General features: G+C 35.6%; 8 protein-coding genes and 2 non-coding genes across 18 annotated transcripts in view; 4 read left to right on the top strand and 6 right to left on the bottom strand.

Annotated features, from left to right (window-relative positions):
* Window positions 1–21939: 21939 nt before the first annotated feature.
* On the top strand, window positions 21940–22884 carry LOC110818805 (vacuolar iron transporter homolog 4-like). Its single transcript, XM_022047797.2, has one exon. It carries the CDS (start codon window positions 22013–22015, stop codon window positions 22694–22696), a length of 684 nt encoding a protein of 227 aa, XP_021903489.1. The 5' UTR covers window positions 21940–22012; the 3' UTR covers window positions 22697–22884.
* Window positions 22885–24354: 1470 nt separating this feature from the next.
* LOC148270445 (protein neprosin-like) lies at window positions 24355–26175 on the top strand. The gene is made up of 5 exons (XM_088221484.1): window positions 24355–24648; window positions 24720–24890; window positions 25024–25077; window positions 25179–25328; window positions 25418–26175. Exons 1-5 carry the CDS (start codon window positions 24454–24456, stop codon window positions 25793–25795), a joined length of 948 nt encoding a protein of 315 aa, XP_088077610.1. The 5' UTR covers window positions 24355–24453; the 3' UTR covers window positions 25796–26175.
* Window positions 25979–34745, bottom strand: LOC110818690 (uncharacterized). Of its 2 annotated transcripts, none has more exons than XM_088221482.1 (13): window positions 34536–34745; window positions 32057–34271; window positions 31399–31967; window positions 31194–31301; window positions 31013–31113; window positions 30828–30918; window positions 30622–30732; window positions 30472–30537; window positions 28401–28460; window positions 27706–28263; window positions 27180–27299; window positions 26582–26701; window positions 25979–26496 (listed from the first exon to the last, which is right to left on the bottom strand). In XM_088221482.1, the coding sequence occupies exons 2-13, from the start codon at window positions 34206–34208 to the stop codon at window positions 26431–26433; spliced, it is 4122 nt and encodes a 1373-aa protein (XP_088077608.1). In that variant the 5' UTR covers window positions 34209–34271; window positions 34536–34745; the 3' UTR covers window positions 25979–26430. The 2 variants fall into 2 exon arrangements, with proteins under 2 accessions (XP_088077608.1, XP_021903333.2); XM_022047641.2 differs by having other exon boundaries at window positions 31399–31955.
* Window positions 34746–35316: 571 nt separating this feature from the next.
* Window positions 35317–40584, bottom strand: LOC110818853 (cytochrome b-c1 complex subunit 6-1, mitochondrial-like). Of its 3 annotated transcripts, none has more exons than XM_022047867.2 (5): window positions 40445–40584; window positions 37807–37848; window positions 37641–37725; window positions 35780–35866; window positions 35317–35696 (listed from the first exon to the last, which is right to left on the bottom strand). In XM_022047867.2, coding segments are annotated over exons 2-5 (207 nt in total). In that variant the 5' UTR covers window positions 37809–37848; window positions 40445–40584; the 3' UTR covers window positions 35317–35663. The 3 variants fall into 3 exon arrangements, with proteins under 3 accessions (XP_021903559.1, XP_021903557.1, XP_021903558.1); XM_022047865.2 differs by having other exon boundaries at window positions 37825–37848; XM_022047866.2 differs by lacking the exon at window positions 40445–40584 and adding an exon at window positions 38424–38542 and having other exon boundaries at window positions 35447–35696.
* Window positions 36234–36320, bottom strand: LOC148270444 (small nucleolar RNA snoR27). Its single transcript, XR_015816030.1, has one exon. It is a non-coding gene; the product is annotated as a small nucleolar RNA snoR27 (small nucleolar RNA).
* LOC148270443 (small nucleolar RNA snoR26) lies at window positions 36433–36519 on the bottom strand. Its single transcript, XR_015816033.1, has one exon. It is a non-coding gene; the product is annotated as a small nucleolar RNA snoR26 (small nucleolar RNA).
* Window positions 40445–42201, bottom strand: LOC110818851 (Ubiquitin carboxyl-terminal hydrolase family protein). The gene is made up of 2 exons (XM_088221483.1): window positions 41755–42201; window positions 40445–41657 (listed from the first exon to the last, which is right to left on the bottom strand). Exons 1-2 carry the CDS (start codon window positions 41787–41789, stop codon window positions 40457–40459), a joined length of 1236 nt encoding a protein of 411 aa, XP_088077609.1. The 5' UTR covers window positions 41790–42201; the 3' UTR covers window positions 40445–40456.
* A 590-nt stretch (window positions 42202–42791) lies between these two features.
* Window positions 42792–52384, bottom strand: LOC110818737 (ubiquitin interaction motif-containing protein). 2 transcript variants are annotated; one of them, XM_088221481.1, is made up of 8 exons: window positions 52245–52384; window positions 51599–52104; window positions 50170–50248; window positions 46850–47001; window positions 45659–45782; window positions 45331–45516; window positions 44252–44323; window positions 42792–44133 (listed from the first exon to the last, which is right to left on the bottom strand). In XM_088221481.1, the coding sequence occupies exons 2-8, from the start codon at window positions 52015–52017 to the stop codon at window positions 43309–43311; spliced, it is 1857 nt and encodes a 618-aa protein (XP_088077607.1). In that variant the 5' UTR covers window positions 52018–52104; window positions 52245–52384; the 3' UTR covers window positions 42792–43308. The 2 variants fall into 2 exon arrangements, with proteins under 2 accessions (XP_088077607.1, XP_021903398.2); XM_022047706.2 differs by having other exon boundaries at window positions 51599–52353.
* A 1900-nt stretch (window positions 52385–54284) lies between these two features.
* FBP (Inositol monophosphatase family protein) lies at window positions 54285–58572 on the top strand. 5 transcript variants are annotated; one of them, XM_088221479.1, is made up of 13 exons: window positions 54289–54815; window positions 55034–55081; window positions 55189–55263; window positions 55347–55408; window positions 55519–55585; window positions 55721–55831; window positions 55955–56041; window positions 56409–56479; window positions 56561–56626; window positions 57502–57588; window positions 57685–57760; window positions 57846–57882; window positions 58284–58572. In XM_088221479.1, exons 1-12 carry the CDS (start codon window positions 54657–54659, stop codon window positions 57864–57866), a joined length of 930 nt encoding a protein of 309 aa, XP_088077605.1. In that variant the 5' UTR covers window positions 54289–54656; the 3' UTR covers window positions 57867–57882; window positions 58284–58572. The 5 variants fall into 5 exon arrangements, with proteins under 5 accessions (XP_088077606.1, XP_088077604.1, XP_088077605.1 ...); XM_022047875.2 differs by lacking the exon at window positions 57846–57882 and having other exon boundaries at window positions 54290–54558; window positions 54647–54815; XM_022047874.2 differs by lacking the exon at window positions 57846–57882 and having other exon boundaries at window positions 54290–54558; window positions 54638–54815.
* A 1437-nt stretch (window positions 58573–60009) lies between these two features.
* Window positions 60010–69717, top strand: part of SEC5A (exocyst complex component sec5) — a 13972-nt gene continuing 4264 nt past the window's right edge. Inside the window, exons 1-15 of the mRNA XM_022047924.2 lie at window positions 60010–60708; window positions 61123–61277; window positions 61403–61497; window positions 61668–61862; window positions 61960–62087; window positions 62181–62339; window positions 63554–63658; window positions 64150–64224; window positions 65044–65181; window positions 65287–65472; window positions 66322–66450; window positions 67369–67495; window positions 67572–67782; window positions 68969–69084; window positions 69172–69406. Of these exons, the coding sequence (XP_021903616.1) occupies window positions 60301–60708; window positions 61123–61277; window positions 61403–61497; window positions 61668–61862; window positions 61960–62087; window positions 62181–62339; window positions 63554–63658; window positions 64150–64224; window positions 65044–65181; window positions 65287–65472; window positions 66322–66450; window positions 67369–67495; window positions 67572–67782; window positions 68969–69084; window positions 69172–69406 (2462 nt within the window). The 5' untranslated portion in view covers window positions 60010–60300. The remainder of the gene's footprint in view (window positions 60709–61122; window positions 61278–61402; window positions 61498–61667; window positions 61863–61959; window positions 62088–62180; window positions 62340–63553; window positions 63659–64149; window positions 64225–65043; window positions 65182–65286; window positions 65473–66321; window positions 66451–67368; window positions 67496–67571; window positions 67783–68968; window positions 69085–69171; window positions 69407–69717) is intronic.

Below are 69717 nucleotides of genomic sequence, written 5' to 3'. Positions count from 1 at the left end.
AGTCGGAACCGATCAGTTCATATTTACCCTGATTCACTATTTATTTTTTTGTACCGCTTGAATTGCTTACTATTATATTATGCATGTTTAATTGATGATTTTGATTGTTTTCTCGGTTGTTTGGTTTACTTCACTGCACATTCTCGTCTTGGTTTATTCTAAAATAAAATATATCAATTATGTTATTAATGTACATATCGCCTGTTTGCATAACCTACTATTGATTTGTGAATACGAAATGTTAGTATGAAATTGACAATTGATTGATGATATAGATATATGTATGAAAGGCTTACTGGGTATTCTGAAAAAAGGTGGACGGATTTGGTACATAGGGAACCCTATTGTGAACATTATATCAGCTAGAGGAGGCTGAGAAGTCCTATATCATAAGAGTTTGGGAGACATATTTTGTAACGGCCCCGGAAATTTTAAATGAAATAAGTGTATTAAAATATCAATGCGGAAGCGAAGTTAAAATTCGATTAACATCCCTTACACTAAAACCAAAACGTACTCAAAATATAAAAGGTCAAATTAACTAAAAGAGAAATTCGAAAATAAGAGCTATGAATAAAACTATGGAGTCCTTAGGCGTCTCCTTCGTCGTCTTCTTGCGGAACAGGCTCGGAAACAACGTCTTCCTGATCTGAAATGATTAAATAAGGAATGAGCTACACTAACCCAGTAAGGGCATCACGATATCTCACCGTCACGGGGTAAAGGTAGGTAGAAAACACAAAAAGACCAATGGAGCATAATTTACAAAAACTCATTTATCAGTAATAAAACCTTTACTATTTACTTACCTCAGTGAAATTTATAAAACAATATACGAAAGCAATAGTATTATCATCATTATGAAATCATGTAAACTCGCAACATAATACTCATCACGTTTTTTGCAATTCAATCATTACACAATCACTTTTTCTCATTCACCAGCCTACTAGTATCCATGGGGATCCATAGGGTCCCACTACCCGTTACCCTTAATACTTGTAATCAGATTCCAAGGCCGTCCCCATACCCCGTCCGGTATGGGCGCTAAAACTATAAACCTCAATACCCCGTCCGGTATGAGGGTGAAACGGGCCGTCCCCATACCCCGTCCGGTATGGGCGCCAAAACACATAAAATCTCTATACCCCGTCCGATATGAGAGACCACAATCCCAGTAGGGTCCTCTACGGACCCGGTCCGTCTACCATCTCTCAGGATATCTAGTCAGGCTGAGCACATTACACAATTATCAATCAACACAATCTTTCATTTTTCTTTCCCTCAATCAGCATCGTCAATTCACATTTAAATAAGCAAACAGCAATTTATGCCAAACAGACAACATACAGTATCGGTATATCAGTCATTCAACCCATAATCAAATAAACAGTAAAATATACACATGAAATTATAAAGTGGAAACATCAAATCTCATACTGCATTTAAAACTGTAAAACATGCCAAATCACAGTTAACCAACAAACACACTAGACTCGGGCTCCATTAGCGATCTTAAGCAATTTTACACATTCGATGGTTCAAGAAATACCATTTTATCATTTTTGAACTTTAACACCATAATAGGAAATAGGGTGAGGGGTCCTTACTCGTTTAGGGGTCCGAACATGGCTTCACAGTGCACCTACAAGCTGTCCACAATTTCTCCTGAATTTCTCCCGGAAAGTTGAAACGCACTAACGGTACCTACACGTGTTCCAAAAAATTCCAAATTAGGCCCAGGGCCCCTTTCGGCCAATATTGCAACTCCGGCACGGCGGCTCCGCCGTGCTCCAGCGACAGCACCGCCGCTTGCGGCGGCAATTCGCCCTGGGTTGGCCGTTTTCGGCCGTTTCAGGCCGAATTCGGCCACACTCGCATTGGTTTCTGTGAATAAACACCCTACGGCCCTCGGGGGGCCAAAAAATTACGGAAAACCGAAGCTTACCGGCGACGGTGCTCTCGGGTGTGGCGGCTCTCCGGCGTGGTTCGTCTTTTGGTAATTCGGCTCCGGTCAACCTGTAGAGAAAAGAATGGTGATCATGGTGATATAAAAATTGCATCAAAAGGAGGTCGGGAAGGGCCTCATCGGAGGCAAAACCCAAGGAGGGGCGCGGCGGCGCCGCTGGCTTTCGGCCGTGTTTTCCGGCCGTTTGGCCGGGATTTTGGCTCCGATTTGGCCACAGGGGGAATCAGCGTGGAAAAACGAGTCGGGAGTGTGAAATTTACCTCGATCGGCGGTCGAAAATTTCTCCGGTGCGGCGGCGGGCGGCGGCGGCCGGCTCTGGTTCGTCTTCTTCAGCGAGGGCAGGCAGCTAGGGTTTTTGTGGTCTGGTGTGGGGGTTCTATTTATACCCTTTTACCTTTTGATCTTAGCCGTCCATTTTGATTTAATCTGGGCCGTTCGTTTTTGATTAAATCTGGGCCGTCCGTGCGATTAAATCTGGGCCGTCCGTGCGATTAAATATGGATCGTCCGTGCGCGCGATTGATCTGGACCGTCCGATCGTGCGCATGCGGATCGCCAACGTGGCCCGTCTTCGGTCGACGTGGTCTTGCCACGTGGCAGGTCCTGGTTGGTCAGGACTGCTGACTGGGTCTGCTGACGTGGCTGCTGACGTGACACTCCTTTTTTTTTTTTTTCCTCTTTCCGGGCATTACATATTTCACCCTCATATCGGATGGGGTATCGAGACGATTGTGTGTATAGTGTCTATTGCTAGATAAGGTATGAGGACAGTTGGGTTAACTGACAAATCTAGATATTGAGTTTACGAGTTTGCGAATATCCTTATGGACCCCCCGGGGTTCCAATAAACAAGTTAAAAGGAGAATTTCTAATCTTGTTCACTTGTACATGAAATTATAATGTTATCTAAATATTTGTCTTTATAGGTTGATTTTAAAAAACTCACAACAGTAAGTATGGACTAAACGATTTTCTTTATGTTAAATGAATTTACTTAAATAAATAGTTCCATTGGTTGTTTTATAATTTTTACCAACCTTCAGTTTTCCGTATCAATGATTAGCGTGATATTCTTATTGAGGTAGTGTAGCTCTCCCTTCTATTAACCATTTCATATCAAAAACACTAATATCCATATCCTGGTCAGTATGAAGATTGTGAGTAGATTACCTCCCGAACCCCATCAAGTGCTAGTGGAGGTTAACTCCTATGACATTTATTTACTTGTTTTAATCATTTATTCGTTTCTTTTTACAAATTATTATAGAAGAGACATTCTCGTATCCCTATTAGGCATTTTAATTTATAGTGTAAGGAATGTAAACCCTAACATTATTATTTGCTTCCGTATTTAAATACAAATTCATTTTTTTTAAAGTCTCTAGGCTATTATAGTTGGTATTAGAGTCGCGTTTCTCGGAACTGTTCTTTATACAAAGATTTTAAAACACCAAAATACAAACTCTCGCCCAACTTTTTTTGGTGAAATATAGGTGCAAGGATATAACGAGATGAAGACCCCCACTAAATTGAGTAGTCCGAGATGGGCCGCTTTGAGAGGATGTCGATCAACTATTTGATATGCTGGAGAGACTCATCTCTGCTCAATAGGCCCGGAAAAAGAGGAAAGAGTTGTCTGACCCTCCATCACTACTACAGTTTGAGCCACCTTTGCAGCGAAAAGATCAAGTGCCACCCCGGTACAACCTTACTCCTCCACTATATCATTTGGCACCACCGCAGTATAATCTAGTGCCCCCACCATACAATCAGGTGCCGCCACAGGGCCACCCGGCCCCTCCCCAACATAATACAGTCCATTATCAACAGGACATAGTTCCACCTATGATGAACCCATGTCATATTGAGAGGTATAAGAGACTAAACTCATATACCTTTACAGGGGTATCCTCTTTCGAAAATATCAAGTATTGGTTAACTGAGACAAAGAAATCCTTTGTGACTCTTGGGGTAGTTCCTGAATAGAAGGTGGTACTTGTCACTTACATGCTTGTGGGAGAGGCAGGTCGTTAGTGGCAGTTAAAGCAAACCACATTGCCTGTTCCAGTCACTTGGGAATAGCTCCTGATGGCCTTCAATGCAGAATATCTCCTAGAGCACCTTCGGTATTTAAAAAAAATGGAGTTTGCACACTTGGTACAAGGTGATATAACAGTGTTAGAGTATGTCCGAAGATTCTTAGAATTGGGTCGGTATTCCCCTGATAGTATGATGGATGAAGGCAGAAATGCAAGGAAGTTCGAGTGGGGCCTCCATCCTAATATCAGACAATAGTTGTATGTATTTGAGCTCAGTACCTACTCAGTCGTTCTTGTCATGGTACAGCTAGTAGAGAGGAACATTCATATATTTTCTCCAGTTGTGAGAAATTTCAGACCCCCGGCTTCACATCGCATACCAGCACTCACTGCACCAATTCAGCAGAATAAGAGGTCTAAGCCAATGACTCAAGCTCCTCCCCAGGCTCTAGCAGCAGAATACGGTAGGATTTATCAGCACTGTGATAAGGATCATGATAACCGATTCTGCTATCGCCTCAACATTACCTGTCGCATATGTGGGAGTTCCAACACTTAGCGAGAGAGTGCTTGTAAAATCAAAATCAAGCAGCATAGGTTACAACCTCACCCAACAGGATGTTGAAGCCAACCCGAATGTGATACAAGGTACGTACACTATCTGTAATTACATTGGACATGTTTTAATTGATACTGATGCTTCACATTCATTTGTCTTACATACTTTTGCAAAAAATTTGAATGTATTGCTTGAGAATCTTGATTCTGTGCTATTTGTGTCTACTCTTATGAGTAGGACACTGTTAGGAGAGATTATATATAAAACTTATATCGTAGATATAACAGATAAAAAATTGAGTGTAGACCTAATAGAGATAGATACAGAAGATTTTGATATAATTTTGAGAATGAACTGGTTAGTGATGTATCACGCCACTGTAGATTGTTTCCATAAGAAGTTTGTATTCAATCCTTCTAATGAAGAGTCATTTATAAGTTAATAAATATTTTAAATATTATTCTTTCATCGCAATTTCTTGGTTACATAATGTTTTAACTAGGTTGTCTTCTTTATATTAAGCAAACTTAAGAAAGAAGTTTGCATTCAAAGATCCCTATAGTATGAGAATTCTTGAAAGTATTTCCTGATGAACTACCCGGATTGCCAATAGATAGAAAAATTAAATTCACTATAGATCTCCAACCTGACACTTAGCCAATCTCAGTTGCCCCTTACCGCATGAGTCGTGTTGAAATGAAAAAACTGAGAAAATAAATCAATAAATTGCAAGATAGTGGGTTCATCCGACATAGTATATCTTTTTGGGTTACTGAAATCATGTTTGCAAGGAAAGTAGATGGGACGTTGAGATTATAAATTGATTACAAGGGATTGAAAATAATTACAATCAAGAACAAATATTATCTCCCCAGAATTGATGACTTTTTTGACCAGTTACAGGATGCACAAGTTTTCTCCAAAATACATTTGCGTTCGGGTTACCATCAGGTAAAAATCATGGCAAATGACATTCTCAAGATAGCTTTCAGAATAAAGTACGGACACTATGAATTTCTAGTCATGCCTTTTGAACTAACTAATGTGTCAGCCATTTTTATGGACTTGATAAACAGGCCTTTTAGGAAATTCCTAGATTAGTTCGTTATTATATTTATTGATGATATCCTAGTCTATTCAAAGAGCAGAGAGAAATACGTACATCACCTGATTCAGGTTTTACAGGTTCTTACAAAAAAGAAGTTGTATGCAAAATAGAGCAAGTTGGGTTCTAGCTTAAGCAGACTACATTTCTGGGGCACATAATATCAAATGATATGGTCTCAGTGAATCCTGAGAAGGTTGAGGTAGTACTCAGTTGGGAAAAATTGACTTTGCTTAAAGAGATTCATATCTTTTTGGGAATGACAGGATATTACCGCAGGTTTGTGGAATGATTTTTTATCCTAGTTGCTTCATTCTGACTTACAAAGAAGAATGTCAAGTTTGAGTGGAACGAAAATTGTGAAATGATCTTTACAGAACTCAATAAGCGGTTGATTACTGCACTTGTGTTAGCTCTACCGAATGGGCCAGGTGGATACACAATGTATAGTGATGTCTCATACCTAAGGTTGGATTGTATTCTAATGCAGCATAGGAAGATCATAACCTATGGATCCATCCCACGGCTTGGAACTTGTCGGTATTATCTACGCTTTAAAGACCTGGCGCTACTACTTGTATGGGGAGACTTTTGATATTTATACAGACCATAAGAGCTTGAAGTATATATTCATTTAGAAGGATCTCAACATGCATAAGAGTCGTTAGATAAAGCTCCTTAAGGACTACAATTGTAAGATTTTGTATCACACGGACAAGGGTAATGTGATAGCCGACGCGCTCAGTAGAAAAAGTACAATTATGTTGGCTCACTTAATGGTTTCTAAATGTATGGTAATATGGGCTGCACAATAGATAAGACTTCAAGTCTTGAAGAGGGCTACATGCTTAGCCCACATAACTGCTCAACTTGAATTGATTTAGAGAATAAAAGAAGTTCAATTAGCCAATTCCACCCTAGTAGCTCTTAGGAAGGATGCACAACATGAAGTAAATTCAGAATTCTGAGTCTCTGCCAATAGGTTGCTCAGATTCTAGGACATAATATGTGTCCCATATGACAATGAACTGAAAACAAACATTACAATTAAAGAGTATAATTGTATAGTTATAGCAATTAAATTAACTTAAATGTCATACTGTTATGTTTACAGTAAAAAAAAAAAATGTATTAGTTAAATTATCTTAATTAAAATAGTGATAACAATTAATAAATTAATTATAAATATTTTGGAAGACGAAGGGTCCAATCCAAAGCTGAAAATTAATTTTGTAGTACGAAAATTAAAATATTATTTAAAAGAAAAAGAATGCTGAAGAAATAGAACCAAGGTGTCCAGTTCTTTACCTTTTTAGGTAAAAAAATGTTGTCCCACTACTGACTGCTTGCTCAAATCAAATAGCTTTAAAATCAATTTTAGGTATGCATAAAACCGAACCCCTACCTTTTTTTTTTTTTTTTTGGGGACATCTCTTATTACTTTCATGGTAAATTATTAAATTAAAATAATTAAATCATTATTTTAATAGTTAAAAAAATGACTTAACTAATTAATAAAATAGATATATAAATAAATAATTATTAATTTATTAATTAAATAAAGTTATTTTTTTAAAAAAATATTTAAATATTATATAACTATCTGTAAAAAATTTGAAAGAATTAGGCATTCGAAATAAAAACAAAAAAAGTACTATGAGCTTATCAAATTCTAAAAAATTAATTGCTTAAACCCATACCAAGTTGAATTGATAAAAATAAATCATTAACGAATTATGAGACAAATATAATTATAAAATTATAAATTTAAAATAAATATCAATCGAGAATATGTTTATTTTTACTAGCAATCAACAATTAACATAACATACCTATATTATGCGTCTATCTATTATTTTAAAACAAACAAATTATGTTTAAATTTTTATTTAGACAGTCTTTGTCAAAATAATTAAATTAAAGGTAACATGAATCAATTTCGTAATAAATTTTAAAATAAAATAAAACTAACTCTAGTTTTTTAAAATATCAAAAGTTAATTTATTTTAAAATAAAATCTTCATCAGTTTTAATTAAATCAAGTTTAAGCTTTTTAAATAAAATTCAATATTAAATTTATTTTAAACAGAACCTGATATTTTTCATGTTGAACTGATTATTTATATAAGAATACTGGAACCCAAATATATAGTTTTAATGGGCCCAATTACCAAGTTAAGCAAAGCTAATGGACCAAACCAAAATCTCGAAAAGCCTTGGTCAATTGGACCCAATAGTTTCAGCCCAATTGCAAGTCCAACCTCCGGGCCTGATATGTTACGCTAAGCTCAATGGAAATAAGTCTCGTATGTTGCGTTTGGTTTAAATTTTTTTAATTAAAATTTAGATATTTAATAAATAATTAAATTAAATATATTCTAGATACATTTCATAAGAAAAAAAAAAAAAAGAAGAAGATGTATTTATACTGTTTAGGTAAAAAAGAGATAAGTGGTGGTTTTCATACAAGTACCGCATTCAATTGCACAATGATTCATATGCAGATGGTCAAACATGCATACATATATGTATATATATATACACTCCACCATTATATAGTTTTTAATGTGTAAAAAATTTAAAAGTAATAACACATAAAATTTATTGGCGCATATATCAATTTTTATTTAACGAAAAATTAATAGAATAATATTTTATTGAAGTCGTATAAGATTATTAATATTAATATTTATTAAATTCTAATTAATTTATCCCGATATACACGTACACGTACATTATAGATACATATGTGATATATATATAAACTCATTCACTCAGGGTGGATGTGTTGGTGGACATGACAAAATTATTGGCATTAGTGGTGCAATTGGCGATCATTGTTCATTCCGTTGACCGACAGGCGACAATATTAGGGCGATGTTGGAGAATATGTCCTCCATTTTTATCTTTTTCTTTATTTCTTTTTTAGTTAAGTGTTTTTCTATATGTTAATGCAGCACATCTCAATTTTTTAAAAATTTATTATTTTGTAACTTATGTTGATTCGTAAGTTATATTTACTTTTTTAATAATATTTTTCATGAAAAAATTTAAAATATAAATCTAATTGATATCAAATGGTGTTCTAATATTACCCTTTTGTATGAAATTATGAACAAATATGATCTACTTATTAAATTTTTAGTTTTAATCATTATAATCAACAATTTTAAAAATCAGAATTAGCAAAATATATAAGATTTTGGTATGATTGATTTCTATTTTGATATATAAGCTCCTTTTTCAAAAGTTGGAAGGTAGGAAAGTAGAAGATATAAAGTTACTAATACATACATATATATGTACACATTTATCTATAGAGAAAGAGAGCAATTAAAGAAGAGAATAAAGGATTATTATTGTCCCTTTCCCTAATTTGAAAAATGCAAAGGGATAATTTACAAAAGAAGGTTTGCTTCTTTAGCTATCTTCAATAACTTTTTTGCCCAATAAGAAGTTGAAAAGGAAATAAAAGTTTGGGTTGAATATCTAAACTAATTTGACCAAAAATCATCTGTAGAGATCTGGAACTAGAAGGAAAATAAATTCATAAATTTAATACAGATGCGTGTCATAACATTAAAGTTTATATTTCTTACACATAAATTTAAATACCAAATAAGGGTACAAAAATATCCATTTTATAGCGGTTCAAAAAAATAAAATAAAATAGTAAATAAATGTTGTAGGGAGGTTAATCTCCACTATCTCTTGATAAGATCCGGGAGACATCTACTTACAGCTCTCCTGTTAATTAGGATCTAAATCTGGATCTGGATCTGGATCTTAGTCTTTTTTATATGAAATAGTTAATATGGTCGAGTTACACTGGCCCAATAAGAATATCACACTACTCACTGATACGAAAACTGAAGGTTGGTAAAAAAATATAAAATGACTAATAGAGCTCTTAATTTAATTAAGTTCATCTATCATAAAAAAAATCATTTATTACATACTTATCGTTACGAGATTTCAAAAATCTTTCCATAAAGATAATAACTCAAATAATATTATAATTTCTTATACAAGTGAGTAAGAATAATAACTTTCTTTTTATCTGCTCACTAGTACCTTTGGGGGTCCATAGGGGCTCATCGGAAGAGATTGCGAATTTTAGGCCGCAGCAACATCGCCGGGCTTTGTCCACAATTTTTGTCTTATCCACCATTTGTTTTGCTCCAATATGGCCACATGGGTTCACGAAATTGAATTCCGAGCGGGTAGAAGAATTTTTTTACCTTTTTTGGCAGTCGGAGGTGGCTCTGATGCGGCGGTGATTAGCGGTCGGCTTCCTTTTTTGGTGTCTGGTCCTTCTTCTCTAGTGGTTAGGGGGGGGGGGGGGGGTGGGGGTAGGGGAGAAGGCTGGCGGCTAAGGTTCGAGTTCTGTGTGATGCGAAATATTTATAGCCATATCGTGTTAATTTGGACCATCCATCGTGATTGATCTCCTCTATTCGATCGTGCTTAAGGAGGAAACAAATCTGCACCATTCATCGCGTTTGATCTCGACTGTTTGATCGCGCCTAAGGGAGAAATAGATCCGAACCGTCCACGCACGCGAGATCGATCCTAAGTCGTTCGATCGTAGGGCATACAGATCATCGGTGTGGCCTCCCGCATGGTGCCGACGTCAGCGTGCCTGGCCACGCGGCACACTTCGGTTCGTCGAGACTGCTAACTGGGTGGTCCTACGTGGCCGAACTTTCTCTATTTATACTTTAACCTCTATTTTTAATTTTTTTTAAAAAATACCCCATGAACTCAAATTTTTACCCCTTTTTCGTAAAAATATTTTCAATTTCGTCTATAATTCATTTTTTTTTTCAAAAATTCAATCAAATTAAAATAAAATAATTTTTTTAATTATTATATATATATATTTATAATCCGTAAAAATTATCCTGGATCAATTTTTGGGTTCGGGTGTTACAATTCTTTCTCCAAAAAGAAATTTGGTCTATTAAATTTGTTATCTTTTTGCTAGTCAAACAGCTGGGGATACTGGGCCCTGAAGCTTAATTCCAGTTCCTAAGTGGCCTCTTCCTACGTATGGTTCTGCCATAGGACCTTGATGAATAAAATTTCTCGGTTATGGAGTACTATACTATTTCGGTCTACAATGCCTACCGGTACCTCCTCATAGGATAAATCCTTATAGAGTAAAAAAGACTCGTGGGATAGGATGTGGGTCGTACTTGCGTAGCATAAATATGTGGAACACATTATAAATCCTGGATAGCTCTGAAGGTAGTGCCAGTTTGTAGGCAGTTATACCAATCTGGTATAAGACCTCAAATAGTCCAATGAACCGAGGATTTAATTTTTTTCTCTTGCCAAACCTACTAATTCTTTTGAAAGGAGTGACCTTAAGAAACACTCGATTACCTTTCCTAAATTTCAAATCCCTCATTCGGGAGTCTGCATAACTTTTCTGTCTGCTCTGAACTGTGTGAATGTTCTTTCTGATTTTAACTATCTTGACTGTAGTCTCCTCTACAATATCTGCACCGAATAATTTCTTATTACCTACTTCTTGCCAATAGATCGGTGATCTACATGGTCGACCATACAATACCTCATATAGAGCCATGTTGATGCTTGTCTGATAGCTGTTATTGTAGGCGAACTCTATTAGAGGTAGGTGATCATCTCAATGGCCCCCGAAGTCTAAAAGATAAGGTCAAAGCATATCCTCTAGTGTGCGAATCGTTCTCTCTGATTGTCCATCGGTTTGAGAATGGAATGTGGTGCTAAGGGATAGTTTCGTTCCCATGGCTTACTGAAAACTAGACTAAAATCAAGAAGTGAACCTAGAGTCTTTGTCGGATACCGCTGACACTGAAACTCCATGTAACATGACTATTTCTCAGATATACACTTTTGTTACCTTGTCCAATAGGTCAGTTATCTTAATAGCACAGAAGTGAGAAGACTTGGTGAGCTGGTTGACAATTACCGAAATGATATCCTGCCCTGGGCATGCTTTAGGCAACCCTATTACGAAATCCATTGTGATATATTTTCACTTATACTCCGAGATCAGTAATGGCTGAAGTAACCTGCCTGGGCATTGATGCTCCACTTTAACCTATTAGCATACTAGACACTTGGTAATAAAGTTGGCTACCTCCCTTTTTATTCCTCTCTACTAAAACTGAGGTCGTATATTTTGATACATTTTAGTACTTTCGGGATGTATGACGCTCTTGGAGCTGTGAGCCTTTGTCATGATGTTTTTTTTAGTTCATTGTCATTTGAAACACACACCCTGTCCTAAAACCTGAGCAATCCATCGACAAAGACTCAAAATTCTGAATATATTCCCTGTTCTGCATCTTTCATGAGGGCGGTTATGGTAGAATCGGTTAATTGTACTTCTCTTATTCTCTGGATTAATTCAGGTTGGACAGTCAGGTGGACCAAACATGCAACTCTCTTTAAGTTCTAAAGTCATATATGTTATGTGGCCCCTATTACTCTGCATTCAGAAACTATTAGGTGAGCTAAAATACCTGCACTTTTTCTGCTTAGTGCGTCAACTACTACATTGTCATTGCCCGGGTGATACAAGATATTACAATAATAATCCTTGAAGAGCTCTATCCAACGCCTCTGATGCATGTTCAGATCCTTATAAGTGAATATATGCTTCAAGTTCTTATGGTCAGTAAAAATTTCAAAAATCTCCCCATCCAGGTAATGGTGCTAGGTCCTCAAGGCATGAATAATGACAGCAAGTTCCAAGTTATGGATGAGGTAATTTTTCTCATGACTCTTCAATTGTCTGGACCTATAGGTTATCACCTTGCCATACTACATTAGAAGACAATCCAACCCCAAGTAGGAGTCATCACTATACACTGTATAATCCCCTTGTCCCATTTAGTAAGGCCAACACAAGTGCAATAGTCAATCACTTCTTGAGTTCCGTAAAGCTCTTTTCGCATTCTATATTCCATTTAAATTTAACATTTTTTTTATAAGCCGGGTCAATGGAGCGGTTGGACTAGAAAATCTTTCTACAAACTTGTGATAATAGCCTGCAATTCCCAGAATGCTACGAATCTCTTTAACCGAGTTCAATTTCTCCCATCTAAGCACTGTCTCAACTTTTTTGGGATTCATTGATACTCCATTTCTTGAAATGATGTGTCTTAAAAAGGTAGTTTACTTGAAGCAGAAACCACACTTGCTTAATTTGGCATATAATTTATTCTCCTTGAGAACCTGCAAAACCTGAGTCAGGTGGTGAACATGTTCCTTTATGCTATTTGAATAGATCAGGATATCATCGATAAATACAATGATGAATTAATCTAAAAATTGTCTGAAAACCCTATTCATCAAGTCCATAAAAATAGTTAGCATGTTGGTTAGTCTAAAGGGTATAACCAGAAACTCATAATATCCATACCTAGTTCTAAAAGCTGTCTCGAGAATGTTTTCTGCCCTGATCTTTACCTGGTGGTAACCCGAACGTAAATCTATTTGGAGAAGACTTGGGCACCCTGTAACTAGTCAAAGAGATCATCGATTCTGGGAGGGGGTACTTGTTCTTGATCATGACCCTGTTTAACCCCTTGTACTCAATACACAATCGTAACGTCCCGTCCCCTTTCCTTATAAATGTGACTCCGGTACCCCAAAAAGATACACTATATCAGATGAACCCACTGTACTGCAATTCATTGATATGTTTTCTCAATTCTTTCATCTCGATATTGCTCATACGGTAAGGGGTCACCGAGATAGGCTGGGTGTCAGACTAGAGATTTATGGTGAACTCAACTTTTCTGTTCACCGGCAGTTTAGGTAGTTCATTAGGGAACACATTAGAGAAGTCTCAGACTACCGAAATCTCTTGAATGCAGACTTCTTTATTAGGTTTGCCTAATATAGAGAAGACTACAGATTTAAACACTATGAAGTGAAGAAATTACATTTAAAATTTTTATTAACTTGTAAACGACTCTTTGTTACGAGAGTTGAATACAAGTTTCTTGTGGAAGCAATCTATGGTGGCGTGGTACGCCGCTAACCAGTTTATCTTCATGATTACATCAAAGTCCCTCATGTCAATCTCTATTAGATTCACACTTAATTTCCTATCTACTACGTCTATGATACAAGGTCTATATATATACTGTAGTATCCTATTTCTAGGAATGGACACAAATAATATAGAAACAAGTCTTTCCGATGATACATTTAAATTTTGTGTAAAAGTGTGTGAGACAAATGAATGTGAAACACTGATATCAATCAAAATATGTGCAAAGTGATTATAGATAGTGTACGTACCATGTATCACATCCGGTAGCATCCTGTTGAGTGAGGTTGTAATGTCTGTCCTGGATAGGAGGTCTAACCTGATTTTAGTTTCGTGGGCACTCTCTACCGTAGTGTTGGGTATCCCATACATGCGGCAGGTATTATTGAGACAATAACAGAGTCGGTCCTCATGATCCTTGTCACAGTGTTGGCAAGTCCTATCGCGTCCTATTATTAGAGTTTGAGGAGGAGCCTAAGTCATTGGCCTAAACCTCTTATTTTGCTAAGCTGGTGCAGTGGGTGTTGTTCTACAGTATGAAATCGGGGGTCTAGGATTCCCCATTACTGGAGAAAAGATACGAAGGTTCATCTCCACTAGCTGTGCCTTGGCCAGAACGACTGAGTAAGTACTGGGCTCAAATACGTATAACTGCTGTATGATCTTAAAGTGGAGGCCCCACTCGAACTTTCTTACGTTCCTACCTTCATTCATCATGCTTTTAGGGGAATATCGGCCAAACTCTAGGAACTTTTATACACACTGTGATACAGTCATCTCACCTTGGACTAGGTGTGCAAACTCTATCTCTTTCAAATGTCGGAAGTGTTCTGAGAGGTATTCTGCATTGAAGGCAATCAGGAACTATTCTCAAGTGACTAGAACGGGCAGGGTGGGCTGCTTGAGCTACCATCAGTGACCTGCATCTCCCACAAGTAAGTAGATGGCAAATATAACATTATATTCGGGAACCATCCTAATAGTCGCGAATGCCTTCTTTGTCTCAGCTAACCAAAACCCGGCCTCTTCAAAAGAGGATGCCCCTGTAAAGGTAGATGAGTTTAGTCTCTTGTACCTCTCAATGTAATCTGGGTCTATCATGGATGGAACTAGGTTCCGTGGAAGAGGAACTGGATTGTGCTAAGGAAGGACTGGGTGGCCCTATAGTGGTGTCGGATGATATAGTGGAGGCATCGGGTTGTACTATGGCAGTACAGGATGATACAGTAGAGGCATCGGATTGTGCTGTGGTGGTGCCATATAGTACGATGGAGGAACATGGTTGTACCGAGGTGGCTCCGGATCTTCCCGCTGCAAGGGTGGCTCAAATTGTGGAAGCGAAGGAGGGTCAAACAGCTCCTTCCTTTCCTCCCGAGCCTGTTAGGCAGAGATGAGTCTCTCCAGCATCTCAAAAAGTCGGTCGACATCCTCTCGAAGTGAACCATCCCGACCTACTCGGTTTAGCAGAAGTCTTCCTCTCCTTATTTCTTGTATCTGCATTTCACAAGGAAAGATTGAGGGGTAAGTTTGTATTTGGTGTTTTTAAGTATTTGTATAAGGAATGATTTAGAGAAACGCGATTCTGATACCAATTATAGAGACTTGGAACTAGAAGAAAAATAAATTCATAAATTTAATGCAGAAACATATAATAACATTAGAGTTTATATTCCTTATACATAAATTTGAATACCCAATAGAACTACAGAAATATCCATTTCCTAGTAGTTCATAAAAAAATAAAATAAACATATGAGAATAATATATAAATATTGTATAGAGGTTAACCTCCACTAACTCTTGATAGGATCTAGGGAACATCTACTCACAGCACTCCTACCAATTAGGATATGAATCTGAAATTTGATTTTTTTGATATGAAATGATTAATAAGAGTGAGCTACACTTGCCCAATAAGAATATCACACTACTCACCGATACGAAAACTGAAAGTTGGTAAAAAAATATAAAATGACTAATGAAACTCTTAATTTAAGTAAGTTCATTTATTATAGGAAAAATTATTTATTGCATACTTACCGTTATGATATTTACAAAATCGACCCATAAAGACAATAACTCAAATAACATTATGATTTTTTATACAAGTGAGTAAGAAAAATAACTTTCATTTCTATATGCTCACTGGTACCTCTAGAGGTCTATAAGGATGTTCCCATACGCGTGAACCCAATATTTAAACTTGTCAATTAACCGGTCGTTCCCATATTCTATCTAATATGAGTGCCAAAAATATCATCCATTGATACTCTGTCTAGTATGAGGGTGAACCGAACCGTCTCCATACCCTGTCTGGTATGAGCACCAAAAATACCATCCTTCAATATCCCGTCCGGTATGAGGTGACGTTCACAATAGGGTTCCCTATATACCCGGTCTGTCCACCATCTCTCAAGATATCCAGTAAGACAACTATTTATTAATTTACGTCATCAAGTAATTTTTTATTTGTATATTAATTTCACGTTTTACAATCAACCGTAATTCACGCAAAACAAATGATACATGTATTAAGAAAACACAACTGAATTATTTAATTATTTCAATATATTATCATGTATTTAAAGCTCTAAAAGAAAATAATCAATTAAACAGAACAAATAAATAACTAACCAGTTCCAACTCTATTAGTGACTTGTAATTATTTCCAAAATTTTTTAAATTTCATAAAATACTATATTATTGATTTTTTTAAGCTTCAATTACATAGCAGAGAATAGGATAAGGGATTCTTACCCAAATCGGTGTCCGAAATACCGTACTAGAGATTCTTACCCGAATCGGTATATGAAATATCGTACTGGGGATTCTTACCCGAATCGATGTCTAAAATACTGTACTTTTTACTGCGCCTCTTGTTGGTTCTCAGATTCTTGAATTTTTCTGTGGATATTAAACACGCTTTACGTACCTAAAAAAATACCACAAACTCCAAAATCGATGTTAAAAATCTCTTCCGATCAATTTTAAAATTTTGGCACGGTGGCGGCGCCATGCTCCTGCGTCGGCACCGCCGCCCGCGATGGCGGTTTGCATCGGTTTGGCCATTTTTGGTCGGTTTAGATTAGTTTCCGTCGACTTTACATATACGTAACGACCCCGAAAATTAAAAAGAAAATATATATATAAATTTTGAGTGCGGAAGCGAAATAAAAGTTCTGATTAATATCCCTTACACAATAACCGAAATGTACTAATAATATGAAAGAATAAGTTAACTAAAGGAAATACTAGAAATGAAATGCTATAAGAAAAACTATAAAATATTTAGGCATATACTCGCCATCTTCCTGCAGAATGGGCTCGGGAACTAAGTCTTCCTGATCTGAAATAGTTAAATAAGGAATGAGCTACATTAGTCCAGTAAAGACGTCACACTATATTACTGTCACAGAAGTAAAGGTTGGTAGAAAAACAAAAAGGACCAATGGAGCACAATTTTTAACAAATTCATTAATCAATAATAAAACCATTTTACTGTCCACTTACCTCAGTGAGATTTATGAAAACGACCCATAGAAATAATAACATCAAAAATATCATGAATTCATACATATTCTGTAATATAGCACATGTCATACTTTTATTTTTCAATCATCAAACAACAATTTCCCTCTTTTATCAGCCTACCAGTATCCATGGGGATCCATAGGGGTCCCCGCTACACGTGAACTATTAACTTTAACAACTTAATTCCAGAGCCGTCCTCATACCCCGTCCTGTATGGGCGCCAAAATATTTAAAGTCTCCATACCCCGTCCGGTATGAGACAACGTTCCTGGTAGGGTTCTCTATGGACCTGGTCCGTCCACCATCTCTCAGGGTATCTAGTGAAGCTATCAACTTATCCATTTATCAATTCACATACTATTTTTTTATTCTTTTCTTAGTTTTCTATTTCTAACATAAATGTGAACACTTAAATAAGTAACGTGCATTCAACGAGGTAAACATACATTAAATCCACGAAACCAAGCAGCAGTGAAGTAAACAGTGATTCGTGCGTCCGAAACCATAGAATAAATAAGCCACATACCGTAACGTATTTAAAACTGTAAAATAAATAAAACAGGAACTGACCAAAAAATATATTAGATTCGGGCTCCATCAGTAACCTTAATTAATTATACATATCTATTAATTACAAAAATATGATATTTCCATTCAATTGAACTTTAATTCCGCGATAGGAAATAGGGTGAGGGAATCCTTACTTGATTCGAAGTCTAAAACCAGTTTTTCACTGCGCCTACGGGTAGTCCCTAGATTCCCTAAATTTTTTTTCTTAGGAACTGAAACACACTTACGGTACCTGCACATGTCCCCAAATAACTCAAAATCAGACCCAGGGCCTACTCGGCCAATTTCAGAATTTCGACCGCCGTGCTCCGACGAGCGGCGACGATTCGCCTTGGGTTGGCCGTTTCCGGCCGTTTTCGGCCAAATTCGGCTAAAATTGCATTGGTTCCTATGATAAACACACCTAGGGCCCTCGGTAGGCCAAAAAAATACCAAAAACTAAAACTTTCCGGCGGTGGGGCTCTCCGGTGCGGCAGCTCCTCTGGCTCGAGTCGCGATTTGGTATTTTATTCAAGTCAACCTATAGAGGAAGGAACGGTGGTTACAATGGTGTAAAGATTACATCGAACGGGAATCGGGAAGGGCCTTATCGGAGGCAAAAATCGAGAGAACCCGCGGTGGCACCGCTGGGGTTCGGCGGTGTTTTTCGGCCAATTGGCCAGTGTTTTAGTTCCGATTTGGCCACAGGTGGGTTTAGAATTGAAATCCGAGCCAAGGGGAGAATTTTTTACCTTGTTTGGCGGTCGAAAAGTGCTCCGGTGCGGTGGCGGATGGCGGTGGTCAGTTCTCCGGTGGCTGGGCTGTCTTCTCCGGCGAGGGCTCTGGTGGCTAGGGTTAGGGTTTGTGTGTGGATAAGATTATTTATAACCTTCCACTTTTAATCTGAGCCGTTCATCGCGATTTAATATGGGTCGTCTGATCGCGATTAAATAGAAAATAAATCTGGACCGTTCATCGCGATGCAATCTGGGCCGTCCATGTGCGATTCAATCTGAGCCATCTGTACGCGTGCAATCTGGGCCGTTCGTACGTGCTTTTGATCTGGGCCGTCCGTGCGTGCGGGAACGAATCTCAGCCATTCGATCGCGCGCACGCGGATCACCCACGTGGCTCCCTTTCGCGTGGCCTCCCGCGTCAACGTCTCTACCACGCGGCGTGTCCTGGTTGGCCGGGGCTGCTGACGTGCGCAATTTTTTTAAATTTTATTTTGACCTCCGATTTTTGATTTTCTTTTCAAAAACACCCCCAGAACCCAAATTTTTACCATTTTTTTCCAAAATTATTTTCAGTTAAATCCCAAAAATAATTTCATCCCTTATTATTATTATTATTATTATTTCTATTTAATTAAATTAAACTAAATTAAAAACATATATTATTACATAATAAATTATTATATTCATCTAAAAATTACAAAAAAAAATTAAAATACAATAAAATAATATTAATAAAAATAAAAATAATAATAATGTGGGGTGTTACATATATCCCTGCAAAAAAATACGTTAACGAACCTCGGTTGGCCGAGAAAATTAGAGAACCAAACCCTATCGGTGGGGAGTTTCCCGATCCGGTGGCTCTGCCGGCTCTGCTTCATGGCTGTGATTCCTTCTTTGGTTAACCTGTAGAAAATAGTATGGTGAACACAACGGTAGAAAAATTACACGAAACGAGAATTGGGTAAGGGCTCATTGGAAGAAGTTGTAAGTATTGGGCCACGACGGCCCCGTCGGGCTTTGTCCATGGTTTTCGGCTCACCTGCCATTCGTTTTGCTTTGATATGGCCACAAGGGTGCTCAGAATTGAATTCTGAGTGAGTAGGAGAATTTTTTACTTCTTTTGGAGGTCGGAGGTTGCTCCGGTGCGTCGACGGTCGACAATCGGCTTCCTTCTCTGATAACTGGTCCTTTTTCTCTGGCGGGAGGGCGAGGGAGGGGGTTGGCTACTAGGGTTTATATTCTATGTGATGCGAAATATTTATACCCATCTCACATTAATCTAGACCGTCCATCGCGATCGATCTCGTCTGTCCGATCGTGCCTAAAAAGGAATCAAATCTGAACCATTCATCGCGTTTGATATCGATTGTTTGATCACGCCTAAGGGAGAAGCAGATATGCACCGTCCATGCGCGAGGGATTGATCCTGGACCGTTCGTTCGCAGGGCATTCGGATCGCTAGTGTGGCCTCCGGGGTTACGCCAACGTCAGCGCGCCTGGCCACGCGACATACACCGTAAAATTTTTTTAAATTATTATACATTTATATTCATAATCCGTAAAAATTATCTATGGCTAATTTTCAGACTTGGGTGTTACATCATCCAAGACCACTTATAATTTAATTTGATAATCTCTTTTTTTTAATGAATATTAAGAAGAAAAAAAAGAATACTACTAGGGTTTAAATATCATTAGCTCAATTTTTTTCCTTGTAATTTTTTGAAATTAAATACAAAAATGAATTTAGTTAGTTAAATGAAAAAACTAGACATTTTCTTTTGTTTTTAGTACAAGGAGAACTAAAAGCTAAAAGAAAATTAAGAAATCGTCATGTACATTCGGGAATAAGAGACATTCATGATATCGTCACTGAAGAGCTGTTGAAGATCATTTGTCACCTGAATATGAGAATAGAGGTCCATCGGTAAAGAGAACCTGACATTTACCAACCAATCAGCGCATCTATTTTCTTTGCAACAAACATATTGGATCATGACCTATCACTCATGCAATAACAAGTGCGATAGACATTTTTTTTAAACTAATAAAATTATATAAACATTATTATAAAGAAAATTCTCCCATCACATTATTATAAAGATCCATAATCATTTAATAATAGTGAATTATATTAATATGTTGAAGCATGAGTTCTCTGAAAGATGGAGAATTTCCAAAGAGGCAGGCACGTACACTTCAATTTTGTATTTATAGCTTTTGCCTTTAGCAGTTACATATACATATGTATACATATATACACACGTATACAGACATAATGAAAAGCCAAATTCTTCTCGTTTTCTTGTATGGGTGATAGATGAAAGAAGATTCAAGACGGAAAGGAATCGCATAATGATGAATAAAATTGTTTTTGATTTAAAAATAATTATTTATTCCACTTCATTATATTTTCACATGTAATGGACCTCCTTCTCTTCTTTATATACTCTACAGCAAAAAATTATTATTTTAGCAGTAAAAATAATTACAATTAAGATTTTTCAACATCTACATGTTACAATTAAGATTTTACTATATAAATAAATTTAAAAATAATAATTAATAAATATATATATATATATTTAGTGGGTCTGGAGTGGAAAGTGGAATGTTGGTTTTTCTTTTTTTATATATGTATATATATATATATATAAATATAAATATGGAAGATGGTGGCATTCGTGTGGAAAGCACACTCCTCTTTGCAATTAAATTTATAATTTATTGTGTAGTTTATTCATCTCTCACCATCACTAAGTGCTTTCTCATTCAGATTCCATTAATGCTGTGTTTTAGGCCTCTTTAATTAAATTAATGGGTTCAAATTAGAATTTCTATCCACCAAGATTATGCACATGTATACGTATAGATCTTATATGTATGTATAGCTAATATGAATATCTAAATGTTTAAGTAGAATTTAAACCCGAGTAGTATTTTGACTCTTTTGATTTTCCAATTATTTTTTTTTAAAAAAATAATTTTAACGTTCCAATTTATTATTTAGAATAAAACTCAAAATTTAATTTCAATTTCATTAAAAAAAATATTATTACAACATAAGAAACCGAATATAAATATATATATATATATATGCATGTATATATATATAGAGGGAGACAGATAGAGAAAAGTGTAAATTATGTGTGGCAATCTCCCATCTTTAGTTTTGTCATGTGCCTCAACAGTCACGCTTTAGTCATGAACGTAACCGCTTCACAATACATTGTTGATTAGACTTCCTCCTCCGTCTTTTTTTTTCCAATATTAACCAAATATATAATTTTAATTGTATAATAAATTTCTTTTATATTAAACATTCCATATTTTGCAGTGGTAGCTGTGGACCCCACCACGCCCAAGCAATCTCTCCATAAATACCCTTCTTCAGGGCGTGTGTCTTCCACACTCCTTCTTCTACTCTAAACGATCCCTTGCTCTTTCTCCTTTCCATTTCTCTCCGCCATGGAAGCCAACAACCACAAGTTCACCATCCCATTAAACGACGACGTTGAGCAACAAACCACCACCCTCGAGCTCGAACCCAAAAAGGACATGACCGACTACTCCAAAAGATCACAATGGCTTCGAGCTGCCGTTCTTGGAGCAAACGACGGATTAGTCTCCACCGCATCCTTGATGATGGGTGTCGGCGCCGTAAAAACAGACATCAAAGCTATGATCTTAACTGGGTTCGCCGGTCTAGTCGCCGGAGCTTGCAGCATGGCCATCGGGGAGTTCGTCTCTGTTTACTCCCAGCTGGACATCGAGCTGGCTCAGATGAAAAGAGACAAACAGCAGCAACAACAAAGAGGAATAACTACTAGTCCTTCATCGGAATCTGAAGAAGGAGAGAAAGAGTCGGAGAACTTGCCGAATCCATTACAGGCTGCGGCGGCGTCGGCGCTGGCGTTTTCAGCGGGTGCAATCGTGCCATTGTTGGCTGCTTCGTTTATCAGAGAGTATAAGGTGAGGGTTGGAGTTTTGGTTGCGGCGGTGACGTTGGCTTTGATAGTATTCGGATGGCTAGGGGCGGTGCTGGGGAAGACGCCGGTAGTGAGGTCATCGGTGAGGGTTTTGTTGGGAGGGTGGCTGGCCATGGCTATAACCTTTGGGTTGACGAAGTTGATTGGGTCGAGTGGGCTCTGAGTTACGATTCACTGATCTCCTCTTGCTTAATTTTGTTTTGTTTTGTTTTTTTTTTGGTGAGTCATGTAAGTGTCAGCTTGTTCTGTGAATTTTAATGTCTTATCTATACATATATATACACGTACAGATATAGTAATGAGATGTGTGGAAGTGATGGGTTGGATTTGTCGTGTGTTAAGAATAGAAAATGGTGAGTGTCGTGAGACCGAGTTAAGGTGAGTTATGTTTAGAGGAGGTCTGTGGAGGCTTCAACAAATTAATTCTTTTGTATTACATTAATGATGTTATAATAAAAAATTAAATTACAAAAAAAGTTTGTTTATTTTCTTTTTTACAGTGAGACATTAATTTGTTATTAAAAGGTATTATTAAGCTGAAAAAGAATAGATAAATATGTACCACCAAATAATACAATAATAAAAATTAAAAAAATTATTGTTATTTTTGAATATAAAAGAATAAATCAAGTATTAATATGTTATGATTATTATAATTAAAATAATTTAATTGTCATAAAATATTATTAAAATTTAAGATATAAAAAATTATAAAAATTTTAACTATTTAAGATTAATCCCTTACAAAATAATATATTTAATAACTAATTAATAATAATAAATAAAAATTATTATTTTTAAATATAAAAGACTAAATTAAATATTAGCATTTTATGATTATCATAACTAGAAGAATTTAACATTTTGGTTATTTTGATTTTATTGAAGTATACACATTTATAAGCGTTTTAAATAAATAATTTTAATTTTTTCTGGCCTAATCCTTAAAAGTTAATGTTATAAATGCTTCTCTCTTTTTTTCCTTTTATAGGGCAAGTGAGATATTGATTTTTCTTTCCTTTTATAGGGAAAATTTTGAAACTATTTATTTCATATCTTGAAAAAGATGTTCTTCTTATAGAGAATTATAAGAAGATATCTTTCCTTGTATAGAAAAAGAAAATAATGAGCTACCATAAAGGAGAGACATTACAATGTATCTAAATACTTGGAGCACTATATATACACACACATGGAGGAGGAAGGGAGTTAAAAAGCCTGGAAGTATTACAGATTTACTATGGAGGGTCACAAAGCATTTAGATTTTTACTTTTTCACCTAGCAACTTTTACTATTTTTACAGCAGGAGTGGTTAGTGGGTTGTCTATTGAAGAAAATTTGGAGTTGGAGAAGGAAATTGCCTTATTGAACAAGCATGCTCAAAAAACAATCAAGGTTCTTTTATTTTTTATTTTTTATTTCTTCAATTTAATTTTGTTTTTGTTTTTAATGTTATTGATCATATTTAATTATTTCATTAATTACAGACTAAGCATGGAGATGTATATGATTGCGTGGATATATATGATCAGCCTGCTCTAGATCATCCTTTGCTCAAAAATCACAAAATACAGGTATTTTACATGATTATGTATTTACACACACACGCACACATACATATACACATAAAGGGGTATGTCTAATATTTCTCATCATATAATTTATTGCTTTTAACTTGAAAAAGAAATGGAAGTAAGCCTATTGTAAAGCAGTTGTTATGGTTTTGGCTTTTCAACTTTTCTTTTTCCTACATGCTTTTCTTACTCTTTTTTTTTTTTTTTTTTTTTTTTTTTTTGGGAAGACATCTTTATTAAAGTGGAAAACTATATCCATTATCTATTTTCATGCTGAATTTAGTATTACGTATATATACATATATATGTTTGGACTGATTATAAATGTGTATATGATAAAAACAGATGAGACCCACGTTGGCAAAACCACCAACGGTGGAATCTGATGAAATTGAAAGAGGCTTTACCAAAATGGGATTGGAGGAGAAGTGCCCATCAGGGACAGTACCAATTCGAAGAACAACAAAAGAAGAACTGTTGGCAGCCAAATCTAGTTTTACCCATTTCTTTCAACCATCCAGAAATCATTATGGTTTCGCAGTAAGTTAATTTATTGTATTGAAATTTTTGTTTTTCTTTCCTAAGATTAATGTAAAATCATGGGTGTACAGACAGCAGGAGTTTCAACTATTCGAAAGGACAATACAACTTACCAGGGGATTTCAGGTTTGATTAACATATATAACCCAGTTAATATGGTGGCTGGACAATACAGTGCAAGTGAGATAACGCTTCTAAGCACTTCTGGGGGAAACTTGAGTGGTATTAAAGTTGGCTGGATGGTGAGTACCTCACATACTTCACGCATATATATATATATATATGTATATATATGTTACATAAATCATCAAAGATTATCGAAGTTTAGTTAGTTTATCAAAGATTCAAATTGAGTTAGTTTGTTTGGTGTTTTAGGCTAACGTGGATTTGTTTCACGACCAACAAACTCGACTATTTACAGTTTGGGCAGTATGCATCTCTTTCACATATTCTTGTCTTTGTATATATGACAACTAAGTGAATATATATGTGCATGTGTATTTATATATATATGTATATGTGTGTTTCAGGAAGGTGAGAATGGAAAATTGCATGGGTGTGTAAATACATACTGTCCTGGTTTCGTCCAAGTGAGTAAATACATAGTCCCTGGAATGGTCCTTAGCCCAGTTTCAGTTATTGGTGGACCTCAATATTATATCCAACTGATGCTTGATCGGGTACCCTCTTAATACCCTACTTATCTTCAATGTTATATCAAGATTATATCAAATTACCCTCTTAATCATTTTCATTTGTAATTTATTAGGATAACAAGACGGGTAACTGGTGGCTGATAAACGGCAAGAGCAGTGAACACATTGGCTACTTTCCTAAAAAGTTATTTAAAAATCTGAAAATCGGGGCGGATACAGTGAAATGGGAAGGTGCTGCTTTCAGTACGACGTTGCAGATGCCACAGATGGGAAACGGCGATAACGGAGATATCCGAAGTGCTCACTTTCTGCAACTGGCGGTTAGGTATCAAACCTGGTCTTCACTGAACGGTAGTCAGTCGGTGCCGATAGAGTTGATGAATAACAAGTGTTACCATTCTGGTGGGAATTCCTTCAAGGGGGGATTCTGGGGGTACAGCTTTTATTATGGGGGTAATGGTGGTGATGTAACCCAATGTTCTGATATATGACTTTCCCAATTTTTCTAATGAATAAAACTTTCCCTCTTATTTTTATTTTTACATTAATTGCAAGTTTTATTAGAGTTTTTCTCAGTTATCCACAGATTACGTAAAAATTTATAGATTATTTCCGATTAAGATCAATAAAAAATGAACCCAAATCAACCTTACTGTGAGAAAAAAAAGAAGATATGACGACAACAAACATCTTATACCACATCAATTAAATAAAGTATTCCGATCCAGAATAACCAATAAAAACATTTATTCCTCACCTCAAAATAGCAGAGAGGAGATTGCTAGCAAAAACTTGAAATGCCAGACAAGGTTAACTGACAAAGGTGCTAGACAATTACTCTCAGCTTTGCCTTTTGCTCGACTAGATCAAACTGCAAACATACATAGAGCTCCTGTACCACCAAAGAAATAGACTGACAGGATGATTTCAAAAACTTCTGCAATGATGTGTCATGATTAATAGACTTTACTAAGGGCTTCTTTGTGCAATGCGCAACTTTCCCATTTCTTAAGCTGGGTCCAGTGCAAAATCTCTGTATCTTTACACTTGAATGCCCATGTGCATGAAGCCCTTCAGAGTACCGGACTTTCAAGAAACTCAATTCAACACCTCAGTTTTACACTGTTTATTGTATCTTGAAAAGGTTCTTTAATTTCACAACCAGCTTCCACTCCTCAAGAGATAGCTCATCCTACACATTTGAAGTGTTATATATCAGACTTTGCATCACCCACTGTAAAAAAAAAAGTAGTAGGCATTCAAAGTTGTAACTTTACCCGATAGTTAGACTTTAGTATATCAATTGACCTCCTTGAAATGTGGCTAACAAGTTCATCTTCGACCTCGAAATGCCTTCCAAACATTTTTTGTTGCTCCTCCGGATTCGAGCCAACAATCTAGGAAAGCACAACCATAAGGTAAGGCAAAATCCAATTATGTGTAGCTTAGCAATACAGCTCATTGTGATTTTTAATAGGAAACTTATTAGGTTGAAATATAATATAATAAGTGGTAATCGGACCTGTCAAGGATTGAACTTGAAGATGAACTGGATAATGCGTATGTTATATTGAATATATAACTTAATTAAGTACCCAAAAATCAGGTTAAAACGAATTTGTGCCATCCACTGGAAGATATTCACTATCATAGCCCATTAGATTTTGGTTTTTGCTTGCCTTCAGCCTTGAAAGTTCTCTCTACACTTAATTCCCTTATCGCCAGATGGTAGGTACCTTTTTCCACCTTCACTTCTATGTTCTTTCACTTGTCTAACACTTATTTGTTCAGGAGTAATACCCTCTTTTTTTTTAGAAAAAAAAAAAATAAGAGCTCTAGGCATATATAGCTATTATAACTAGCACAATTGCATACCTTGATAGCTACTTTCTGGCCTTTCTTAGCAGTGTCAACAGGTTTGTGGTTACTTTCTATAGATGCTATGCGTCCAATATCAATGAACTCCCTTTGAGGAATACAAATTGGAGTACCAATCTGTACAAAAAGAGATGAAAAAATAAGTAGAAAAGAAATTGGCTACATGAAAAATCATGAGTAGAGTGCCAAAAGGACAGTTTTACTATTTACAAACATTAGATGCAATAGAGACAAATTATGTAACCATATTTCAACAAATGCGTCATGTATATGACCAATGTTCCCTTTAATCTTTGGCCATTTGATTCCTTTATTTTCTGTTGACACAAACAAAAATCTGGACCGTAAAATCTACAAAAATGTCTCACATTAGAATATGTTTGTATAAAGGAAAGTTCACGCATGGTTATGCTGACTTCACTTAAATACAACGCAACCTTCATTTCGTCTCGGAGTAAGATGCCAAAAGCACGATTTGATGTGTAATAAGCTGCACACACTAAGTTAGAGAACAGAAAAATACCTTAGCTATGCCTTCAAGAACATCAACTCCCAAGACGATCGGGTCCTTCTTATTGAAGATACAGGCGGGTATGATCTTAAGCACACACGGAAAAACTGCTTCATCAGCAGTTTCCTTCTTCTTCTCCTCTTTGATATTGTCAATATAGGCCTTAAATTGATCAAATAAGTGATAAATGATATCAGCCATAAAAATCTTCACTCCCAATTCATCTGCAAGTTCTCGGGCCTCTGGGGTCACTTTCACATCAAATGCCAAGATGGTGGCGTACTCCTTTTTCCTCTCAAGCATAACACTGGCCTTCATGACATCCTTTTTATGGACAGGACCAATGCTTATGCCACTAACAGGAATCTTCACCTCAGGAGACTTCAAAAACTCCAGCAATGCTTCCAATGACCCTAGGGTAGATGCTTGTACACAAACTCCTTCACCGGTTTTGTCAATCCTACTCATAACTGACTTCATATCTTCCATCGCTGCTTCCTTGACATCTTCTAACTCATCATCAGGCCCCACAACATATAGACCAGTGCCAGCAATAGCATGCTCGAGGCCCTGCATTAAGACATGTCACAAAAAAGGAAAATTCTTTTAAAAATTGTACCTTTAGAATGTCAAATATGCAGGATAATAGATGAAGGGATCAATAATCATAACAAGGTTGCAAAAGGGCCAAGTAAAAGCATAAACACCTGTGCAGTGATCTTGATACCCTGTGCAGCCTTGATTTGTTTATGATGCAGATACGTTCCCTGAAAAACCACCATGAAACATTAGTGGATTAAGAGATTTTCCACACCAGTGACTGCTACCTTCTTTTACGGTAAACATTGGACACACCAATCGGTGTATAAAGCATATTTTTTAGGATAACACAAGTTCTAAAAACTTGATCTAATGTGAACAGCATGTGAACAGTTAAAAAGTTCCCAAAAAACAATAACATTCTAGGCTACTATTAACAATAAAGCATTGGGCAAACAATAGATACGGTTATAAATGAAGTATCAAGCAAATAATTGCAGATAATGCAGTCCATAAAATTCTATAAAGTATTCTAGGGAATACAATCCCCTGATATATTTTCCATAGTTTTACATAAGTAGCACACCGAAGACTATAGCTGTCCTAAATCCCCCTCATCATAGAGGGAGCAACTGCTGAATCAGAGGCTTAGAGTTCGCAAACAAAAGGCCTTTTTTTAGGAACAAGAGAGAAGCTTTACAGGTCGTAACAAGAAACCAAAAGTTCATCTAGGTTTCTTCCTGCACCACTGGCTCAAGGTTCCTCACCCACTCTTCTCTATCTATCTCTCATGGTTGGACGTATCTGCCCTATACTAAATCATCATCCTCGCTTACATTGTTACATCCAGGTTTAGTCCAGTGCACATTATGAAAATTTCAGTTCCATTAATAGGTGATCCACTCAGTCTAATGTCAGAAGAGTATAATTATGTTTTTATATTCTTCGCTTTTCTCCCCATCTTTTTTTTGAGATAAAATACTGCATTCTACAAGATTTTTACAATAGCTTGACAAACCAGTCAAAATATCAATCGGGGGATGTCACCTGAATTACAATAGCTTTATAAATCAGTCAAAATGCCAATTAGGTCTCCCAAGTCCTCATTAGAAGAAAGAGGATTATCCTTAAACAAAAAAACTCACTGCCACCATTGATCTCTAAGTCTAGTAAAGCAAGAAACTAAATGCTCAAAGCCCTTCTAAGCTCTCTTTCCAGATAACCCAAATGGTTGTCAGGCGGATAGAGATGTAAGTTTTTGCTATGAGCCTCAGTCACTTGAACAAAGAGGCCAAAGTAGACAATTTTCTGTACCCTAAAATTATGAGAAGGAAAACCCTATCCCTGATCATTTTACAATTTATTCTGTCAAGCACAGTTAAAAAGAGGACCAAAGAATTCTCCCATCTTGTGATATTCATTTCAGAGATTAATTACCCACATGCAATCTCTGCTTCTTCCCTTTTTAAAAAAAAAAATAAATCTCCCCTTCTTCCTTTAAGTTCATAATCATAAAATTCAACTTTTATTAGATCTTCCAGTGCATCAGCACTCTTCAGCAACAACTACAACAATTTGATCCACTGAAGCAATTTTGCATTCAAAAAAAGTACCACCACAACTAGACTCTCAGACAAAAGTTCAAAGAACGCACACCAGTTTAGTTAATTTAGTTCTTTTAGTTAGGAAGAGGACATAAAGATCTTCCAATTAGACTATTATCACTGGAGTTAAATCTTCTTTGGTGTCCTCTTGCCTACAGATTGTGGAGCTTTGTGTATGGTATTCTGGGCACTAAGTGGGTCATTGCTGGGTCGGTGATGGATGAGATTTGGGCTTGGGACAGTCTTAATGTTAGAAATAAATTAGATAATGTGATCCCTTTAACAGTTTTTTGGGTTTTGTGGAAAGAAAGGAATCGTAGAGCTTTTGAGGGTGAGGACTGCAATTTTTCCAAGTTAAAGGACAGATGGCTGAATTTTTTTGGGTCTATCCTATTAGGTCACGACATTATTTGTGATGAAGATTTTAGAGATGTCGAATCTCTAACTATAATATAAATTCTTCTGTACATGGGTGGTATCTCCGTTTTTGTTGGTACTTGTTAATATACTGATTACTTTTTATTTCAAAAAAAAAATTAATAAAATAAAAATAAAAACAAAGATCTTCCAAAAAAATAAAACTATTAGAGAGTTCTATTAATATGTCAATATTCCTATAATAAACTTAAAATACCTTTACTCGAAGTTCTTTCATTGGATGAGGTGTCAATAAAGCTCTAATTGTCGTAACAATAGGACCCTGTAACGGAAATGTTATTCAATGAGCATTTCACATTTATCATCTTGCCAGAACATACCGAACAACAGAGTTCTGGAGGCTTACTTGTAACCCACAAACAACAATTTGATCTCCTTCATGGAGGACACCATTAACTAACACAACATCAATTGTTGTCCCATGGCCTTCAATTACCTTTACCTCCAGTACCGTACACTGGCAAACAATTCCATCCAACAATCAGATTTTTCATATTCAGATTATCCTCAACCATAATCTAGTTGAAACTTAGACAAGAAATTTACACAAACCTGCACTTCATCGCTGAATGTAAGTTTCTCAGCCATTGTTCTCTGAGTCCATTGCACCAGGAGCAACAACAAATCAGGGATGCCCTCTCCACTGTAAAATCAACATACCCAGGGTACAAGGACAAGATTAAGTGAAATTTTGCGCCTAAAAATCATGGAAACTCACAGTAGATCATGTCATATACCTAATAGCACTTGTGGGGACAATACTGAAAGTTTCCCCCATCTCTTTATTTTTGTAGTATAATTCAGTATTCAACCCTTGTTCCTTGAACTGAGTTATAATCTGACCAAGCAAAGAAAGGCAAAAATTGAGGAAGCTTCCATCGTAACAAATCAACAATCCTAAGGATGAGATGGCATTACCCCTGTAACTCTCATATTAAATTCATTGAGCACATCTTTAGATTGCTGTCTTATAGCTTTCACAATTGGTGAATTACGGCAGGTCTTCCACCCATAGAGTCTATCCACCTGGAAATTTGGAAACACATTAAGAGAAGAAAAACAAATCTAGAATGCAAACATGGAAAATAAATAGCTGATTGGTAGCTCTAGAAGTCGAACTTACCTTGTTCAATGCAACAATGAAATCTGTATTCCTCATTTTCAAGAGATTGAGTGATTCTATAGTCTGTGGCTCTAAGCCATGCATGATATCAACAACCAAAATTGCAATATCACAAAGACCAGAGCCCCGGGATCGTAGATTAGTAAATGATTCATGGCCTGGGGTATCAATAACCAACAGACCTGGAACCTTCAATGTTGCATCAGCTTTCAATTCCTTAGTTCTGTCACGGATGTTCTCTGCAGGGAAATAGGTTGCACCAATCTGTTGAGTAATACCCCCAGCCTCACCTTCCTGCACATTTGTTCCTCTGATACAATCCAGCAGCTTAGTTTTACCAGTATCAACATGCCCCATAATGCAGCAGATTGGTGATCGGAGGTTTTCTTCAGCCTTTTTAGGAGCATCATCCAGAACTGGAGCTTTTCCTTTAGCTGAGGCATCTGTTTTCCTATTTTTATTCACAGTAGTAACCTCAGCCTGCCTATTCTTACTCTCAACATCATGAGTATTAACTGGTTGCAAAGGAATCGCTTTCTTCACAGCATCCTTAGCCGCTGCAATAGGAGCTTAGAAGGCAAGGATATAGAAAAATTAAAACAGACAACAAGACTAGAAGGAAAAAGGCATCAAAGAATTTGGTTGAAACAATCTTCACCTGTATTATGTGAGGTTGATACAAAAGTTTTTGCATCCTTCTTCGCCACTGGCTGAGGCGCGGAATCAACTTCTTCATCATCAAATGCACCTTTAATGTTAAGATTGACATCATCCCAGCTTTTTGCATCCCATTCATCCTCTTCATCCTCTTCCTCCATCCCGTTCTCCTGGGCTGTACTAGCAACTTCTGATTTTTCTTCAGTATTCACAGATTCCACTTCTTCAACTGCGTCTGTTTCCATGGAATCCTCTGCCACAGTCTCTGGCTTTTCTTGCTCTTTTTCTCTAGCTTCCATATTTTCCTCGACTTTGACATGGGCAGCACCATTTGTATGATGACTTGGTTTAGACTTCTTTGTCTGATACTTGGGACGTTTTGTTGGTGCACCTTCTTTGTCTGTGATAGGCAAACCTCCTGCATTAGCCAGTATTTGGTTCCTCATTGCCTCCAACCGACGAGCTTCTTCCTTCTGCTTCCCCGTTAGAAGCTTGCCTTCCTGCTTCTTCTTCAAGAGCTTCTCCTTTTCCCTTTCTTTTTTCCTACGTTTAGCCTCTTCTGCTTGTCTCTCAAGCTCTTCAAGCCTCCGCCGTTCCTCTTCTTCCCTTCTCTGCCTCTCCTCTTCTTCCCTTTTCTGTCTCTCCTCAGCTTCCTTCCTCCTAGCAAGTGCCTCTTGCATCTCTCTAACATGTTTTGGAAGTTTTTTGTCAGCCATTTTACCCTTTGTATCATTCTTTTTTGGTTCTGTTGCTTCAACTTTTTCTTCAGCCCCAGAAGAACCTGGAGCTGCTGCTGCTGCCGCTGCGGCAGCCTTCTTCTCTTTCTCCTTCTCCTTCTTCTTCTTCTTCTTCTTTGCAGCAGCAGACTCAACAGATTCTTCTTCAGCTTCTTTCTCGATAGTAGCATCAGCAGATGCAGCTGGTTCAGGTGGTACTTCAATATTTTCCCCTTGCAAAGAAGGTACAGTGGGTTTCGATACAGGAGGTGCCTCACCAAGCTCAGCAAGGATCTTATCCAGGTCATCTTCTTCTTGAGCAGTTCTTCCACTCTTATTCTTCTTCTTTTTCTTATTCTTTGAAGCTTCTACCACCTCTTCATTCTTGTCAGCTTCAACTTTGCTAGTTCCTTCACTCTGCACCTGATCAGCCCCATCTGGAACTTGTCTTTCAAAACCCACATCATCACTAATTGCAGCAAAACCACTACTACTGATTTTTTTCTTAGACGATTTTTTCTTACCAGAAAACTCGACTACCAAGGGACCTTCGTTCTCAACTGCATCTTCGCCAGCTCCCGTGGGTTCAGAAACAGAAACCTCTGCATCATTTTCCTCATCAAGCAATGCTGCACTAAATAAATTGCCACTCTTCTTTGAAGACTTTGATGACTTCTTTTTCTTACCCGAAAAAGCAATCGTATCTTCTTCCCCGTCTTTCCTCTCATCCTCGTTCTCAGCTCCTTCATCAAGCTCGTCAAAACTAGTGGCCAATAGATTATTACCACCCTTCTTTCCAGACTTAGATGACTTCTTCTTCCCAGTAAAAGCTATAACTGGGGCATCATTATCGTCAACAGTTTCGACCTTACTTTCCTCCGCAGCAGCATCTATTACGTCTCCTCCATTGTCATTGACAATCGCATCAAAAGCTGATGCAGTGAACAAGCTACTAACCTTCTTACCCTTCTTTGACGCCTTCTTTTTACCCAAAAAGCTAACCACCTGTTCTTCATCTTCCTCACTGTTTTCCCCACCTGTTAACCCAGATTGATCATCCCCATCATCACCACCATCATCCTTCCCATCCTCATCAAGCAATCCAAAACTTGATGCACTGAACACACTACCACCCCCACTCTTTTTTGATCTGGACTTCTTCCCTGTCAAGACAATCTCCGGAACATCCTCCTCTTCCTCCACAGCCTTCTCTATGTCTTCATCTTCTTTTCGACTTGAACCTTTCTTACCTTTCTTCTTCCCTGCTACGGCAACCTTCTCTTCCTCAATTTTTGATTCCTCCGATAACTCGGTACCTATAGAATACTCGTCATCATCAATGACAAGCGCCTTCTTTTTGGATTTCGCGCCGCCCTGCGATGCCGCAGGTGGGTTATCCTCGTCGCCACCACGCGCACTCGGCTTCTTTCTACCCATCGACAATTTAGGGTTTAATTCGACTAATTTGAATGATTCCGATTACCTTCAACCAACTATCCACTGCTCGGAAATCAATAATCAACAAATAAGCGGCGTATACACATGGAAAAATCTCGTAAAATAAAGATCTAATATAGAAAATTTATCAAATTAATTTGTCAGAACAATATTACGTCTACCGAACACAAATCTAATCAGTACGTATAAACCCTAACTTGCAATACATCCGTCTACACAAACCTGTATAGACAGATATACGCAGAGAATAAAATTAAGTTGTGCTTTGAGTGAAAATGAACACAGAGGGAGAAAGAGAGAGCTTACACAAGGCGATGATGGTTATAATAGTGTCAGGTAAATACGTATCAGGAGAAGAAGAATTCACTTTATTTTTTCTTCTGTACAGGAATTGGAGAGACAGCTATTATGGCAAAAGTGATGTGCGATTGATTCTTCTTCTAGGGTTACTCAGCTTCTCTTCTGTGCTTATATTACATTGTACAAATATAAGAAAATAAATTACAAGTACGTTTTAGTTTTTTTGGGGGAAGGTATTATGATTTGTTTTCGGGTCGGGGGATCGGCTATAACTAGAGGGGTTTGGGTTCCATTAAAGCCCAAATTCCTGATCCTTTTTAACTGTCCAGTCTTAACAGCGCATATAATAAAACAACAAATATTATTGTTATTTTTAATAATAAAAAAGCATATAATTTTGTGAATTATGATAAATATAATCTAAGAAGCTCTTTTTCAGTTCAATATTAGCTTTCAAATTTTAAAAATTAAGGAAGTCATAGTTGCTTTCTCAATGTTTAATTACAATTTAATCTTATATTTTTTATGAAAAAATTCATTGTGTTTTAGTTTTTTACCATTACATATTATTTTTAAAATTTTAAAAATTTATTTTAGTTTTAATTAATTTAGCCTTGAACTTTTATATTTCTTGTCAAGAAACTAAAAAATCACAAATATTTATAAAAAATTCAGGATTTACTTCTTATTTGTTATAGACATTATAATAACAAAAAATGGAGATAAATTACGTTTTCCTTCACTATCCTTAAGTGTACCAATCCCCATTCATATTGTAAATTACTGGTTCGGCATGAATCGAGCTTATAATATAATATTTCTCGCAGATTGGGCAGCGAATTTCATGAAGTTTGACAATGGATAATGGCCAAACAAAAACGGTAACGTTTTAGGGGGGAAGGAAGGAAAAAGCGAGATGAAACAAAAGTCACTAGTTTGAAGTAGCCAAATCTGGAAATTGGGAAAAGAGTTGAAGACAAGTGTATTCTTTATGAACTGTATCCAAATAAGGCGGCACGTGAGAACAATATCGAATGGTTCTGATTGCAAAACTGGCCTAAGGATCACTTGGCCTTATGCTGATACTGAAGAGAGGAACCTAAACAAGAAAGTTACATTAGCAACTCTCCAGAGTTACTTCAGTTTTGCAAACAATTTTGGAGCAACCTGTATTGGAAGAAGCCAAGTTCAGCTAACAAGCCAAATCAACAATCAAGATTAACGGGAAATAAGATGAGAACCATGCTTACGCATTTATCAACACAAGAGAAGTAATCAAAGTATTGCCCCGTACAATGCTTGCCACCATCATCACCTTCAATCCTCTTAACACAAACCTGTAGTAAGAGAACACAATCAAACTGTCAATCAACAAATACCGCTTCTAATGCATATCTATTCCATGCAACATGGCATACTTGTTGATCCAGGCATAAGCATCTATAAACCGTTTCCAGTTAACATTATTAATCCAACTTTGGCATTTTTTAATGTACACAGCCTTGTAATGACTAATAAAAAAAATTTAAGTTGCCATCACAGAAACCATCAACCAACAGGCCTAAAGGATGAGAAGATGAAGACTGATCCTTTTTGAAAAGGCTATTTCCAAGAACATTTTCCAAGCTTGTTCTTCTTTAAATTGGATTCAATTAAACCCATTAGCCAGATGACATTAAACAAATATATAGCAAAAAAAAACTCCAAGGATCTCAGCATGTTACAATCATCTTCCAAGTTCCTCTTGGGAAGTTGCAGATAGATAATGCAGAATACAAGTAACGATCCAAAGCCATGAAAAAATGAAGCTTCGCTGGGGATAACCCAAATATTTCAAAAATTTAGGCAAAACAGTGAACAGAAGCTTTTCCATTAAAAAAAAATGAAAAAACAAGAAGGAAAAGAGCATCTCAGAGACAGTTCCCACAAGTTTCTCCACTGACAATCAAAGTGCATGGATAACAATTTTAACAACTCACATAGATGCTCATACCTTAAGAAGCCAATTAAACCCCCCCCCCCCACCCCCCCCCCCAAAAAAAAAGACGAATGGTGAAAATTACAGGATAATAGACACCGCTAAGAGTACAAAGAACAATTTGGCTAATCCTATAATACTAAAAACTCAACAGAACAAAAGGCATGTGGAAGATACTTCTCTCAATGTCTTAAAGTTGCACTTGGAAAAAAATATCAATTTCTACATATTCAACCAACATATTGAGCCTTTTCCAGATTTTACATTCCCATTTCACAAATTTTCAGGTCTTGAGCAATATTGTAATCCACCCTCCTTGTAGGCAGTGTTTTGTGGTTTATCATTTTGGGTACCCGGCTTTTGGATTCAGTAGAACAGTGCTCCAATATGAAGCTTTATGACTGGGTACAATTCCTAGGTCTGGAGTTCAAAAAATAACGTGCTCTATACGTAGGGAAGAATATATATATATATATATATATATATAGCATTAATAACATATATAGATTGTGAAGGATTATATTATGTGTATTCTTTTTCTTAAAGGGAACATATTAGGTGCATTACCTTTCATAACAGAGCAAAACTTTCAGTTAAACCAAAAAGTAAAAGAAGAACAAAGCTTGTGACCAGAAAGAAAGAAGAAAAAGGAAATCCTAAACAACTACTAAGAAAATTCAGAAATTTAGTAGCATAGAATTCATCATGCATGCCATATAAAGCAAAGCACTCCAACAATCAGAGCCACTTGTTGATGTAAGAGTTCCCAGACCTTAGGTTTCAAGACTTGATCACTGTCTAAGTGATCAATATTGACCGACCAAATTACAATGGAACATTCCAATTCTGATTTTTATGGAGCAGATTTAGATGGAAAAAAGTAATACAGAGAAAAGAAAAAGTGCAGGAAGATTTGGCGGCTAAAGAATCTTAACATCCTAACTTCTTCATTGTCAATTTTCAACATTCATCTTAATTATTTTTTGTAGAGAAACAACTAAATAATTGCATCAAGGTTAAATGGAAAAGTTATCATCCTTCACCAGAAAACAAAGAAAGAGGCATCGGTAGAAATAACCCAAACACATACATGTTACTAGTACAAAAAAATATCAAGAGCCAAAAAGCTCTACCTCATACTGAATTAAAGGCTTCACACACTTGTTTTTGCAAGACTCCTCAAGATACTTCTTTTGATCAACCAGTTCCTCATGTGCCCTGAAAGTTCAAAAGCTATAATACATTTAGCAACAGAGAAAACAAAGAAAAGAAACTTGATAAGCCGAAATCCATACGCACATTGGGATCGAGGATTACCAAAGGAAACGTGCCTGCTTTTTCCTGCACGGAATGCATCATATTTCATCAGGCATAGCATAGAAAAAGAACACCAATTTAACATACCAGTAGTTGAGCATTAATAATTTAATTATCATGTTCCCCGGTAGAATAAATACAAATAATGGTTCAGAACAAGCAAAATCATATCAACATAAAACATTTACTGATAATTTTATTCCATCGAATAATTTCTAAACCATCCATCAACTTAAGTTCTTCGTTCTATAACTATCCTGTAACAATCAGGTTTGAGATATTAGTCCCATTTCGAGTGAAAAGGTTTCAGATCTTCACCGATTATGCTTCTTAATCAAACAAGATGTTTGAACCCTGTTTCGGAAAATATATCCTTCATTTCAAAAATTTGGCAGCGGAAAAGAGTATAATCGAGGATTATATGAGAGCGACATGAATTGCACAAGACAAGGATCAAAACTACGAACAATGGTAAAAAACCAAGAAGTGAAATCAAGTTGCTGCCCTACGGAACCTGAACGTGGAGATACATCAAATACTGAAAGTTAAGCTTTGGGATGGGAAGAAGGAATATAACATGTGGAGTCTATAAACCGTACCTTGCTTCGGAGAGCGACGATCGGGAATCGGGAATCGCTAATTGGAGAGCTTTCTTTTTGGTCAGTAATGTGTTAGACTCAGAAATTTAAAGAGCCAAGTGTGGGCTAGACTGGGGAGTTGATGTCAACGATGTGGCCCACGCCCGCGTTACTAACCAGTCCAGTTGGAAAATTAGTATGTTGCCCTGACTCTATGTTTTTTCTTTAAATAGAAAAAGAAGTAAGATTATTTTTAAGAAATTAAACTATTAAAAAAAATATAAAATTTATTATAAATATTTATATTCTATTACTTACACTACCTTAATTATAAATATTAAAATTGGATAAATAAATTTTTATTAAAAAATTATGAATATGGTGATTATTTTTTACCTTCCGATCATTTTCAATGTGATTCATATCCTAATCAATTCTTAATTTTAATTCTCATGTTATTATAAGTAGTTACAATTTAATCACGGACCCATCATCCTCACCTTGAAGAAATTCATGTTAAAGAATTAAACGAATTCCCACCATCAAAAGATTCAAGGTAGAGGTAATGATACCCCAAACACAACAATTATGTAGTAAGACTGATATAAGAATTAGAACTAAGAATTCAGTATAAATAGAATAGGATTAAACTGACTCATTCCAAATGTTAACTGTTAGAATCCAATTGTCAAAATAAAACATATAGCGAATGGATCTCCTCCTTGGAATACCCTTGAACTTTGAAGGCAATGAAGTCCAGGCAAGAACAACGACAACAAAACAAACCTAGCGAAAGATATTCTTCTGGTTAAAATAAAGAAGCATGCCACCAAGAGAAAGAAGCAAGTTTCCAATTAAAAGACAAACCTGGAAACTTCAAAAGCAACAAAAATTTTATGACGCGAGGTCATCATTTGTTAACTTCCCTAAGTTATAAACACCCATTGTGCAATTCAAGAAGAAACTTCAACTACATATTTATATTGAAATGGTTTGGGTCTGAAACAACAATAGATACAGCATAAACTTATCCAGGAACCAAAGACGAATTGTGCTTTTTATTCTTTTATTAATAACAGGATTCGATAAATTAACCTTAAATTGTCATATACACTATATATAAAACAGTGTCTTTATCGCGTAGACACCATATTCTCATCATATTAAACAACTTTTCTTCCATGCTGGAACTACCAAGTTGAGAACAACCTAAGAAAGAAAGAAAGGAAGAACCAACCGCCATAGTGCATTAGTTTCCATTTTTTTTCAACTATTTCAATTATCCTCTTACACTGTTTCAGTCCCTGAAGCACTTTTTTTGAAAATCAATTAGCAGTATACACACGCAAAGGGATATGCAGAGATTTAGATGTTAATGCACAAAAATATTCCCTGTAGATAAGAAAAGAATGGTAGGCAGATGATTTGGGAAATGAAAAATTCAAAGAAGACATCCCATATCTGAGATTAATTCACTTACATACCTAGGGTAGATAATAAGATGATGCACCTAATATGTCAGTCCTTTTCTTTTATCCAATATTTTGCCACTGACATTGTGCTTAACAGAAGCATTTTGCTGTGGTATTTGATGGTGTAAAAATTATGGAAATGGTTTATGGGTTGCTAGGTATCAGTTGGGTGATGACAGGTTCAGTGAGGGAAGAGATGGAGGCGTGGAAGGGCATCGGGAGTAGAAGTACATACGCAGACATAATTCCACTTAATTTTTTTTTTGGACCGTTTGAAAGGAGAGAAACAAGAGGGTTTTTGATAGGAGGATGATGAGAATGGATTCAATGTCCTCAAGAACATATGGTTCCAGCCTTGGTTTTCATTAATGGGTCATTCCCCACTGTCAATGAAGGATTTAGGAAACCTTATTGATAAGTTAATTGATTTGTAAATACTTTTGTACATGAGTTAACACCTTCTTGGTATCTATAGCAATATAATTCTTTATACTTCTTATTTAAAAAAACAATCTCTATACTGAAGGTAAATAACTGTAATGGTAAAGAGACTGAAAACAGGAGAGTTACCTGAGCTCAATCTCACCGGGAATCATCATCAAAAAGAACCTTATAAAACCTTTTCCTTTCTTCTGAATCAAACAAACCACCTAGTTTATCCCCAGTATTATCTTGGTCTGAATTTTCAGAATTTACATTTTTCCTTTTTTTCTCCAACCTCATGAAATCCACACCTTTCTTCTTTTTCTTCTTTTCTATATTCACCAAGTATCGCCTTCGGTTGTATTCATAAAGACCCTCCTGCATTAACTCCCCAAATTTGTCCTTCACAGCCACTAGAGGATCCTTATTAATTAATTCTGACCCACTGTAATCCTCTCGAAGGAGAACAGTATAAATTTGATATTTATTTGAAACATAGAATATGCCAGGGTGCCTGAGCAGCAAAGCATTCAATTTCTCTGGTAAACAAAACTCTCTTTTAAAATGGCCTAGCTTCACAATTGACAATTTTTTCCATAGTGTCAATGACAACAATTCATGGACCAAGCCAACTGTTCTCTTCTCCATCTCATTTGACCCCTCTACAAAATCTTTAGGATTAATGTAAGGTGAAATATAAGGAATAGCATTGAACTCCTTAAATCTCTCCCATGATTTCACCCATGTCGAAGGCAAAGAACACGAGAAACTAGGCCTAGAACCCTGCATCATTGCAGAGCCTTCAACTGCAGAAACTGCTAATTCATTGTCCCATGACACAAGCTCAATCTCCATTGAACTTTTCCTCCCACTATAATTCACAACTCGAAATCTATCTGGGTACTTGGGTATAATTCTGATCACATAATCATCAGGAAACCCAAAACTACGTTTCAGCTCATTGAGTTTCACAACATTAAGCCTCCTATTCACACTCATCATCAACAACTTAGCCAATCTCTCCGCAAGAACTGGCTCCTGAGAATCTTTCACAGCCTCTTCCTCTTCAATCAAATTCATCATCCGTTTTGTTAATCTACAATAATGCTCATCGTTCTCGAGATAAACTTCAAAGCAACAAGGGTATTTTTTAAGCCAATTGAGAGCCTTTCCCTGAAGATCAAGAGTCTTAAACTTCTTCTGGAGATATTTAACTGGCGCCACCTGATTTGGGCATCTCAGTATAATGTTCTTGAGCTGGTTATTCACTATCCATCTCCGGTTGCGCGAAAGAGAAGTTTCAAGATCTGGGTCTTTCTTCATTGACCAAAGTGAGAATCTTCGAACCAGATCAAAAGACCTTGAAGAAAAAATTAGTCTGTCATCAAAATTACCCAACTGGAGAAACGCCTTAAATATCATCATACGCTGATTAGCAAGCAGCGGAAGTTACTTACAGAAGAAACCGTTCCTCTTGTTGAACTTTTTTCATCAACTTGGAGGACGTACAACCAGCATAGAGAAAACCAAGTTTACAATGGGAATTACATACATATAGCTGACCCAACAAGCATTAAAGTGATTAGAAACGATTAGTTAAAACCATTTAAGGATTAGAAAGGGAAATTCTTCAGACTTTTTTGTAAAAAATTGGGACTGGGACTGATGATTTTCTGCAAGTTTTCTCGCCGAAAATTTGTTAAAGAAAGCAAATGGAAAGGAGGAGATTGATGGAGAAGCCAAAACCCAGATAATGGTGTATCTGAGATTCTTACTGTTGGCTCTATGACTTCCCTGGCTTTCTAATCGTAAGCAGGAGACTTCCTCTGGCCAGTGAATTATAGCAGAACTGATGCGAGAAACTGCGTTTGTCTAATTTTTCATTTTGTAGTTTGGGAAATTATGGCTTTAAATTTTCATTTGATTCAGATTTAATTATCCACTTAATTTCTTTTTTATGCTATTTATTATAATTAAAATTTTTAATGACAGATCACTTCCATTTTTCTTATAAAAATTAAGAATTGATCCAAATAAAAAGCAAAAAATAATTTTGCAAAATAAATATGCACTGCTTTAATGTCTTTATATATATATATATATATGAAAAAGTTACAGAATAAAATTCATAGAATGAAAATAGTAACATATTGCTAACAATTAAAAAAGTAATCACTTCCTTTAGGGTCAAGGAAGAAAATCTAATTCCAACTCTTACATATTTTATACAGTATAATCTCTGGCACAAATATTATTTAATACTTTAATTCTTTATCAAAACTTTTATTAAAAAAATGAGTGATGCTTGGAATTAAGGAAAATATAAATCATATTAAAATAATAAAAAATAAAATGAGTGTGAAATTCCATGTAAATAAAATAAATGCATACTTAAAATTTTAAATTTATTCTATATGCGTCCTCAATGTTTTATTTTTTAAATATTTTTTTGATGGAAGTGGTAAGACCTGAGAGAAAGAAAAAAGAAGAATGATGAACGTAACAAAATTTATGCTCAACTTTTGAAATAAAAAAGGTAAACATCGTCTAGCAAGATGCTTTGAATTTTCCATGACTGTAATAAATCCCTTGAGACCTTCAACATGAACCGCATTTAAAGACCCTAAAACTAAAATGGTTTGCTTTCCAACGCACTGGATAATCAAGGCAGGCAGTGCTTGGTTAGGTCCTGAAAGTTCATGCTACAGAAAAGTTCAACAGATCTATTATTGACATCTCCCACTTGAAAAACTTCACTGATCAAGGAAGAAGGTTCCAAATGAATTTTACACATCAGATATAACAATCTCTTTTTTCCCCCTCAATATTCTTCACATCTCAAAATCAAATTAGATTATATATAAAACCACCACTGAAGGAAGAAAATAATTTTAACTTCTCCTGAGCTCAAGGAGCAGCGCTGCCTTCTGCCAATTTCCCTTGCTAATCTTGCACCCTCCGTGTTCAAACACTATAAAATTTTAAGATAGCCAGAGGGCATCACCATATGTTCAGACTATACTGGGAGGATCCCCAACCCAGTTGCAAACTGCACGGGGCCACCTTGTTCTGATGCAATCAACCAAAGGTGCATGCTGAGAAGGTTCAGGTTTCGTCACTTCGGTGTCTTTTCCACCTGACTCATTCCCACCAGAACCAGAGGACACTGCCATATCTGCCATGAACTCCTCAGGAGTCCATCTTGGAGGGACTGAAACCCTCAATTTTGTGAGCCTTGGTCTTTGAATTGGAGTCTCACCGCCAAAAATTGCTTGGCTACCATTCAAATCTGACTTAGCAATCCCATTAAAATGATAAAGATCAAACACCTTTTTTCCCATCAATCCAGTTGAATCCTTAAGGCCTCCTAAACTCTTGTCTAAATCTAAAATAACCTGCCAGAACTCACTCCATACAATAAAGCCCGTGCTGCTAAGGTTATCAAGCTTCTCCGGTGGGAGCCGGATACCTGTGTCTCTGAGCACTTGATGGAAACCTTCGACACCAATAAAACCACCTCCTCCACTCTGATCCTGTCCATCAAAAGCTTTTCGTATCTGTGATTCCCTTTCTTCCAGCTCATTTTCATCTTGCACAGAGATATCAAGAGCAAATAGAACTGTGTAATGTGATTCACTCCCAACAACCCATATTGGCCATTTTGGGCATTTTAAATGCTGACCGACTTTACAAAAATTCAAAGACTCTAGTAAAGTAAGAAATCCAACTTCCACGTTTTTGGAAATTCCCTTCAAAAACATTCCACCTCCCAAATCCATCCTTCCATCAAACACATTGGGTACAGCTTGCCCGCACAACAACAGGTTCACAATTTCCTATTCCAAAACGAGAAATAGTAGAATGCAAGTTTAAATTTAACATAGAAATAATTGAATACAAAAATAAAAGCAGGTCAGACGGGAAAAGATTAGACTTTATAGTCAGTCTTCATACCTGTGAAGCATGGCCAAATGGTGCAGTTACAAGAGGTAAGCTAGGATCATCCCTGTCAGCTTGTACAGAATCCTAAAGATGAACAAGATTTCTAGATAATTAGGATTTTGCTATTGAAGAGTAAACAAAATATTCCTTTTCACTACAAAAATTAAGCATCTCAAAGTACTGCAAAACTTTGAAAAATTTTATTTTGCAAAAATTTTTTAATAACGTTTTCTTTAATTTCTATTAATGCTAACCAAGAAACTTTGAAACTCCATAAACATGCACATGAACGTAGTCTGTCTAATTCCTAAGAAGACATTTAAATGCAGCTACTGTACATGTACGCAGGCATGTAAAACAACTACTACTTGTTATCGGTGTCAGTTCCCGCCCAGGCATGAAATAAGCTACTACATGTCTGCAGGCAGGAAACTTTGCCATTTTCATTACTAGCCTGTTCTGTTTTTGCTTACTTGCCACCTGGCAACTCCTGCCCTGTTGTGATTCCATATCATTATTTCCGGCAGCAAAGCTCCAGTACTGCAAATACTCGGCTTCCAATAAAAAATCTCTAGCCTCAGATTGCCATTTTACTAAAATAAGTTATGAAATTTATAACTTTAGGAAGTTAAAAAGATGAAAAACTATTGGTGGGACAAATTTCTGAAAGTAGGATGACACAGTTACTGTATCCCGGTTTACTTGAGCCTAAAGCTGCAGGCACTTCATAGTGATTTTTAAATCTCATAGAGGCATTATATTCTATCCTCCAACTAAGTATGTCATCCTACTATCAGAAGCATTTTTAGTTCTTATAAAATCAGCCTCCGAACCATAAGGCTACAATAATAATATAATCTCCATAATCATGACGTTCATTGCTCATCTTGAGGCTTATGCCTTGTCTCCACTATCAGCAATCTTTTGCTCTGTGCTTCGACCTTTGAACCCATCAAGTTTAATATCATTGAGGCAAATGATTAGTTTCCATTAGGTTCAAGAAATGTTCTGATGAGTGTGCACAATAATCTCCAGCCCTTTAAGATTAAAATGTTAGTACAGATTATTGAAAAGAGAAGCAACAGGCATACCAGTCCTCGAGAAAGTAAGGCAGAAATAAGAAATAGCAATGCCCCCATACGGCTTTGGAAAATAGGAATCATAGCTTCAAGCCTCAGGAGAGCACTAGCTTGAGAAGTGTATGCATCAACTCTTAGAACTTTCTGTAAATCGGATGCCGATTCCATTGAAAGGCCATCAAGAGCTCTTGCAATTATCTGCGAGATTGAACGATGATGAACTAAGAACGATGTGGAGGGGGAAAAGAAACTCCATAACGCAAATGTTCAAGAAAGTGCTGCATAAGTTCATTTTAACTTTTTTAGTAAGTACATTGATCACTACACAAATTTAACCAACCTCATCCTTTGTATTGTTGTCAGATCCCTTACCATCCTCACTAATAGCACTCAATGAAGCAATAACAGCCTGTTTATTACTTCCACATAAAAATAATATCTCACCCATACTTCTAACCAGGGCTCTGTAGACAAAAAGATGAACTGACAAATAAATTACATAGAAAGCAAAATATAACAGAACTATAACAACATTGCAACACATAATTAGCCTAGTGAAACACAATATAAATTGCCATCAATAAAATAAAACTCATTAAAAGCCACCAATTCATAAGAATAATAAAAAAAAAAATGATAAGTATAATAGGAATGTGGAAAATTTTCACATTTCTTCGGTTTAAATGATCCTGGAAGGCATATATAAGGTAATGCTGAACATTATTAAAGCTAACCCTTGAGTAGATAAGGTACCAAACTTCAGTTTTCACGTATTGATAAATGAAATCTAATTTGAACCAAACAGACCATGGGAATCCGAACAGCAAAGTTCTAAACATCCTACCAAAGATCAGTTGGCAAGAAAGTGCGACAGGACGATTTATACGTAACTAGACATTTTATGTCACTCCAAGTCCTCCAAAAGATCCATGAATTATTCACTCAAAGCTACGCTGGTGCAAACCCTTGTCCAAAGCCAGGTCCAAAACCCCAGTCCAAACCATATTGTAATATAGATTTAAAGATTTGAAAGATTTAAAATGACATCAAGTATAGAAAAAAGTTGGCAAAAAAACAATGAAAACACCTTAGCTTCAAGAGATATTATTTTAAGAATTAAATTTCATAAAACACTTAACAAATCTACGAATTAAAGTTACTATCGAACTACATCATAGATCATCATTATCAATATATGGAGCCACCATCATGAATCAATCGAATTATTACAAACCATAAACTAATTTAAGATAAATGAACTGGATTGCTTATGGATACAGGTTAACTAGTGTGATGACGTGTACCATAATTACAGAGACTGATCAGAAAACATGAGAAACATGACAACTGAAAGGGCAAATCAATTAAGATAAGAAAGCACATGGAGCAACATCCAGCCTAAACAAATTGCTAAGATGTTAGTAACCCATTAGAATGTGTAGGCAGCAACCTTCTTAATGCTTAGATCCAAAAGCTCACTAATCTTCTGTAATTCACATTATATTTAATTTCTTATAGAAGAATTCATCACCTTGTTTTTGTCTCTTCAGTAAGAGAAGAAAAGTTACTTGATGCAACATATTGGCTTTTAAATTGCCTCCCAGGAGCCAAATTTTGTGCTATCCTTGGTGCAACTTTACCTAATTCATCTGGAAGGAAAAGAAGGTACTTGAGGACAAATGCCTGCACAATCAGAGACAGGTATTTTCAGCAATAATATCATAAAATATAGCATGCTCTTCCTAGATATATTTTTTTGATATAAAAAATGTATATAATCAAGAGCATAAAGAGGGTGCAACCCATGTACAAAGATTTACAAGTCCATCAAAATATTTGCTTTTCTAGATATATGTTAGCAAAAAATGAAGAAAATAAGCATAAGATAACATCATAATTTTTTCCCTTTTCTGAGAGGAATATAACACCTTGAAAATTACCCTCCCACTTTTTTTCCTTCTCTGGCTTCAACAACTGCTAAAAGTAAATCAGGACCAAAATTCACTAAATTCTATCAAATAATTCACCAAACATCTTGTGAGATCCAATGTAGGTTATAACTTCTAATGAGTCAAGCACTGACTTCGACAGAACATATGAATCCATCAGCTTAATCCAAACCTCTTTTGGTGAATCAAACGAGAAGGGTAAAGGAGTTTTATGCAGTCTCATACTGAGTACTCAACAGGCCCACTAAGAGCACAGAAACATTTTTCAACCCAGTTTGAAACTATTTGAATGAGATCCAAGATTATTTAGTTCCAGTGAACATGGAGCACCTGATCCCCATCTTCCTTTCCCCTTCATATTGCACCCTCACATTCTCAATCACTTCAACTTATGACATAATAAAGTTAAGTCCACCAAGAACAATAAGAATGTATGAAAAACAAAGAAGTTTCTGGTCTTCATCAACAACAGACAATACCTATTCGGTAGCCTGTAGGGGGATCTGTTCTCTCAGCAATATCTATAAGCAAAACTTTGATCTGAGGTTCAGAAAAATGTAGAGAATCTTCTACTGAAACCAAAAAGACTCACAAAAGCTACAAGAAAATTCCAATAAACTGAAGACCCGAAGAATTGGGTAGAAGAATGAGTTGGAAGGATTTTTTGGGGGAGATGAAAGTGAAGTATGATTAGACAGCGAGAAAAGATACGAACAATGAAGGAGGTAAGGAATCCAATAACAGCAAGCCCAACAAAATAAAACATAAAGCAAAAAAGACAAGAAAAAAATAATACAGGATAGCTGCTAATTCCCTTTGCAAATCAAGAAGAAACTAAAATCAGTAACTTCTAGATCCAGTGTCAAACAAATCCCTAGAAAATTATCATTAACTATGCAAACAATAATAGTAACAACAATTTCTAACTTCTATAAGTGCCTATAAAGTTCTACTTATCAATTACAACTTTATTTGGGAAAAGATTAAAACATGTCCAATTTTTAAGGAAAAATAAAACTAATTCATTGCTAAGAAAGTCATATGGCAACTACATCAATGCATAAATTCTTCAAAAATATTTTAGATTCTTTAATTCTCTAACCATGTCTGTCATCTGCAAACAACTAAATACAAAGAACTTTCTCCTTTTACTAGAGTTAGATATTTTTGGTTCTAGACTCTAGATTTTTGTTTAAGAGTCGTTCTCTTTTTTCTGATGAAGAATTGGGGGGTCTAAATAGATACTTTGATTGATTTGTAAAGTTCTTATATTTCAAGGTGGCAGCCTCTTGGTGCTTTATTAATATCATTCTTCTAAAAAAAATTTAAGAAAGAATGGAATTTTATAAGCAACAAACTGAGGGAGGGTGTTAATCCGCAGAATCTCGTGTGGGATCCAATCATCAATATGATGGACCAGAGATTTATCTTGCTAGAAAAGGAATTATTAATGCAAGGTTGGTAGGCTTACCCCTCATTAAGCACACTCTCTGTAATCTTCCAAAAAATTTTCTCTCCCTCCTTTCCATCCATCAATGTATGTAAAATGGATAGAATTGGATAATCTATCCAATGCCGATTGTTATTGGGCGCAGGGGGGTGGCGGCGTGTGGGGGTGTTAAAGAGTAGAGGCACTATCACCTTGGGGTATGGATGGAGAAAAAGGAGGTGATTACAATAAGAATTATAAAGTTCACCTTCTTTATCAATAACTCCATCTACTCTAGAGATCCCAATCTGTCAATTAGATAACAAATTCCATAACAAATTCCTCAACCATCTTCTTCTATAATGCCATGAAGGGATAAGGTAGAGACAGGACAGTGTTAGAGGGCATTGAATCTGATTAGGTGACATTTAGGTATAATTGGTTCAAAACCTTATCTGTTTGTTAAGAGGTGAACCAACACTTAGGCAAGAAGATTTTGGTCCAATATTATTAGCATCTTAACTAATTCCTTTGAACGTATGTGAGTGAGACCCCCTTGGTGCCCTTTCCTTAAAATGTATTCATATTTCTTCTCTCAACAAATTTCATCTACTCTCGAGTAGGTCTAATATAATACTAAGAAATAGATGAAATGAAATTAATACCCTAGCACTGAAGAAAGACTACCATACTTTCACACACTCAATGTATTGAACATTCTGAAAAACATTTCACTAATTTGAAAAGGGGCATATAAAGTTTATCTGGACTTTAATGGCTGGACCCACATATGTAGAATATAGTTATATTTTAGAATAAATAGTTCCTCATTTGTGCAAAAAAGGAAAAAAAGCCTTCCTCAGGCAGAACCCCGTTGCTCCTTTGGGAAGATTGCTTTGGAATGTCTCTCAATGTTAGCGGGTGATTGGTGGTTTGGTAGCCACTGTACTGTGCGCTTGGAAGTCCCTTGGGGTGGTAGTGCTAGAAGGAGAATTTCTCTCCCATTTGGTGGTAGTACGCCATTAACACTTTAACAAAGTCTTTTCCTGTGACCTTTTTGGGCCTTACGAATGAAGGTTTTATTTCTTCTAAAAAAGCAACATTATTCAACGAGCAGTGTTATTGCATTCAACAAAAGTAGAGCAACATTTCAGCTCAATTCCCACAAGAAAGCCGAATTCCAAATTGTCCCATCAACTCAATGCCGTTCTACGAGTATTATTGTCATATTAGCTATTTTGACATCTACAGGTTAACATATTCTGGGTTTTGATTTGTCTTAAGGGATTTTTTTTGACAAAAAAAAAAAAAAGAGAAACCAGCATATTCAAGAAAGGAAAAGCAGTTTAGTGTGAGTTCAGATGCAGTACAACGCATAACAAAAAGAATTGCTTCCAGAAAACTACTTTAAAATCCAAATACTGCAAGTTACAGATAATTCATATACACCACTATAAGAAAAAAGGGAATTACTTGTATGGTCGCTAAGACGCCACATGGCCCACCTTCATGCTGCACTAGGCCCATAGATGTTTCTGGATCAGGGCTAAACCTGCGGGAAAGATACATGACATTAGCCAAAAAAGGCTATGCAAATGACCTGTAATAAAATTAATTTGTTCAATTACCATAAGAAACTAGAAACAATTGTAGCCAATCCAAACAGCAGGACAACTTTCTACAAGAATTGAGATCCCAACTCAAGCAAAAGATAAGCAATATATACAGACAGGGAAAGAGAAAAATAATGATGCATACTCATCACAAATTTCCAGCAGTAGATTGCCTATTTTGTTCCTTTCCAAGTACATTTCATCCCCAATATCCAACTTTTCCTTTTTCTTTGATGAAGAGTATAATTTACTAACCAAAATGTATCATTACCTTTATTTAACAACCTAAACCAAGAAAAGATTATAACAGCCATGGAATGTAATGCCTTTAGTAAGCTGGCTAGGACAAAGAATCATGTATTTGAGTACATTTTGCAGGAGTTCATGTCATATGGTCAAAAGTTGTCCGCAATTTAGTAATCAAGATTAGTTTTCCATAGTGTAATATGACCTTGGGAATCTCAAAATTCCACATCATGCTGACAATCAGTGGAAAATGATCTGGAGAAAGTCCATGAATTTCTCTAGAAAAAACTGTCTTCTACTCCCATTCGAATAACTTTCCACCTAGCAATCGCTCATAAACCAATGTTTCTATTACCTGATGCAGATAGAAAGCACGGATACTTTGTCATGGAAGTTGTAAATTATTATTTGGTTCAATTAATTACAATCTATTTCTTTATGTTAATCTTTTCATGGTTCCTTAGTGATAGAAGAATGTTCATGATCTATCACAGTGCACCTAGTTGTTGTCCTATGACGCCTCAACATAAATTCCACCAGTCTGCAAAATACATTTTAAAAGAGATACCAACCGTACAATAAATGACGTATGCAATATCCAAAAATAGCCAATTTGATACCATAAACCCACAAGCTTGAAGGCTGAAGCTTCCCTTCTCCTAAGTACAGGTCATGTTATTACCATAAAACATTGGAAGGGACTAATGTTATTACCCCATATACAGTTGCACCAACCTTCCTTAGGTACATCTCTAATCGAGTAGCTTTGTGAGGTAAAAACAGAAAACAATAGTTTACCATTGTCAAAATTCTGCAAGTTCAACTGCTGCTTATATGGCAAACAATCCATTTCAATAACCAAATTCCTGGAAACCTAGAAAATGTCGTATCTAAATTGGGCCCTAGACTTCACTTCTTTCTTCTCGAGCAAGTCTCGTAATGACCATGGCGCAATACAGCTGAAGATATATCGTAGCACAAACTTGAACCCAATTCAAGAAATTCAGCGCACAGACGATCATGAGAGAGACCAAAACACATACCTTATTCCCTGATTAGTCCACTGAGCAAGTATGTCCTTTGAGACCTCACTACCAAACACCATGAACAACAACTGATTCGCATCTTCCAGCGATAACTCCTTCCCGGAATTACCCTCTACCGCTACCAATTCCTTCTCTTTACTCACAGAAACGGCACTGTCATGGGAAACTTTGATCGGTGAAGCTGAAGAGGCACTCTTCGTTGCCAACATCCGCTTTTCGGCTGCAGAGGCCATGAGCTCGCGCTGCAATCTCCGGCTCTTCGCCTCAGGCGACTCCTCCGGCGAAGAAATTGCTGTAGCTCCAACGCAGGCACCGGCTCCGTCCCGAGGTTTACTCCGCTTCGGCTCCGGGGGTGTATGTTGCATGCTCATCCTCAAAGCCATTCTCAGGTCCTCTTCTTCTTGTTGATCCGCCATTGCAGTACCTCACAGATTACAGAAAAAGGAGCTACTTTTAACGAATTAGGGCTTTTCCTCGAGTCTGCAAATCGGATATGATTTGAACTGTTCGCAGACCAAATGAATTGAATGAATTATATAAATTAGAAGATTCACTTCGATATTAGTAACTGATAAGAGCCGACATAATGGATTTTGAATTTAAATCTAAACCCTAACAAGTTAGGGTTTGGAATTTCACGCACCAGTACAGCAAATGAATCGAGTATAAATGAGAAGATTTTGATTTGAGAACGAAGATACGAATAGGAACTGCCAAAGTAGGATTAAAATCTTGCACAAGGTTAAAACCGTAAAAAAAAGCTTTTATACCGAAAGAAAACTGTAACGTGTCTCTGTACAAGCTGGACCAGGAAGAACGGTAACGTTTTATCTGTTCATTGGTGCCTAAAGACTGTTTTACCCCTCCATTGTACCGAAGATAGTGAATTCGAAATCATGGCAATGTTGATGGCATTTTGGGGAATACGGGAGCCATGCCTTTGCTTTCTTTCCCTTTGAGAAGAGGAAAGCGTTTTTGTTTCAAGTTGTCAGAGAATCTATGCTTGGAGTAAATCGGAGGTGTGGAGTAGTTGCGTAAAATCATTCGTGTGGAGTCAGTGGTTCAGTTATGTATTTACAGCCGTTAGATCTTTCTAATTTTTAATTTCGCTTTCACGAACATGAGGCTTCGTACTGGTTGTGCTTTTTTCCGTTAGCGAACTACTAGTGGAATTTTTAACTTCTAGTGGCTACTTTAATTAAAGAAAGTAAAGAAAAAAGAAATATATATGTGTATTTACCAAATGCGTATATATTACTTAATTTAATTAATTAATATTTTAATATTTTTTTAATGTAATTTAAATTATTCAAATTCGAATATTTTTCAAAATCATGTTAAAAAAAATATTAATTTAATATTAAACTACTGTGAATTAATTTAATATTAAACTATTTATTTATTCATGTCATATTTTAATAACATATAATTTAAAGATATTTTCTAGATCAATATAGAAAAAAGTTATATTAAAAATAGATAATTTTTTATAATGAATAATTTAATATAAAATAACTACTTAATGAATAGTAAACTTAACTCTCATCAAAGTAAATAATTTAATTACATCAATTATATAAGTCTTCTATAAATAATTATATAGTTATAATTGGAAGGTTCTATTAAATTGGTCAAACTGTTTAAAATATATTATTTTTTTATGTTAATTAAATATTTTGAAGTATTAATTTAATAATAAATTAATTTTTAACATTAATATATATAATCACTTTTTAATATTTTTAAATAAAATATAAATATTGTAAATAAATGATCATATTATATTTCAATTTAAATTTTTTCATTACAATTTAGCATATACCTTGCAAAATTATTTCAGTAATTCCTAATCAAAATAACAAAAAATTTATACACAAAATTAATTAAAATATAAATATTTTATATAATAATATGAATGAAATAAGTTGAAAATAATAGTTATTATAAATATTTTTTTATTCATTTACATATGTTATTATCATATATTTTACTCAAACAAAATAGTTGGTAGTTATGGTTTTCATTAATATTAACATTTAATTATTACAAGTTAAATAAAATGTGCAAAATTATAAATAATTTTTGAAAAAATTTGATCAGCTAGAGCTTATATAAAAACACAAAGAATTATTTTTTTGTATACATTTAAAGATTAATATCAATATTTTATTTAGTCGATTTTCTTTTAAATTCACAATTAGTTCCTAATTATAATTACCATAGTAAAATTAAATTTGAAATATTTCATAAAAATTAAATTGTTAAATATGATTCCAAGAGTTCATAGCTTTATAGTAAACGCTTCCGATTTGCTAGAATCTAAATCCCGCAAATATCTTCAACAGAAATCCGTTCATAATTTTTTTAAAAAGTTTTTACCTTAAAATAGAGGAATCTTTTGTTTCATTTCTCAAAAAAAGAGATATTATCCTAATATATTTTTTTTAAAAGGTCAGAATTTCCTCCGACTCCACCACCCCATCCTATATATATATATATATATATATATAATAAATTAATTAATGATATTTATTAATTAATATAATTAATTATAAGAATTGATAAATAAAATGACAGTGCAACTCAAAATTAGGACCTCGTATTACTAACTAGTAGTTGTTTAGTCCGAGCCGTAAGATGCGAAACAGAAAAAATAATATAATGAACTAAAACCATACAACGAACTCTCCGAGGAAAAAAAAAAAAAAAAAAAAAAAAATGCTCGCGCGCTGTAACCGCCGAAGCAGATACCACCAGACATGAGGAAGAAGAAGAAGACGAAAGCCGTTAATGATATCTTCACAGTGACAACTGAAGACCACTCCCTCACTGCCTCACTCACCTCCCGCCACGTGTCTCCCCCGATCATTCCGTCTCCTCCACCAGATAACCCTCCCTGTCCCCCCTCTTCTGTCATATTTATCCAATTCCATTCCTCGAACCGATCAATATTCTCGGTAATCGATAATTCCCTCTCTCTATCTATTTCGCTTTCATCTTCGCTTAGTTCTTTGAGGCGCTGAACTGATAGAGCAGCTTCATTAGAGAGAAAGATATGGATCACGCGGCGGAGGCGCACAGGACCGATTTGATGACCATAACTCGCTTCGTGCTGAACGAGCAATCCAAGCACCCGGAGTCGCGCGGTGATTTCACTATCCTCCTCAGTCACATCGTTCTCGGCTGTAAGTTCGTTTGCTCTGCCGTCAACAAGGTTATTTTTATCATTTTGCTTTTTTATTCTTTTTTCGGCTTTGTTCTTATTTTAATTATGATTTGGGTGGCCTAATTAAGGTCTATGGTTATTAAAAAATTCGGACTAAATCGACTTTCTTTTTTTTTTTTTCCACTGAAATTATTTGAAAATACAACTTGGAGTAAACTCTTTTTTAATCTCTAATTGGCCTTGTTATTTTCTTTTTTCTGAAGTAGGCTGGTCTTGCTAAGCTCATTGGACTAGCTGGAGATACCAATGTTCAGGTATGTCTCTTCTGAGTTCACCATTTCTGTTCTGTTTACAGCTTTTTTTTTAATTTCTTTTTTTTTTTAAAAAAAATTGAGATGGCAATTGCCTGCTTTCGTTGAAGGGTGAGGAGCAAAAGAAGCTGGACGTGTTGTCAAACGAGGTTTTTATCAAGGCCTTGATAAGCAGTGGTCGAACGGTGAGTCATGAGGACGACTGTGACTTTTTCAGAAGCTATTTGAATTTTAATGATTCCATCTAACAGTTTGGACCCTTTGTCAGTGCATCCTTGTCTCGGAGGAAGATGAAGAGGCGACATTTGTTGAGTGCTCCAAGCGTGGAAAGTAAATTCATTGCTCTCTGTTACCTTACGATTGTTCTGTTTCAAACGTGTCTGCAATTTCTGTTTGTTTTGACAGTACCTTTTTCCTAATTGGCTTTTGAAATGCTATAGGTACTGTGTTGTTTTTGATCCATTGGATGGATCCTCAAACATTGACTGCGGGGTTTCCATTGGAACGGTCTGTTTTTTTAACCTTTTTTTTCATCCTCAACTTCGAGTTGATTATTTTTATCCCAGTAGTGTCCCAAAGCATGTATGGGATCACTTGACTTGATATGGAAGTGTTCAATTGAATCTCTTGTTTTCTGTTTAGATTTTTGGAATTTACATGGTGAAAGATGACGAACCAACCATAGATGATGTTTTGCAACCTGGGAAGAATATGTTGGCAGCTGGCTATTGCATGTACGGAAGCTCTTGCATGGTACAATTCTAATAAACCTTGCGTTAGTAGAATCATGAAAATTTGTCCAATGAAACGGGTTCCTGATCAGTTCATACTTTGTATAATTCATTGATACTTTTCCAAATGCAATGAATTTTTCAGTTTGTGCTGAGCACTGGAGGTGGTGTTAATGGTTTTACCCTGGATCCATCTCTTGGAGAGTTCATTCTGACTCACCCAGATATAAAGGTATTATCAGTGAATCATTACATTTTCATTTACCTTATGATAAGCCATCAAGGGGATGACATTGGTCCAGAAAGATGTATCGAGTGCTACAAGTTTCAAATTATCTTGACAAGCACCCTAAAACATTTATGACTTTGTTTTCATATATATATTGTGGGGAACATCTGAGAAGAATTCTTTTGCACTGTCTTTTAACTGAATTGATTTTAGTGCCATATGCATCACTCCCTTCCCTTACACCGGAATGAAACAGTGTTTGTTTCTTCAGAGGGCATTCTGCATTATCTATGACAAATCTGTTCTCTATTATAAATATTCCTTGTGTGATTTGGAGTACTTAGAATCTGTTTGTTACTTTTCTACATAGATACCAAAGAAAGGAAAGATCTATTCAGTAAATGAAGGAAATGCAAAGAACTGGGATGGTCCAACTGCCAAGTATGTTGAGAGTAATCTGGCAACATATAATCTTTTTCACTTATTCTGCTTGCAGATTCTGACTTTCTTTGATTAATTCAGGTATGTTGAAAATTGCAAGTTTCCAAAAGATGGTTCTTCCCCGAAATCTCTGAGATATGTTGGGAGGTAACATCTTTTCTCAACCTGGTCTAGGAGTTACAAATGTTTGGGTCATGATGATTTGGATTTCTGCCACTAGTGAATAATAAGACTGATCAAGATAAGTGGCTGAGCTATATATTTGGTTGTATAACAAATGTCAGGGTATCAGCAAAGAGTTCTTTCTTTCCAATAATAACACTGTCATTTTCTACTCTGCTTTAGAAACTATATTTGCTAAAAGTTTACTTCATCATTGATCCACATTCTGTCAAGTTGTCTTTCCAATCTTTTTTGTGGTATCAAATTTGATGATACGTCTACAAAATTATAAAGATTCTTTTGCTAAATTTGACATGTATCTAAAAACATTCATGCCCTTTTCCATCATTGAAGTGAAAAAGACTATTGAAGCCGGAATTTGTTAATAGCATAATAAGCATGTTACTAGCTGCAAGCTACTCCCGTCAACTACTGATATCAACTGTTTAAGTTGGACTACCAAATCATCTTGTGCATTTATAATGACCTTTCTAAAATCTAGTCCCACAAGTTCATCATGCATACAAATTCCGTAAATTATAGAAAGTTCTTCCCTACTTAATGAATGGTCTATGGAGAAATCCTTTTGGGTATATATTAATCAACTACGCTGATGATCCTGGATTACCAAACTCACGTTTTACATCTTGTGCATATATTATCCATTCACTTGCAGCATAAATCTGGTGGAATCACGAGTGGCTTAAAAAGTTTTCTCGATTTGGTTATAGACATTGCAATTTTAAGCATGTTTTTTTTGTTTATTATATTTTCTTTTCTCCAATGGTCTGTGCTTATATACATTGTTTATTATATTTACTTTATTTTCCTATGATGATGATACACGTCGTTGGGAACAGTATGGTAGCTGATGTTCACCGCACATTTCTTTATGGAGGCATCTTTTTGTACCCTGCTGATAAAAAAAGCCCCAACGGGAAATTGCGGTATGTTGGTTACAGATTGGATATTAGTATGCTATGACTAGTGAGTACATGAGAATTAACCTACAAGTTATTTTTTATCTTATCTGCATGTACTAGTGTTCTCTATGAAGTCTTTCCCATGTCATTCTTGGTGGAACAAGCGGGAGGTCAGGCATTCACTGGCAAGGAACGGGTATTGTCTTTATTAACCCTAACTTATTACAAAGTTTAGCAACTATTTAACCACTTATATGTATGTTATTGTGCCAATAAACTAGGGAATGGAGAAAAGTGCTTGAATTGCAATACTGTCGGGTAGCCTATTTTTTGATGAAGTCATATGATTGATACCTCCTTATCAGGAGATGTAAAAAGATATGTTCATATATTCTGTCCATGACTATGAAACAAGCATAAATATCTGTTAAACAATTCTATATTTAATTAGATGGTTTAGAGTCAGAATCTATCATGACAATATAGTCGGTCTTTTGTCTCATTGCTTGGCTTTGGATATGTCTGTCCACTTATATACACACCCACCGAATATGGATGTCTGTCTATACTCGCATGTAAATAAATGATTTACCTTAAGTTCATAACCTCGCGAGTGTATGCCAACTCTGGTCAGCTGCTCAAGTTTATATTTCTTTTTCCAAGAGTTTTTCTTTTAAATTTTGAAGCAGCATCTGACGAAGACACTGTTACTTTCCCAGGCTCTTGACTTGGTTCCCAAGAAGATACATGAGCGGTCTCCTATATTTCTTGGCAGCTACGATGACGTGGAGGAAATCAAGGCACTTTATGCTGCAGAAGAGAGAAAATAATAGATAGTAAACTTTTTATTCCTGTTCTTCTGTGCTCTTTACATTGTCTTACTACATGTCTACATCTCCATCTCTAATAATTTCTTCATAGTGTAGAAGCCTTTTTGCATTTTATTTTGTAATGAAACGATATAATTGTTGATCGATTTGCGAAATATAATTCATATATTTGACATCATAGTTGGAGCTGACTTTATTATGTTATATATATTCCAAAAAATAATAATGATGGAAAAGTTGATGTTAATATGTTTTTTTAAGCCATAAAAATTATATACATGAATTGAAAATATTTATTGGTTAAATGTTTCATGTTTTTCGAAAGAGATATAAAAAATATATAGTGACATACATAAATTAATATAACGATTTATATACCACAAACATAATGTAATTAAAAATTTTTATATTAGCACAACAATCTTTATTAGTTTTATTTGTAAATTTTGGAAACATTTTAAAACAAAAAACATAAACTACCAAGTTTTAACTCAACAATTATATAAGTTATAGTTTAAAATAAATATCCAAGTTTTACCTCTTTCTTATAACAAGATTAATAAATATTTAAATTTTTAATTTTTAATTTAAAATAAACAATTTTTTTAATTAAAATATAACATATGTAGTTTTTTACTGTTCAACTGGATTTCAATAAGCAATAACACTAAACAAATATTGATTTAAGCACATAGTCGAAAGCAATTGATCATATTTTGTGTTAATTGATGGAGACCCATTCTTCTTTGTCATATGTTAAGGCTAAAAAATAACTTTTTTATGTGACTGAATCAAAATCTGAATAATTAAGATTACCATGTTTGCTTAAGAAATTGAATTAAAATGTATGTGGCACTAGTCAAGTTTTCCAATATAATAATTGTGAATTTTTTCCTTCCATAACCAACTTACTTTAATATGTGTCCAAAAAATATGTTAGAATTTATTTAATATGATAATTATATAAAAAATTCAACCGATACTTTTTTAGTACAATATAGTATATTAGTTTAACGTTAAATAATAATTTAAATTTAAACTTTTAATATAAACGAAGATATGAATAATTATAAAAAAAAAAACATATTGATTAACTTTAATTTGTCCTAATGCAAGAAACTCATATATATTTGGATAATGCAACTCCAGTTGAATGCAACGCATACATATATATGGTAGAGAATAGTATTATATTTTTATGATTTAGTTGTTAAGTGATTTAAGTTTTATAATTTTTTTTATTATTGTAAACAAATTATAAAATTAAAATTTCACATAAAAGATAAATTTTAAATTTCAATAAAGTCAATTTTTAAATAGTAAAACCATAATTCTTGTTAATTTTGTTAAGTGATTTAAGTTTTATAATTTTTTTTATTATTGTAAACAAATTATAAAATTAAAATTTCACATAAAAGATAAATTTTAAACTTCAATAAAGTCAATTTTTAAATAGTAATCCATCATTTGATCAAAATAAAAAGTTACGCCTTTTTTTCTTCTTCTTCTTTTTTTTTTACCTACATATTTAAAAGATACATGTTTAAAAATAAAATTTAGACTAAATAAAATACAAATTAATATATAACATTTACAATTTCCAATTTTATTGTCTCCATTCATTTGTTCTCCAAGCACCAGCCGTTTGGGAAAATTCAATCCGCGTGTCATAACGAAAATCCGCTCACACCAAACTATCCCTCTCGTCAGCCCACCTCCTCCTTGTTGCCTCCCTCGTCTTCCCCTCGACAGGACAATCATCAATTGCGAATTCCTTTTTAATTTTCTGCTTTTTGTGTAATTGTCAATCAAAAAATTCTCACCAACTTATCCGACGTTTAACTCCTCAGATCTAATCTAGCTAATTAATCAAAACCCAAAAACCCTCCCACTAAGTCAAGAAAAAATGTCAAGCGGAAGCGACGACGAGGACGAGCTCCTTCAGATGGCATTGATGGAGCAATCGCAGAGAGATGTCAGCTACCAGAAACCCCCTTCCTCCAATTCCCGCAAGCCGGTCGCGAACTTCGTGCAACCGCCGTCGCAAACCAGGCCGCAGAAGCCGGCGGGCAGTTCTGTTTCCAACGCCGTGGCGCACAAAAAGGCTGCGGCAAGGAAGATGTCTATGGATGATGATGATGAGTCGGAGTTGGAGATACTTAGCATTTCGAGTGGGGACGATGATGTGGGAAGGGATCGCGGAGGAGGAGGAGGGAGAGGAAAGGGTGGAGGGGGAGCCAGGGGACTGAAAGAAGAAGAGAGCGCGTGGGACGGAGAGGAACCTGATTGCTGGAAGCGGGTCGATGAAGCTGAGGTATGCATTGCGTGCCAATTCTTGTTACCGTGTTGGTAGTTGTATGTTTGTAGTGATTTGATTGTGTTTAAATTGATGAAATTGTAACTGTCCGATTTAGGCGACAATTCAGAGTTAGTGTTAATCTGAGATTAACAATGAAACTTTCATGGGACTCTTATTAAGCTTTCACTATCTAAGTGATAATTCAACTGTTTATGGATGTTATCAAGCAAAAGGTACACATTGAAGTATGATGTGCTGAATTGAATAGAATGAAAATTCGCCAGCACCTACTGGACATTGGGGCATGAAAGGAGATGAATGTTTCAATCACTTGCTTAATTCTGTCTTTATTCTTAATCTTCTTCCATTTCAGTTCTTGGAATTGGAGCTTATGTTTTACACAGATTTAAGCTGGTTCTTGTCTGACAGCTCGCTCGTAGAGTTCGTGAAATGCGAGAGACAAGAACAGCACCGGTGGCTCAAAAGTTTGAGCGGAAGGTTTCAGCAACAGGTGTAAGACCGGGGCTTAATAGTTTGCAATCTTTTCCACGTGGCATGGAATGCATTGATCCATTGGGATTAGGGTAAAACTCTTGATTTTGATACTACTTTTCTTGGATCCCATCCCAAACTCATAGTTTCTGTTCTCTTCTTGTGGAGATGGCATATGGTTCTGCATCTACTAAATAACTTTGCATTTTGCTAACAGCATAATAGATAACAAGTCACTGAGGTTGATCACAGAGGCATCAGAAAGTTCTCCATCAAAAACTGATAGAGATTATCTGGATAGTAACCTTCGTGGTATTTCTCGTCACTTATTTCATTCTTTACAGTTTTTCAAGAATATTATTTTCTCTGATATAGGCAGTGATTGTGGTATGGTGGTTTTGTATAAAGGTAGCTTCTGATTTTTGGTGCCATGTATATTTTTGTGGTCATACAAATGATTAAGTTCCCCTGAATGTTTGCAGAGAAGTTGATGTATTTCTCCGAGAAGTTTGATGCTAAGCTGTTTCTAGCTCGGATTCACCAAGATACAAGTGCAGCAGATTTAGAGGCTGGGGCTGTTGCACTAAAAACTGATCTTAAAGGACGAACTCAGCAGAGAAAACAATTGGTTAAAGACAATTTTGATTGTTTTGTGTCTTGTAAAACAACCATTGATGGTATTAAGTAGATCATCTTGCCCTGGTCCTGATGGTGTTTTTTGTGTGTGTATATGTGTTTCTTTAAATTGGTTTTCATACTGTGAATATTATATAGATATTGAGTCAAAATTGAAGCGGATTGAAGAAGACCCTGAAGGTTCTGGGACTTCTCACTTGTACAATTGCATGAAAGGTGTAAGCTCACTGGCCAATCGTGCTTTTGAGCCTCTGTTTGAGAGACAGGTTGGTAAGATATGAAGTTTGGTTTACTTGGAGGTTCATGATTTGTGCAATGTTGCTCAGTATAATTTTGTTTGTTTCTTCCATATATTGTAGGCACAAGCCGAGAAGATCAGATCTGTCCAAGGAATGCTTCAGAGATTTCGAACATTGTTCAATTTACCCAGTACCATTCGTGGCAGTATTAGTAAGGGTGAATATGACTTGGCTGTTAGGGAATACAAGAAGGCAAAATCAATTGCTTTGCCCTCTCATGTATGCAAGTTTCTTGTTCCCTTAATCTCCTTCTGCAGATTCTGATATTATCCATCATAACTTTTAAATCTTAACTGATGTTTTAGTTGAAAATATTTATATTAAAATTAAGAGTTCACCTTTTGGTGAAATTTTTATTAAAATAGGTTGGAATGTGAATAGAAAATCAACTCTATGATGCTACTTCTTGTTGAGTGTTTTGAACATTAACAACCAATCGTATTAGGGATGATATAGCAACAGAAGAACAAACTTTCTGAGGTTTTTTGGAGTTGATTTGGGAAAAAGGTCAGGATGCTGCTTTTGTTGTTAAGAAAGACTAGGCCATAAATATGTTATCATAGTCACAGTTTTCTTCTTTTTTAAGATGACCACTGCTGTGGAGTTTGCTATGGTTTTCTAAAGTGGAAATATGTTAGTTGGGATGAAAATCGATTAACTTTCTGTTGGGACACTGAAAGAGTATGTGATTAAATGAGATGAAAATCGAATAACTAGGGTAGCTATTACTTCTTTCCACGGCCTTTGGAGGGTAGTATTCTTGTCTGAAGTTCTGAAAGTTTTACCCACCTTGATGTGGAAACTGGGGGAGTTATTTTATTTTTGGGAGAAAAAAAACGTGTTATTGGAAAGACATGAAGAAGTTCCTTGTAAGGTTTTTGGACTGAAGCTAAAATATCGCTCTTTCCTTTGTTCAGCATCTTTGGAGAGAGATATGTCTTCATATTTCTCCTGTTATCCCTCTGTCTACTAGGCTTTTTTTCTTCCTTGTGCCAAATTGACTGGCAAGAATTTTTTATTGTCTGATAAAGGTCAGAATAATGACACATTATCGATGCTGGATGTCTGCACTCTAAGACAATGGTCTCTTTCCAATAGGAGGAAGATGTCAAATCAAAAACTTCTGCTTCTAGATAAATCATTGTATTATTGTTTTCTTCTTTCAAGATAAACATGGGTTTATGCTTGTGCTTCAAGGTTGCTTTCCTTTTTGCTAGCATCTGCATACAAAAGCAAAGGACTAGTTCTCCTTCTTCTTTCTTCCATCTCTAATTGAAGAGAATGTCTGACTAAATTATTATCTGAACTCTTTTCACAAGACTTGTCTGAGTGTTGATATGCTTAGAATAGTGTCTGCAGAATATATGCTTCATTTTCTTGTAAACACTTTTGCTGCCTACATGAATATATTTACAATTACAAGTCCCTTTCAGGTGAATATACTTAAACGAGTCCTTGAAGAGGTTGAGAAGGTGATGCATGAGTTCAAAGGTACACTTTACAAGTCGATGGAAGATCCAAAAATAGACCTGACAAATGTAAGCTGTTAACTGCCTTTTCAATGACTATGACAATTTACTTGGTCCTGAACAGATTGAAAAGATAAGAAAGACCTATAGCCTTTCTTGTCCTCAGTAGTAGTTTGAATAGCAATCCAGTTGTTTGTATTCACACTCTCACTTTCCTCTATCTAGTGTGTAATAGAAAGAGACATGACGAGTACGGGTAAAGAGACACGACGACTTTCCTGCAATTGTTTGTGTTCTCACTCTCACTTTCCTCTATCTATAGCCTTTAGAATTATTATATTCCAAAAGGACAAATCTGTTATTTACTAGTGCATTGTGTACCAATTTGTATTTGATTCTTACTAAATTAAAAATGGGAGAAACATTGAAGCTTTGAATTGGCCGAGGGGTGTACAGGCATTAAAGTAATAAATGTCTTGAACTTATAATCATCTTTTTTTGTTCAATACTGTTTTGAGGTTTCTTTTTCAGATACTGAAGAGGTGTTATGGTTTATGCAGCTTGAGAACACTGTGAGGTTGTTGTTGGAGTTGGAACCTGAGTCTGATCCTGTATGGCATTACTTGAATGTTCAGGTTGGTGGACTAATCACACTGATTTTTTTTCTTTTGGGCTAATACATTAAAGCCATTACTTTAATGTATTTGCTGCTTAATTGCGTATAGCACTCGTGTGTTCTGTATTCTGATTCGAGCTTAGTGCAGAGAGAATTCATACTCCTTTTGTTTAATTTATCCCAACAATTGAAAGGTAGATTGAAGTAATGGATTTTTCTTTGAAAGAGAGGAAATGGCTCCCTTTTTGTTCTTTAGAAGCATGAATTCTGTCTGAAGTGTTAGCACCTTGAGAGTAAAACTGGTCATTTCTTGCTGCATTCCATGAAAAGAGAAATTCACATCCCAGGTGTTGGGATTAAGTGCAATGTATATCACGAAAGTAAGTGGCCAGGAGTTTCACTCCACTTTCTTGTTCAAGCTCCAAGGAAATGATATATTATAAGTGCTGGAATCTTTCAAAAGAGCTTTTAAGAAAGATTGGACATTGAAAACACCTCCAGCTTCAAGAATTCACCCAATTCTATCTTCCACCTCCATATTCACCCTCTAAATAAAATATTCAAAGAAGAAAGTAAGTTCTAACCGTCTGTTTCCAATCATTTATGTTTTGGATGAGAAGGATATCCCAGAACACCTTTCAATTTGGGGTGAAAAATATGAACCTTGCTTGAAGTTCTTTATTTCTATAATCAATATCTTTACCATCCGATAACTCTGCCTCTGAACTGGCAGGCTTCTGTTCTTGGAAAAGAGAGAAATTCCTCTTTAGTTAGTGGTTAAAATTACTATGTAATTGGACGGTCAGCTTGTTGATTTTCCAGGCTTGTCTTTTGGCAGAATCACAGAATTCGAGGCTTGCTTGAGAAGTGCACTTTAGATCACGAAGCAAGGATGGAAAGTTTGCACTATGAGATGCGTGAAAGAGCTTTATCTGATGCAAAGTGGCACCAGATTCAACAAAGTTTAGCTCCATCTGTGAGTGTACCTGTTAAGAATTGTGATAAGATGATAAGAGAAAGAACTGAGATTTGGTGCCCGTTAATGATGTATTAATTGTATTATTTTTTCCTTTGCTGTCAGTCAGATGTTGACTACTCTCTTGGGAATGACCAATTGCTAGTTGATTCACAACCTCTGGCCTTGACTGGGGAAGAAGTTGATGCTCTAAGAGGAAGGTATATCAGAAGGTTAACTGCTGTGCTTATCCATCACATACCGGCATTCTGGAAAGTAGCACTTTCTGTTTTCAGCGGAAAATTTGCAAAGGTATTCTAAAGATCTTATTTTGTCGTAAGCTTACTTAAACATAGTGGTATAAATTATGTCCTATCTACCATAATCTTTGATGAATCTGGCCGCACATTTAATCTTCTATCATATTATTTTTTAATATGTACATGCATTTTTATAGCACTTGAAATGCAGTTTCTCAAGAAAAAATGTTACTGCCTACAGCAAAGAATTTACTGGTTTGCTTATTGGGCCATTAGCAGTATAAAAAATTATCTTATTTGAATATTAGTATCATGAAAATTATCCTTATCGTTTATATGGATTTGTTCAGGCTGTTTAAAAAGTTTGCTCTTAATGTTAAACTAAGATTAAGCAAGCAGTTTGTTTACAGCTTTGGTCCACGCTGGTCCCAAATCACTTTTTGATGGAGAGCTTGTTGACCTCATAGGATTTTGTTATCTTTGTAAAATTTTGCATCCTTTGGAGCTGAATTTCCTTGGGGCCTTCTGAACAGAACAGCCTCCTTTACAGTCTCAGAAAATAAAAACTGAAATAAACATAAGTGAGACTGTAGCAATGTCCACTTGGACAAACTTGTCTTTCTCATTGCAACTTTTTTACTTATATGGTCTTCTATTTACCTTTTATTTTCCTGTTGGAATGTTTGCTTGCTTAAGCTAACTGAATATAAAGTGTACATTTATACTTGCACTGTTGTAACTTTGTACCTGGACATCGTTAAACTTGCTTTCAAATGGTGGAACAAAAACATATTATTGCTTAGTTTTTGAGTTCTGATTATTTCTCCTCTAAGATGTATGTTTTCTTTATGAAAAATGAGAATGAATACTGCCTTTCTTTACTTCATTTCTTGTCCCTCAGTCTTCCCAAGTTTCTGACGCCTCAACAATTAAAAATGAAGAAAAGGTTGGAGAGGGGAGATATTCAAGTCATTCTTTGGATGAAGTTGCTGGAATGATATGCAATACTATATCTGTATATGAACAAAAGGTGAACAGATACTTATGCATCTCATTGTGTCAAATTGAAATTTATGTCTGGGGTGATTTATTCTCTTTGAAGGATAGAAGTGACAGTGAAAAAAGATGCTTCAGCATTTGTATTTGATGTAATTGCAGATTTTGAGAATGAAATTTAAAAAAAAAATGTTTGCACTAGGTTTTAATGTAAGATCTAAATTTTATGTTCACTTTTACCACAGATGCAACCAGACTGAATTTGGTTAATAATCATAATTGTTTTCTCATAGTTGTACTAGTTATAGGTTGCATGTTGTCTCTGTTCTCTTTTTTATTTCCATTTCAAGTTTTGGTCGCGTAAACTTGTGTCTGGTAGATTAAGTCTAGCTTTGTTGATCGCGAGGAACATAGGCTTCATTCATCATAAGCTTTATGGAATCATGTCAAAATGGTAGCAGTATTAAATAAAGCAGTTAAAGTCTGGATATCTGGGAAGAAGTTTTGTAATTTTTTTGTAGGTCATGATGTATTTGTTTTCTACAAAGGCATGTCTCAGTTGTTCTATATCCATCATTTCTAGCATTTCACTTTATGATTCTATGAAGTCCAAGTTTGTTTTATTTCTAACTTTTCATTTTGTTCCATTCCTTTACTGCTTTATACTGTGAATCTTGCATGTCTAGTGTAAATACAATAATAAATAGAACTAGCCAATTGATCTTCAGAATTTATCTGATTTCTCTTATTCTGTTAATCCCAGTACACTTTGCGAATCTCTTTTCTGATCATTGCAACTATTCCATTGTTGAAAGATAATCCTGTTGCTGCTATATTTGAATATTCACTAGTGTTTGTAGCATTGTAGTATTTCATTAGTACCACAGTATTTCAGTATTCACTTGTCATACGGCTTGTACGTTGTCTATTAAGCTTTTTACTGTTATCGTAGGTTCATAGCACATTTCGTGATCTTGATGAGTCAAATATTCTACGCTCATACATGAGCGATGCCATAAAGGAAATATCAAAAGCATGCCAAGCATTTGAATCGAAAGAGTCAGCTCCTCCTATTGCTGGTATTTGAGCTTGTCTGATGCCACTATTTCTTTAACTTATCAAGACATTACTTGTTTAAACTTATTTCTTTGACAGTCATGGCCCTAAGAGCCCTTCATGCTGGAATCACTAAAATCTATATCCTAAGGCTTTGCTCTTGGATGCGGGCATCAACAGATAGTATCTCAAAAGAGGAAACATGGGTCCCTGTATCCATTCTTGAAAGGAATAAGTCTCCTTATGCAATCTCTTACTTGCCATTGGCATTTCGCTCGGTTATGACCTCAGCAATGGATCAGATCTACTTGTAAGTATATAGGGCTTATTGCCAAGATTCTTTTAGGGATATTGGACGAAATGTGCTTAAAGCATTTAGGTGTTGATTGTTGCTAAGATTTTAGGGATATTGAAATAAATGTGTTAGAAGCATTCAGGTCTTGATTTTTAAGAGAAGCAGTTACTGGATTTTTAAATAAAGATGCATTTTGTAAAAAAAAGATACTTGTCATCTGGATAAATAATATATTGGGGTTCACTTTTTATTTTAAAAAAAGATAAATAATATATTAGGGTAAATAGGTAACTGGCATTTTTAATAGAACTTAAGCCAATATAAGAAGTATCAGCGGGAGGTGCTTTTCTTTTTAGTCACCTGTAAACGCTTAACAAATATCTCATTAATGTGCCAAATGGAGAAAATTAAGTAAGGTGCTTATAAGCTTTAAGCAGAGCCCTAGACATGCTCTAAGAGCAGTTGTTTTTTATCCTTTATTTAAAAAAAGTGAAAGGTAAATTATTACAAAGATTTTTAAAAAATAATAAGACAATTTACAGTGAAAATAATCATATTAACTGTAATCTTTGTTAGGGACAATCAAGCCATTAAGATATGGAGTTGGATCGTTTCTTAAGAGAGTTGGTTGATATTTTTATGTGTTGAAGTAACTGTATGTACATATTGAACTTTTTTTTCCTTGTAAAATAGCTTCTTGAGAGATGAAATGTTTCTCATACATCAAATTTTTATAATTATCCGTGACAATAATGAGACAAAATGAAAAAAAAAAAGTAAGTGGTTGCTCATATAATTGGTAGGTGGTGGAAAAGTGTTCCCTTGACCACTAACTCACTTCATCATGTGGCACTTCATTAAAACTGAACTTGTCCTGTGGAACAGAACGCAAAACTTTTTTTAATGTTAAAATTGGGAAGACAGGTTTGTCTGGTATGCCAGGTACCCGAACCAGACCCTTGTTAATGTGAACATATTGTCAGATGCTTGTTATTTCCTGTTACCAAAGAAACCATATCTTTACTTTATAAAGGAAATTCTCTTGGTTTCTCTATATGCATATAGCCATGTCTGCACTATTTCCCTATTTTAGTTGATTTTTTTCGAAATGCCGGTTTTATGCATTATGTGTTAACTTGGGGGATATATTTGCAATGCTTTTTTTCTCCTATATTTGTGTCTCATTTATATGATTTTCCAGGATGATTCAGTCCTTGAAGGGCGAAACTACAAAGTCAGAAGATATGTTTGTACAGCTTCAAGAAATTCAAGTCTCTGTTAGGCTTGCATTTTTAAACTGTTTTCTGGATTTTGCAGGTATCATTGATGTGGTTTTGTGTTTTAAAGTGCTTTTGGTACCTGCGCAGAAATTTATTATGCATATATTCTTTCTCCATGAATCAGCTCATTTGGAGCACATTGCGACCGAGCTTGCACCCAACAAGTCAAGCAATGAAAGTACACATTTACAAAATGGATATTCTTACGAAGGAGAGGAGGCATCATCAGTTGATCTCCCAGGAAGTGTTGTTAATCCCCACCAAAGGCTGTTGATAGTCTTAAGTAATATAGGGTACTGCAAAGACGAGCTTTCTTCCGAGTTGTACAACAAGTACAGTCATATCTGGTTGCAGTCTAGGTATGACGGAATTAACTACTAGTTTCCTTATGAGGGAGGTTTAGTATAACTCTTTTTCCTGGTATAATAATTTACAAGATGGAAGACCTTAAACATACCTTATATCCACAATCACAATTTACGTAAGAATGGCCCAGGTGCTCAGCGTAGTTTTTGATCTGTCAAGCTCAAACTGGCCCAGGTTACTCAGTAGCAATTCTATTACGATTGCTTCATTTTAAAATGAGATGTCTATCTAAGTTTATAGTCCATCTACAAATCTGTATATATTTTCAATGAGGGCCTTTTCATCAACGGTCATCTTCTGGTCT

The sequence above is a fragment of the Carica papaya genome, chromosome 1 (assembly GCF_054855325.1).
Source record: "Carica papaya isolate Zhongbai chromosome 1, ASM5485532v1, whole genome shotgun sequence".
Classification (NCBI taxonomy): domain Eukaryota; kingdom Viridiplantae; phylum Streptophyta; class Magnoliopsida; order Brassicales; family Caricaceae; genus Carica; species Carica papaya.
The sequence above is the reverse complement of the archived record's forward strand: the minus strand, read 5'-3'. Positions and strand labels throughout refer to the sequence as shown.

Excerpts from the sequence above, each read along its gene's own strand:
- LOC110818805 (XM_022047797.2), top strand. The coding sequence starts at position 22,013 with ATGGAAGCCAACAACCACAAGTTCACCATCCCATTAAACGACGACGTT.
- LOC148270445 (XM_088221484.1), top strand. The coding sequence starts at position 24,454 with ATGAGACCCACGTTGGCAAAACCACCAACGGTGGAATCTGATGAAATT. Across the intron at positions 24,649-24,719 it reads GAAATCATTATGGTTTCGCA|ACAGCAGGAGTTTCAACTAT; the intron begins GTAAGTTAATTT and ends ATGGGTGTACAG. Across the intron at positions 25,329-25,417 it reads TCCAACTGATGCTTGATCGG|GATAACAAGACGGGTAACTG; the intron begins GTACCCTCTTAA and ends GTAATTTATTAG.
- LOC110818690 (XM_088221482.1), bottom strand. The coding sequence starts at position 34,208 with ATGGGTAGAAAGAAGCCGAGTGCGCGTGGTGGCGACGAGGATAACCCA. Across the intron at positions 31,114-31,193 it reads TTAATATGAGAGTTACAGGG|ATTATAACTCAGTTCAAGGA; the intron begins GTAATGCCATCT and ends TTGCTTGGTCAG. Across the intron at positions 26,497-26,581 it reads TACTAAAGTCTAACTATCGG|GATGAGCTATCTCTTGAGGA; the intron begins GTAAAGTTACAA and ends TCAAATGTGTAG.
- LOC110818853 (XM_022047865.2), bottom strand. The coding sequence starts at position 40,473 with ATGATGATTCCCGGTGAGATTGAGCTCAG. Across the intron at positions 37,726-37,824 it reads AAGCAGGCACGTTTCCTTTG|GGCACATGAGGAACTGGTTG; the intron begins GTAATCCTCGAT and ends TTGAACTTTCAG. Across the intron at positions 35,697-35,779 it reads TCTCTTGTGTTGATAAATGC|GTTGCTCCAAAATTGTTTGC; the intron begins GTAAGCATGGTT and ends CTTCCAATACAG.
- LOC110818851 (XM_088221483.1), bottom strand. The coding sequence starts at position 41,789 with ATGAAAAAAGTTCAACAAGAGGAACGGTTTCTTCT. Across the intron at positions 41,658-41,754 it reads CAAGAGGAACGGTTTCTTCT|GTCTTTTGATCTGGTTCGAA; the intron begins GTAAGTAACTTC and ends TTTTTCTTCAAG.
- LOC110818737 (XM_088221481.1), bottom strand. The coding sequence starts at position 52,017 with ATGGCGGATCAACAAGAAGAAGAGGACCTGAGAATGGCTTTGAGGATG. Across the intron at positions 45,783-46,849 it reads ACTGAAGAGACAAAAACAAG|AGCCCTGGTTAGAAGTATGG; the intron begins GTGATGAATTCT and ends TTTTGTCTACAG. Across the intron at positions 45,517-45,658 it reads ACAACAATACAAAGGATGAG|ATAATTGCAAGAGCTCTTGA; the intron begins GTTGGTTAAATT and ends TCAATCTCGCAG.
- FBP (XM_022047875.2), top strand. The coding sequence starts at position 54,657 with ATGGATCACGCGGCGGAGGCGCACAGGACCGATTTGATGACCATAACT. Across the intron at positions 55,586-55,720 it reads GCGGGGTTTCCATTGGAACG|ATTTTTGGAATTTACATGGT; the intron begins GTCTGTTTTTTT and ends TTTTCTGTTTAG. Across the intron at positions 56,627-57,501 it reads TCTCTGAGATATGTTGGGAG|TATGGTAGCTGATGTTCACC; the intron begins GTAACATCTTTT and ends CGTTGGGAACAG.